Source organism: Peromyscus maniculatus, chromosome 17 (genome assembly GCF_049852395.1).
Source record: "Peromyscus maniculatus bairdii isolate BWxNUB_F1_BW_parent chromosome 17, HU_Pman_BW_mat_3.1, whole genome shotgun sequence".
Classification (NCBI taxonomy): Eukaryota; Metazoa; Chordata; class Mammalia; order Rodentia; family Cricetidae; genus Peromyscus; species Peromyscus maniculatus.
The window spans coordinates 37,902,089-37,974,177 of record NC_134868.1 but is presented as its reverse complement, the minus strand read 5'-3'; the positions used below and the strand labels follow the sequence as shown (position 1 = coordinate 37,974,177).

General features: G+C 45.3%; 2 long non-coding RNA genes and 1 pseudogene across 4 annotated transcripts; 1 reads left to right on the top strand and 2 right to left on the bottom strand.

Annotated features, from left to right (window-relative positions):
* Positions 1-15,964: 15,964 nt before the first annotated feature.
* Positions 15,965-16,398, bottom strand: LOC107400831 (large ribosomal subunit protein eL27 pseudogene; annotated as a pseudogene).
* Positions 16,399-30,065: 13,667 nt separating this feature from the next.
* On the top strand, positions 30,066-64,394 carry LOC121823438 (uncharacterized). Of its 3 annotated transcripts, none has more exons than XR_006064907.2 (5): positions 30,066-30,998; positions 31,311-31,402; positions 60,895-60,962; positions 62,034-62,222; positions 64,221-64,394. It is a non-coding gene; the product is annotated as an uncharacterized LOC121823438 (long non-coding RNA). The 3 variants fall into 3 exon arrangements; XR_013045352.1 differs by having other exon boundaries at positions 60,895-60,970; XR_006064908.2 differs by lacking the exon at positions 62,034-62,222 and having other exon boundaries at positions 30,069-30,998.
* Positions 40,445-41,366, bottom strand: LOC143269044 (uncharacterized). Its single transcript, XR_013045353.1, has 2 exons — positions 41,196-41,366; positions 40,445-41,097 (listed from the first exon to the last, which is right to left on the bottom strand). It is a non-coding gene; the product is annotated as an uncharacterized LOC143269044 (long non-coding RNA).
* Positions 64,395-72,089: the final 7,695 nt, after the last annotated feature.

Genomic DNA, 72,089 nt, shown 5'->3' with positions numbered 1-72,089 from the left:
GTGAGGTTATATATGCAGACAAAACATTCATGCACAAATGAATAAAAACTTTTAAAAAACTTAAAAAGCAAATGGGCACATACTAAATACCCATTATAAAGAAGATGCAATTATCTCTGCTCTCGCTTTCACAAATTTCTTCCTGAAGACCCCCTCTTTCCCCTCTAAACCATGAATTTTTCAGAATAATGTCAACAGATAATTTACAATCATCAGTACAGCCTACTCCATTCCTGCTTTTGTGAATTCACTGAGTTCTTTTCATTTCTGGTGACATAGTTAACATTGGGCACATGTTCTGTGGCTCTCTCAGAATGAGAGGGCTTATTTTCTGAAGGAGTAGCATTAGGGGTATATGTAGATTAATACTGAGGTTCAGTGAAGCCAGAGCTTGTAGACGACCAACACACCCATGGTAGTGAGCCATACACCAGACATGGCAAGAAGCTCCATGGGCAGGAGCTCGAAGTCTGAGTAAACTGTGATTTAGGCACACTCAAGTCTGTGTGTGTGTGTGTGTGTGTGTGTGTGTGTGTGTGTGTGTGTGAGAGAGAGAGAGAGAGAGAGAGACAGAGAGAGAGAGAGAGAAAGAGAGAGAGAAAGACAGAGAGCACTAGGATGCTGAGGAGTTCATTAGATTATTGGATGGAATTAAGCAACTAAGAAAAAACAATTTTGTAAGAGAGAAGACTATGTAGTATGTAGGTTGCACTCAGCGTTAAGCCTTGGGTAGGGAACTGAGCTGTGCCTCGAGGTGCAGAGGCCAGGGATGCACCTTAGAATTGAACACTTCCTTAGGAGCTTCCTCTGCTGTTCTGTGGCCTTGGTAGTGCAGACGATAATACTGTTACTATAGCTGAGGTGATGCTGTGTTCCTTCTCTTCATTTCTTACACACACACACACACACACACACACACACACACACACACACACACACACGAGATATCTATATCTATGTATGTATGTATGTATGTATGTATGTATGTATGTATGTATGTATGTATCTATCTATCTATCTATCTATCTATCTATCTATCTATCTATCTATCTATCTATCTATCTATCTATAGACAGAGCATGCTACCCAAGGGAGGATGGGTATAGTAGACAGGGACTTTAGATATAGGAATCATTGAAGCCATGTGAGAATGGATTGGCTGCAAACCAACTTCTCTTCTATGTCAGGGGAGAGATCTGAACTTGTCATCACCATAGAAAGCAACGGTGTGGGGTATGGAAGGGAGGTTATGGAGGGGAGTGTGACAGCATGTAGTCTGAACCTGAAATTCTCCCCCAGGCTCATGCTTTGAATTCCTGTTCCCTAACTGGTTGGTGCTCTTTTGAGGCCTGTTGAACATTAAGGAAGTAGGGCCTAGCTGGCAGATGTACCTAACAAGAGTCATGTCTTTGAGGGTTGTTAGCCTGGCCCCTAGTTCTGGTCATTCTGTCCCCTGGTCCACTGCCAGATAAATGTCCAGTGCCTCATGTTCCCACCACCGTGGATGGAGCTGTTCCTCCATGTCGTCTTTTGCGTCCACAAGCGAAATACCCTAGAACCAGGAGCCAAACAGATCTCTCCTCCCTGGTGCCATCTGTTGGGTATTTGGTCACCTTGGCACATAAGTAACTAATATGAAAGGGATGATGATGTGTAGGTGACCAGAGCTGGTGGTCCTTGAGGTCCGACATTGGAGCAGTCCTGTGCTGGCAACAGCGGTCTGTGCTATCCCACTTTCCCAACGAAGAAATTAATACTCAAATTGCTGAGAGGCAGTTTCTCTTCTTGACTGAGTAGGAAAACTGAGAAAGAGAAGAGCCTCTCTCTGTTTGATTCTGGAGTCATATTCTTTAGTCACGCTCTGTTGTTTGCCTCTCAAAGATACAGCAGCTGCTAGTGAAGGGCCCATCCAGCAGTCTAGTCTTGGAATTCTGCTGCTCGGATGCATTATCAAATGTTGGGGGCGCCTGCCTCCTCTCTCCTCGACATGGCTTCTTAAAATTTCACCACCTCTTTTTCATTTTAGTGGCTTTTGCTTTGGGTCTTGTGTTGCTTTGTTCTGGAGACTTGCTCTTACAGCTTTGATTTTTTTTCTTTTTGAAAGTGTTATTTTATATAGATTGTACAATACATTTTTGTAAGTCACATGCACATACAAACGTATTTACACATGTTTATGTGTGGGTCCACAAACACACGCACATGTATACACCATCAGCGACTTTCCCCACCCATTCTCTTCTCTTGGTACTTGATAATCGGTCACAGTTGTGCTACTCTTGCCTAGCTGTGAGTCAATCAAATGTCCTCTTGTACTCTGTGTCTAAAGCATAAAATATTGTTCTCCCTTTCTAGAGAAGAATAATATTTCTCCACATAAACTCTGCTGCCTTTTAAAATACGAACACTAATTTTCTTTAACTGCTGAGTCACTGGTGAATAGAAACTGATTTTAGTGTTTTCAAATGCACTCCAGTATTGTTCTGGGTAAGGGGTTATTGCCCATTTGCATGAAGGGACCGCTGGATAGAGGATTTTCAGGATGTGGTTTCATACTGTCCCAAAATGTTCGTATGAAAACAGAGTTGCTATCTTTAGAATTTGAATACATGCTCTAAAGCCCAGAAGAAATCTATCCAGGTAAGCTACTGGATGGAGTCAAAATGTCTAAAATGCTACAACAGCTTCCAAACAAAACAAAAACCAAAAACTAGATGACAACTCACCAAGTCTGCAGCTGACGTATGACAACCTTGATTTTCCAATACGCTTTCAAGTTACTTCCACATGAAGATATAAATATGCAGTGGTGACTGCAGATGGACTTGGGAGGTACCATCCTAGTCTTGAAGGACTGGCACTCACTAGGTATGGTGGCACGTGTCTGTAATCTAAGCACTTGGGAGGCAGAGCCAGAAGGACTGTGAATTCAAAGCCAACCTGGGGTACACAGCAAGTATGAGGCCAGCTTGGGTGACGTAGCAAGACTTTGTGAAAAAACCCCTAAGGATTGGGTTTTAAGTCTGTGATCAACCACTTACCTCTCTGGGGTCAATCTCCAGCATCGAAACCAACAAAGAACTGCAACTCCAATAGAGAAGCTGTATTAGTCAACATTGTATTGCTGCATTGAAAAACCTGAAAAAAAATTGGGTTCCAGCCTAAGACTCGGCATCCACATGAAGCACATCGTTAACAGAGTATGTGTTAGAGCTAGTTAGTGCTCATACCCCAAACCAGGAAGCAGAGAGATAATGGAGAGATCAGTGCCCCACAATCCCTTTACAGAACATGCCCCCCAGACCTAAGGACCTCCCATAAGGCTCTATGTTCTTTCTTTCTTTTAAAATTTATTATATATATATATATATATGAGTGCTTTTGTCCACATGTATGTCCGTGCATCACTTGTGTGCCTGGTGCCCTCAGAGGTCAGAGGAGGGTATCCGATGCCTTGGAACTAGTTATAGATGGTTGTGAGTCACCATGTGGGTGCTAAGAATCAAACCAGGATCATCTGGAAGAGCAGCCCGTGTTTCTAGCTGCTGAGCCATATCTACATCCTCCTCTAGACAAGTCTATTTTTAAAATTATTATATTTACAAATTGTGTGTGTGTGTGTGTGTGTGTGTGTGTGTGTGTGTGTGTGTCTGTATGCCACAGTGTGCTTATGGAGGTTGCTTCTCTCCTTCTACCCCAAGCTCCACTTCTTAATGGTCCATAATACCTCTCAATACTGCTACCCTAGGTACCAAGACCTTAAGACACAGACTTTGGGGGACACTCCACCACATTATAGTGGTGCCTATCTGACTGCTTGTAAGTTGGCATCTAGCCTCCAGAGCCTTCCTTTTTCAAGATGCCATATGTTCTAATGCTTCTAGCTATGAGAAACATTGGCTATTTAGACATAGCTCTTCTTGATCTACGTGCTAGCATCTGAAAACTGTAGCCACATGCATTTTCCTGCAACTTGCATTTGCTATACTAATAAAATTTCCTGATTACAGAGATAATAGGTACAGAACAAATAGGCTGTGATGCAAGACTTCCTGGGAAGGGTGGTGGTGGTGGAAAATGTGTGTTTTCTGTGGCTAAGTGTGGCTTCAAAGAGTAACTCTAGGTTGTTTTAAATCCCTTATGTTCACATTTAGAAAAATTGGGAAAACACAGCACAAACACTGAGATGACTCTTCAGTGTCGTCCAGCTCACTCTCCTCATCAAGGAAGACAACCACAGGGTCGATACCAAAAGCAGCTTCAGCTGACAGTTCTCATGGCACCACCTGGACTATATTTCTATTCACTTCTGTTAGAGAAGATGCCACTGTGATTTCCTCGGGGTGCAGGCAAATCTTCACCGTCAGCTTGATTGGATTTAGAATCGTACACTGCCGGGCATGTCTGCGAGGGCATTTTTAGGGAGGTATTAGTGGAGAAAGGCTACCCACCCTGAATGTGGCACCACCCCATGGGCCTAACAAAAAGGAAAGGAGAAGGAGTGCCAGGCTTCATTTCTCTCAGCATCCTGACGGTGGATGCAGCGTGACCCATGGCCTCCCACTTGCCCACAAAGCCTTTTTTTTTTTTTTTTTTTTTTTTTTTGGTTTTTCGAGACAGGGTTTCTCTGTGTAGCTTTGCGCCTTTCCTGGAGCTCACTTGGTAGCCCAGGCTGGCCTCGAACTCACAGAGATCCGCCTGGCTCTGCCTCCCGAGTGCTGGGATTAAAGGCGTGCGCCACCACCGCCCGGCGCCCACAAAGCCTTTTACCTGTTGAGCTGTATCACAGACCCCTTACCAAGCTTTTCAGAGAAACTGAATTTTCTCCCCCATTCAGTTCTGTTTTCTTAACTGCATGGTTTCTGCTAAAATAAGGTTCTTTTATATTTTGACCTAATTCAAAAACAAATGAACAAACAAAACAAAACCGCAAGCATTTTGCATTATGGCACATATATATGACTTTATTACAGGTGATTATGAATGAATTCTGCTACTCTGATGGTTTCAAGCCTCTAGGGACTGTCTCCCTCTTCTGGTTGTCTTTACACTGTAGCTCGGACTCTGGCTGTGACTGTGTAGCGTGAGGGTTTGCACCTTGAGTCTGGATTGAGGTGTTGCATGCTGTCTCTGCACGCAGGCATGTATTTGCACGAGCAAATAGCATAACTTATTATCTCTGAGGAAGAAAAAATTCTTAGCATACTTGAGACCAGGAGAAGGCACAGGAGACACCGAGAACCCTAAGAATCTGTTCCCAAGTTCTAGGTTTGATCCCTGTCTTTCAGAGAGAGGCTAAAGCCCAAAATGAAAGGGCTTTCTTCTGGAGGAATTTTGTGGCATTCTGGACACAGGCAGAGCCACACAGGCCTGGGAGGACCGTATCACCTTTAGTACATTTTTGGACTATAATATAAATATGTGGCTCTGGGAGTACAAATATAATATGTTATTTATTAGTCTTGTTGCACCTAAATACCCGACAGAAGCCACTTAAGGATGGAAGGATTTATTTTGTATTGTGGTTCTGGGGGATAAAGTCCATCATAGCAGGAGAGCTATGGCAGCAAGAGCAGGAAGCAGAGAGTCACATTGTCACAGGGAGCAGACAGTCACATCATTGTCACAGTCAGGAAGCAGACAATCACATTGTCACAGGGAGCAGACAGTCACATCATTGTCACAGTCAGGAAGCAGACAGTCACATTGTCACAGTCAGGAAGCAGACAGTCACATTGTCACAGGAAGCAGACAGTCACATCATTGTCACAGGAAGCAGGAAGTGGCAAATGATTATAGTCAGTAAAAACTCACTTTCCCACCTCAGTGAATTTGATCTAGATGATCCCTTATGAATGTCTGTGTTGTTGGTTGTTTTTTTTACTTTTTGCTTTTGGGGGTGCCACCTAACTCCTAAATAAATCACACATGGAGGCTTATTCTTAATTATAAATGTCTAGCCTTAGCTTGGCTTGTTTCTTGCCAGTTTTTTTTTTAACTTTAAATTATTCTGTCTATCTTTTGCCTCTGGGTTTTTACCTTTCTCTATTCCTGTATACCTTTTCTTTCCTTCTTACTCTGTGTCTGGCCGTGTAGTTGGGTGGCTGGGTGGCTGGCCCCTGAAGTCCTCCTCTCCTTATTCACTTGCTCTTTATTCTTTTTCCTCCTGCAGTTCTCCTTGTATTTATTCTCTCTGCCTGCCAGCCCCACCTATCCTTTCTCCTGCCTTGCCATTCAGTTCTTTACTAGATCATCAGGTGTTTTAGACAGGCACAGTAACACGGCTTCACAGAGTTAAACAAATGCAACATAAAAGAATGCAACACATCTTTGCATCATTAAACAAATGTTCCACAGCATAAACAAATGCAACACATATTAAAATAATATTCTGCCGGGCGATGGTGGCCCATGCCTTTAATCCCAGCACTCGGGAAGCAGAGGCAGGCAGATCTCTGTGAGTTCGAGGCCAGCCTGGTCTCCAAAGCGAGTTCCAGGAAAGGCGCAAAGCTACACAGAGAAACCCTGTCTCAAAAAACCAATAATAAAATAATAATAATAATCTACAACATGTCTGTTTCCATGATTATTCTAAACCTCATCAAGCTGACAGTCAAGGTGAACCATCACAGATGCCTTGAGAGAACCTCATGCTGTTTGGTACTCAGAGGTACCAGAGAACAACCTTGCAAATTCCTAAGGGCAGTGCTTTTGGGAGAAGAATCCATGGATCCTTCAACACCAGAAGCAACCATGGTGGCAGAGGCCAGACTCTTTTGAAAGCCACCGTTGAGAAGCTACATTTTAAAAACAGACTGGAGGAGAAACCCCATGAGATCTCCTCAGAGGATTCTTTGGACATCTCAGGAGGATCTTGGGTACAGAGGCCACACGACCAGCATCATTGAGTTTAATGATTATATAACCTAGTTTGAACTGTCCTAATAGAGTCTAGGAAAGCTCAAGTTATCAATGAATAATAACTTCAAATTTCTGACTAAGGATGCTCTAACTTGAATGTCTCCTCCCGAAGCTTGTATGTTGAGAACTTAATTCTTAATGTAACAGTATTAAGAAGTGGGACCTTTCATGAAGACTGTCTTCATGAATGGACTCTCTCTCTCTCCGCCCCCTCCCTCCACTGTGGTACAGCAAATGCAGCCCTCCACCACTTTGGACTTCCAGACTCGAGGTACAGGCTAAAGGTTTCTGTTCATGATAAATTACTCTGTCTATGATAGCCTGTCATAGCAAATGGACGGAGAATGTGTGTAAAGTGATGAAATCATGCGTTCCTTATGATTCTATTTTGATTAGGTACCTTTACTGATGTCAAAACATTGGTTGGGTAGCTCTGGATCCACACAAGTTCCCCGTTCCCTGGGTCTGTCTCCATAGAATCAATCACTGAGTGAGCATCGAACATGGTGTTGACCTTGAAAGAACAGGGCTAGGAGAAGACTGTCTGATTGAAAATAGAGGGAAAGCAGGCTGTCTGGCTGCCAGATGCTTCAAAACAGAATTTACCTTGGTGATTTAACTATAGGACAGTGTCTGGCCCTGAATTTTTTGGGTTCAGAAACAGAGAAAATTGGTTTTGTCAGCATAGTGAGGTAAGATCAGTTTCCCCGGGCCCTCGGTCATGCTAACCAAGTTTGCGAGAGAAGGATGTGAAAATCAAAATGCCATTTTATTAATTTATATGGACAAGCAAAATCAGCCCAGAGATCAGACACACACTCTGCCTGGCGCACACTCTCTCCCTGTGGTGAAATCTAGGTGGGAAGTCAAATTATCATCAGAAGACAGCCGGGTGAGCTGGAATTAGAGCAAGCAGAGGCAGCTGGCTGGCTGCCTGTCTGCAATACGAAATGAAGGCGACGCTGCACTCGCCACCAAAGGGTAACACCTGGAGGGATCAATGGACTTGAATTCTGCAGCTAGGCCGCCGCTCAAGCGCAGACCTGAGTGCACAGGACTCCTTCGTCCCTGTGGACACTGCTGTGTCTTGTGCTGACCACACTTATTGTGCTGGACATGTTATTTCTTCAGCTGGGTCGATTCCATTGATCAGTTACAGCCCAGCTGTCCCTTTGTGCGAGCCTTGCTTTTACCCTGTCTACCAAGTAAGGCTGGGACAATTGTCTCCGAGGGACCCTCACCTATCTTCGAGGTCAGCAGTGGCTGTCATCTTCTGCTGAGGTTGGGAGACCTCTGATTATACAAACCAAGAGCTCCACCACCCCCGCACAAAGCTTTGCTTGTCCCCCCTTTAAGCCAGGTCCAGCTGGGCGGAGGAGGCTAATGAATTGATAATGAGGCTGATTGATAATGTTTATCTCGGAACAGGGGGTGCCTCATATTTCTGAACACTTTACTACCTAAGTTAAACCCAGAGGAAGCTGCTGTCGCCTCTGAGTTGCCAAGAGCCCTGCTGAAGGCCTCGAGCTATAGGCGTCTGCTTGGCATCAGTATTCAGATGTATTTTAAGGGCTCAAGATGTGAGCCGACACTTCCCTGAACACGGAAGAAATGCCCCGAAGCTAGCAGCTCAGGTCTGATCTGTGGGGAGAGAAGCATTAACTGCTTTGGAGGACGCCCCTTTATCCTAATGTGTCCCATCTTCCCCAACTCATCTCTGCCCTAGACACCTCCCTTCCAACTAGAATGACCAACCGCATATAGTCTGGCATTGGGAGCTTGTCAAATACCAGACTCTTGGATTAATGACCGCTCGTGTTGGTGTGACTAAATACCTGTCAGAAAGCGACCGAGAGGAGGAGAGGTGTATTTTGCAGTCTGAGGCGATGCAGTTCGTCGGGGCAGCGGAGGCTTGGCAGTGGGCAGCCACACGGTGGCAAGGGCGCGTGGCAGCCGCCGGCTCACATCTCAGGGGACCAGGAAGCAGATGAAGAGGGATGCTGTCTCTTACTGGCTTTCTCCTTTTCCCCATTTTATTCGATGCAAGACTCTAGGTCATGGGATGCTGCTGCCCACATGCATGTTAGTTAATCTTCCCTGGAAATGTTCTCCCAGACAAACTCAAAGGTGTGCCTCATTAACGCCCTAGGTTTTTATTAATCCAATCCAGTTGACAAGCTGAATTAACTGTCACAACTCTGTGCTAAGCATCTAAGTGATTTCTATTATAACCATTCTTTGAAATCTGTCACTATTATTACCATCCTGTTACAGAAGAAGAAACGAGACAGAGAGAGGTTAAGTAAGTTCCCCCAAAGTCATTAGCTCATGTGAAATAGATACCCGTTTTTGTACTCGGATAATAAAATTTGGGCTAAAGCTGCCTCCTCCATGTCTCAGATGACAACCTAACTTAGTAGACAAACTAAGTTGCTATACTACTGTTCTCAATCTCAGCAGTTGAGTTTCAGCCAATCAGAGACTACTGCCTGATCAGACCATGTGCATATAAGGCAAGTACCTCATTACATTGTTCTCATACAAGGCTGACCACAGCCAATTAGATTGCTTCTGTATGCTTCTTTTCTCTGGTCATAAACATGGCTTGTACATGTGACTGGGACTCTGTTTCTGAATGCTCCGGCTCTGTAAACTCTTTCTTGCTCAAATCAACTTTGTTAAATTTACCTCAGATTTTTCTTTAAGACTATTAAGTGGCAACACCATACGCTAAGCTTGTCTACCTGCTGATCCATAGTGTTAAGTAGAGCTGGGAGATTTCTTTAAATGCATTTGAATCACTCCTTATTAAGTCTTAAAAATTAGAGTTTATTAATAATAATATAAATTCTACTGGCCATATATCCTTAAGTCATTTATCTCTCTGAAACTCAGCTTGTTTAATCTGAGAGGATCCCCTCAGATCTCTACATTCCTGTCCAATTTCAACTTTGTGAGTTTTATTTCATGAGCATCACCTTTGCCTTATTTTTATGGGCTTTTAAACAATCTGCCATTTTATTTGAGGCAATAAGTATTTTTTGTTCACCCTCATTTTTCTGGATGCTCTACTCATTGTAGTATTGAATATGCATATATTGGTACTGCTCATATATATATTGACTTGAACTGATTGACATCACCTCCCAGTAAGTGTTATGCCCAGATTTCGGGACCCCCAAAATACCGCCACAGAGACTGAATCCCGCATGTAAAAGCAAAGAGCCTTTATTATCTTCAAGCTCCGAGCTTGGTCTCTCTGTCCATCTGACACAGTGGTGAGAGCATAGAGCCCAGAGCCTAGGCAGGGTAAGTTTTTTTTTGTTGTTGTTGTTTTTTTATCATAGCAAGGTTGGGGTGAGGGGATTTCCAGGGTTCAGGACCCTGATTGACTGACATTTGTCTAGGGGTATAGGGAATGTTTGGAATGTCAGGTATTTGCTCTTGGATGCAGGCCCCACTGGGTGGGGTCTGCCAGAAGCTGTGTCTGGGCCTCTTAGCCTGTCATGGCAGCTGTGTGGTCAAGCTGTTTTGGGCCTCCCCACATAAGGTGGCCAGTCAGGCACCATTAGTATCTCATTATACAGATTTAGCAATTTATGGGATCAGTAAGTGACCTAGACTCATGGAGTTCACATCTATCGTTCTTTGCCTCTATCCCTGGGTGGTATTTGGTACCACTTTCTTAAGCACCCAGCTGCAGAGTGTGTCATTTAGGCACGTGCCTGGCAGAGACACAGGAGGTGTGCCTGGCATAAAGTTACTATTATAGCTGCTCTTCAAGGCAACAAATTGTCCTAACATGTTTACTCAGAACTGTGGGCCAGCTGAATATTGTGTGTACATGTCTTTTCTTAAATTAGGTAATTGGTCCCTAAAGATGAGTGTTTGGGTGTTTACCACATGAAAAAAAAAATCCCAATTCTAAGCTATGGCTCATCAGCAGTCATTACCCAGGAGCTCAGAGACATGAAAAGTTAGCTCAGGTGATTCAGACTCCAACACTGTACAGTGCAACAGCGTGTGTGTGTGTGTGTGTGTGTGTGTGTGTGTGTGTGTGTCCTTGTCCTTGAGACATGGGTCTTACCCTGTTCCCTAGAACTCGGGGGATCAAGCAATCCTCTTGTCTTAACCCTTGGAGCAGCTGGGCCTACAAGGATGTGTTGCTGCATCTGGCTGTGACCTAGCTGGGACATTTTTTTCTATGGAGTAAACAATCCTGCTTTTTTTTTTTTTTTAACAGATGGCAAATCAAACAGAGATTAAAAACAACACATCAAAATTAAATTCATTCAAAGCCAGTTTGAGCTATATAGTACCAGGCCAGCTAGAGTTACATAGTCAAGCTCTGTCATACAGAGAGAGAGGAAGAGGGAGAGGGAGTGGGAGGGGGGAGGGGGAGAGGGAGGGGGAGGAAGGGGGAGAGGGAGGGGGAGGGGGGAGGGGGAGAGGGAAAGGGAAAGGGAGGAGAGATTGAGATTGATTCATAGGAAGTTAGGGCACAAAGTCCCACCCCTAGGCGAGGAGCTATTGGCTATTGTTAGTTGCAGGGAGAAAATGAGTCAGGTTTTTTTGTTTTGTTTTGTTTTGTTTGTTTTTTGCTAACAATTCTTCTTTACTTTCATTTTTCTACAGGTTTATAGCCATTGGTAATTAGACCACATTTTAGTAGAAGGCCACAGGTCCTAGACTATTTTGGGCAACACAGATTGGTCTTAATGGGAGAAACAAAACAAAACTAGACTCCGGGTCTGAAGAGCCGGCTCACTGGGTAAAGGTGCTTTCCGCTACGCCTGACGACCTGAGTTTGATCCGGAAGACCTACTCGGTAGAAGGAGAGAACCGACTCCCGCAAGTCCACCGTGGCGTGCATGAAAGAGCACATGCACACGTACACACACGTACAGAAACAAATAAATGCAACAAAAATTGTAAGTATTAGTTTCCTACTTTGTTCAGTTAAGGTGTTATTCAAGACCGCTAATGACTTCCTATTGCAGTTTCCCCCAAGTGCTGCTCTGTAGACAAGGCAGAGACCAGGTGTCTTAGGCTCATCTGTAGGCTTTACTCCCTCCATGCCTCTGTTCTCAGATCCCAAGAGCTCCCTCCAGCCTTGAGATTCTCCAGACTAGCAGAGGATTGATGCCGCCGCCGAGGAGATGATCTCAGGGAAAACAGAGCCCCAACAGACACATCCACTCCAGTTATCGACATGAAGGATCCTTCGGGGAGAGACACTAGCGGAGGCAGGGCTGGGGAAACACATGTCAGGAACGACTACGGTGTGAGGACTGAGTGAAGAGACTCGGTGATGGGCCGCCTCCTCCGGCTCTCATGTCGGCCTTGCGCTTCTTCATGAGATGGCGAGGATTCTGCGCAACCGCTGATGTTTTTCTGCAACGCCCCTGTGGGGGGCACGAAAATAAATGTGTAGGCAGCTGTAATAGATGGTGGGCTGTTCTTTATGCTATCTGCCCCATGTAAAGTCTTAGGTTCAAGGGATACACTAGGGCCGTGAGGGTAGGGACATTTTGTGTTACAGTTCTAGCTCCCTCCTCTCCCCCCATTCTCCCTAACATCACTTCTGCTAAATTCTAAAAAAAAAATTAATTTATCTTTATTTGGTGTGTGTGTGTGTACATGTACATGGATGTAAGTGTGTGTGTAGGCCAGAAGTTGATATCCAGTTTCTCTTTCTCATCCTCATTATCATGTAATTTTTTTTATAGGCATGGGTGGTTTTGCCAGGTCCTCTGGAAGAGCAGTACCCACTCTTAATCACTGAGCCCAGCCCTCTGTCTTCTGTTTTGACACAGCTCCTCCCTGACCAAGGTCTTATTATGTAACCTTGGATAGCTTCGAAGTCACTTTGTAGAGCAGGCTGGCCTTGAACTCATGAGCTCTGCCTCCTGGGTGCTGGGATTAAGAGGTGTGTGCCACCACCTCTGCTGGGAGTTTCTTATTGAAACTGGAGCTCACTGATTCAATGAAACTGGACTTCATTGATTCAACTCCATCGGCTGGCCAGGAATCTCGAAGACTCTCCTGTCTCCTTGTATCTAGTATTAGGATTACAGGTGGGTGCCTGCCATGCTTGCCTTTTTATGCATGTGCTGGGGATCTGAATCCAGGTCTTTGTGTTTGCATGGTAAGCATTTTCCTAATTTAGCTATCTCCCCAGCCTTTATATTTTCTTTAAGGGACCTCTAAATGGGTCTTACCTTTTTTTTTTTTTTTTTGATTAAAGAATTGGCTCCAGGGGTGGGGGAGATGGATCTATCTGTAAAGCACCTGCAGACCCCAAATTGAGACCCTCAGAACCCATGGAAAAAGTGAGGTGTGCTTGCGTGTGGCTGGATCTCCAGCATAGGAAGCAGAGTCAAGCAGATGCACCAAGCTCTCCAGACAGATTGGCGGGGCAATTGGTAAGCACCGGGTCCAGTGAGAGACTCTGTCTCCAAAGGTAAGGCGGGGAGCGACCTAGGAAGCCATTGGTATTGACCTTCAACCACCACATTCATGTGAACACACGTATATACTCACCTGAATGCACATGTGCATACACACACACAATACTACGCATATGTACACACATACATACACACTTATACCCACACCCACACCCAAACCTGTCTTCTGCAACATAAAGTTTATAATCAAGGATCAAGATATTCTGAAGGACAACTAAAGGCATATTTTATGCCTTTTGTTGCCTGTGTGAATGAGTTTTCCCTCACATTGGAGCTTTTAAATTCGTTTTAAAATAATTAATTACATTAAGCAGGTACTTCGAAGACAGTCCAGCCTCACAAACTACCCCTGAAGGGCGAGTGACGGCAGCAATCCTGTGTCCTCACAGCCTGTGGATCAGATGGCTTGTGCAGGCTGATTCAGTCCAGTGCCCCTGCTTTCAGATCAGACCCAGCTTGGGGAGGCTGCTGCTCTCTGAGTCTATTTGTTCTGGAGCCCGAGCTAAAAGATAGCAAGGTCCCTAGGGGACCTCTTCCTGGAGGTGGCGAAAATGCAGGAGGCCCAGGGGCAGAAATGAATGCTGCTGGAGGGCTCTTGTGGGTAGAATCGTGCCCTGCAAAGACGTATTGAAGTCTGAGTCCCTGCCCACGTTTTACCAGTGAATGTGACCTCATTTGGTAATGGAGCCTTTGCAGAGGCAGTCACATTAGGGTGACATCATAATGGATTAATGTGGGCCCTAATCCAGTGTCTGGTGTCCTCACAAAAGGAAAGAAACTTGGACACAGGTGCCCAGAAAGAATATCATGATGGTGAAGGCTGAAGTGGAGATTTGTTAACACAACCAAGAATGGACAACAGGGTGGGAAGGAACCGGACCAGATTCCCTGAACTCACAGAAGGATGGATTGAGTCTGTTGCCCGAGTCTGGCCTCCAGGAGTCTGAGTGTGTGTGGTGTGGTGTGTGTGTGTATGTGTGGTGTGTGTATGGTGTGTGTGTGTGTGTGTGTGTGAGGTGTGGTGTGTGTGTGTGTGATGTGGTGTGTGTGTGGGGTGTGTGTGTGTGGGAGGTGTGTGTGTGTGTGTGTGTGTGTGTGTGTGTGTGTGTGTGTTATGGTACCCTTGAGAAATGAATATAAGATGTAAGCCTATCCCTTTTGCCCATCTTCTGTTGGTCAGTGTAGGTTGTAGGTAGCTGAGTTGAAAGTTGAGGGTCATAAAGACTGGGCTGAATCTCTGCTTGGCCAGGTGATGGGTGGACGGAGGGAGGGGGATTGGGGATCAGAATTAGGCTACCATATGGGAGGATCCGGATATGCGTTTGCTGAAGCATCTTCCGACGGGATGCTCGAACCTGGGCACTAATAGCATGGGTGCTGTACGAAGAGAGAGTTGAATTCTTGTTCTGAGACTTGAGGCTCCACGATCTTAGGAGAACAACATGACCTTGAAAACATCACTTCCTTCCTTTGTGCGGTGAGAACAGTAACAGTGCCCCTCTCATAAGGCTCATTAATACTGCTCGAGTGGGTGTGAGTGAAGCGTTTATCTCAGCGACCGACATTAAACAGTCCAAACGCCCCAATAAATAGTAGCTAGTGCCATATTCTCACTGTAATAATAGAGCGGTAAGGACGAGGGAAACTCAGGGAGGAGTGTTTCATTAGCACTTGAGAACAGAAGTGCATGAATGGAAGACAGGCTATGCAAGGTAAACATCCCAATTTTCTTTTGTGGCGCATCATGTAAGATATGCTAATGACCCTTTGGGTAGGCATGGGTTGTGTCTCAGGCAGAAAAGAAGAGCCTGTTTGCCTAGAGAATAGCCAGGTTCAGAGGACTTAAAGCTGTGTACGAAAGGATGAAATAAAGCCCCTAGCTACAGAGGCATAAGGGCATGACTCTAAGCTATAGAGGAAGAGGATATGGAGAATTTGTATGGGAAAACACTAGGTGTGGGGATGGGAGGGTCATGAAGAAGCAAGACTAAGCTTTGGTATCTCTATGGTAACATGCCTAGTCCTGGAACTGAGTGGACATGACATAGAGGTGTCATCTCGAGGTTTGATTACCTCACCTACAGGGTGCAACACAGAATGTAAGTCTGAGGGGGGTGGGGAGGATGCTTCAGGTTACCTTTTTAAAAAGTTATATTTTTAATTATTGTTTTAATTGTACAAATTAGTGGACCATGCTAACTCTCCTGCTTCGATCATTACACACTGCTGAATTATATTGACTGTGCTGTAGCAAGAGGAGCCAGCTTGTGAGAAAGTATGATGGGGCCCTGTGCATCCAGAAATGTTTGGCCTGATGTGGTGGCCCATGCCTTTAATTCCAGCACTGGAGAGGTAGAGGCAGGAGGATCTCTGTGAGTTTCAGGCCAGCCAGGGCTACAGAGTGAGACCCTGTCTCCAACAAACAAACAAACAAACAAACAAACAAACATTCACCTTTTAAAGGAGCCACCACCCAAGGGAACAGAGTACCTATGGGTGAGGGGGAAGAGAGACTTGACTGGTTTTTTTCTTTCTTTCTTTTTTAACTTTTAATGATGGGAACAAAAATATATCTAAAAGTGGAGCTTCTAGAAAAACCATTTGTTCTTCCCTGTCTTATATTGTTCCTTAGATTTGACCTTGGCCTCCTTCCTGTTCTTTTATTTTAGGGCTGGGCCACTAAAGACATCCTTGTTGACAACAGATACCTTCCGTTGTGGGAAGGAGGTTGTTGTAGTTTTAAACTTTCACAAAGGACTTGATCTTAGATCTCTCAGTGATTTTCGTCTTGCCCATGGCAGCTGTCACTTTTCGGGGATAGCAGTCAGTTCCAGCCACCAAGGCATGGCTAAGGGCAGTCTGAGGTGCCCTCATCAATGTTCTTCATGATGATTGATTTATGTCCAGAATAGCATCCAGCCAGGACCAGCACCACTTTCCTAGGTTTCATAAATTTGCCCATTTCAACAGCAGGCAGCCACCACCCAGCAGAAAGGAAGGAAGGACACTTCCGATAACCTTTCACCTTGCAGAGCAGAGGCTTCACTCTGGAATCAGTTTTTCTTTTCTTTCTTTCTTTCTTTCTTTCTTTCTTTCATTTATTTATTTATTTATTTATTTATTTATTTATTTATTTATTTATTTATTTATTTATTTATTTTTTGGTTTTTCAAGACAGGATTTCTCTGTGTAGTTTTGTGTCTATCCTGGAACTTGCTCTGTAGACCAGGCTGGCCTCAGACTCACAGAGATCTGCCTGGCTCTGCCTCCCAAGTGCTGGGATTAAAGGCGTGTGCCACCACTGCCTGGCTGGAGTCAGTTTTGCTTATTTAAAGTTTCTGTATGCTGCATGATTAGATGAAATGGAACACTAACCTCTGCTTTTAGCAGCTAACAGATAGAAGTAATGGCGGGAGTGAGTGCAGGCCAGGAGACACATGTCCTCTTCCCTGAGCTGTAAACAACAGACATCATGAGCTCGTGACCTTCCTTGATGGGTAAAACAAAGGGTGCAGCTGAAATATCTTATTTTTAAGAAAAACAAACAACATGTGTATGTGTGTGTGTGTGTGTGTGTGTGTGTGTGTGTGTGTGTGAGAGAGAGAGAGAGAGAGAGAGAGAGAGAGAGAGACTCTGTCATAATCCCAAACTGTCAATAAAGTTAATCTTTCCATTTCAATGGTAAAGAAATGGCTTGAACTCAGAGTACTCACATGGTATACATTTATCTAAAATCATAGCCTGGCATGTTGCTTAGTAGTAGAGAGATTTCATAGCATGTATGAGGCCCTGGGTTTGACTCCACAACCCTGCCAAGGAAAATCACTGTAAATATCATCACATTAAATCCTGTAGACACCACCCAGAGTTGGTATCTGGTATCTTATCATCTTTATTGCATAGGTCAGAAAACAAGCAGACACGGCACAGTCTGTAGTCAGAAGTTTTCCTGTGTCCCACCTGGTCCCCCAGCTGCTCAGACCCAAGTAAACACATAGAGGCTTATATTAATTATGAGCTGTATGGCCATGGCCTATGGCTCAAACTTCTTTCTAGCCAGCTCTTATATCTTAAATTAACCCATTTCTATTAATCTTTGTTTTGTCACGTGTTCCATGGCTTTACCGGCATATTGTCCCTTGGGCAGCAGGCTGGCGTCTCTCACTCTGCCTCAATCTTTCTTCTTCCTGTCTCTCTCTTGGATTTCTTGCCTGGCTATATCCTGACTCACCATAGGCCAGAGCATCTTCTTTATTAGTCAGTCATAGCAACACATATTCACAGCCTACAGAAAGACATTCCACGGCAACAGTCAGTCACTGGAGGTCACACAGTAGCCTGAAGAACTGACTTCCGGTCTTGTGGTGTTTGCCAGGTATTTTGCTCCTACTGCCCACACTCTTAATGAGCAGGGAAAATGTTTGCAAGGAGCTGACTCTCCCATCCCTCCACCCTCCTATCCCTCTACTGAATGGGTGGTGATTGGAGTTGGCAGCATTTGCTGAAGGGCAAGGAGACCTAGGCTTGAGTAGCTCCTGATGTAGGGCTAAGGACTGAGCCAAGAGGTACAAAATAATTTATTCTTTTGCTCAAGGCATGACGATTGTCCTCTTGTTAGGTGTACCAGCTTCCTTCCCCCAGCCCATCGCTGCAAATTTGCACCCGTGACTCTTTAAAGAGGATGTTCCGCCTCTTGGAAGATCATTTCATGTCTCTGCCTTCTCTAAGGCTAAGTCAGGTGCCATCCACTCTCCTGTCTCCCTTCCTAGCTGTGAGTTTATTGGGCAGGCATGTGTCTCCTCATCCTTTACCATCTCACCCTAGTACAGGAATCGCCACGGGTAGGAATCAGTTCATGTTGAATGGCTGATGGGCTATATCTCCATTGCTAGTGAGTAATCAAAATGAAATAAATACCATGCTGGGCTGTTTGTCTTACATTTTGGAGAAATGCTTTTGCTTACTCTAATTGAAAAGCAAAAGTTAAAGATGCATGCAACCTATTTTCTTCTGAAGGGAAATTTGTCTTGCTGTTTTATGTGCATGGGTAAAATGTGCTCATAAAGCAATCTGTTTGGAGAACAGCAAAATGTTTCAGGGAATTTTCTGTGAAATATCTTCTTTGTGTTGCTATTGACTTGCTCTGTGGAGATGACTGGGAAGGCAAGAGCTCCAGATGAAGAGAAGGACTCCAACTCTGTGCATGGAAGCAGAGTAGCCACACAAGAATGTATCATTAGGGAAGATGTATGCACATGTCAAGATCGCCTTAAACTAGTTACTCTTAAATATCTACAGTAAGAGCAAGGGAGAAATGTTTTTCTGGGAAAGCAAATTTTGGCTAATAATTTAAAGGAAGATGACATATTCCTGTAATAATGATTTAGAACTATGGTTAGCTAAAGTACTGGCAAAAAGTGCTTCTCTCTCTGTGTGTAAACAAGTGTACATGTGTATGCCTGTGTGCATGTTTGTGGTGGCCAGAAGAGGATGTCAGGTGTCCTTTATCTGTCTCGGCTTTATTCCTCTAAGACAGGGTATCTTACGGAACTCGAGTCCCTTGTAGGCTGGCTGGCAAGAGGGCTCTAGGGTCTGCCTTTCTCTGCCCTCTAAACACTGGGGTTACAGGCTTGTGCAACTGTGCCAGGAGATTACATGAGTGCTGTGGATTAGAACTCAGGTCCTCACACTTATTCATTGCCATCTTCCCAGATGCAAAAGTGCTTTTTTATTGACACTTCCTGCCTAATATACTTTTTTGAGTTACTTGTGATTGTTCTTATGCCTGTTAAAATGCATTGATCACAGTGAATCATCCATATTACTTTTCAAGCAAAATGTTATTTTTCTCTTTTGGATTTTTGAGACAGGGTTTCTCTGTGTAGCCTTGGCTGCCCAGAACTCTCTCTGTAGACCAGGCTGGCCTTGAACTCAGAGGTCCACCTGCCTCTGCTTCCCCAGTTCTGGGTTTAAAGTTGTGCACCACCACCACCGCCTGGTCTATTATTTTCTTATATATAAAATGAAAACAACATCTGTTTTCTGGGGGATGAGCTAATTAAATGTTGAAGGGCCAGAGGTCACAGACTTGGGGAGGAGGAGACACAAAGTTGAGACTGTGCATCTCTTTGGGAAAAAACGGGACTCCTAGAGGTTAATCTTGTTGCATGTTAATTTATACCTTTGTCTAATCAACCAAGAAGAAAATAAGCTGCCAACACCTGGAAGCTCGGCTTTTGCATATTTATGTATCTCGTGGCTCCTTGGCTTGAAAGAGTGAGCAGTAGTTGTCAAGACAATTCAGGCGCATTGTGCCAAGCAGGTTTCCCCCCAAAGCTTACATGGCTCCATGCTATTGTCTCTTTCTTTCGTAGAACACTACTATGTAAACTTTGGGTGGAAAAAAAAAGTGGACTAAAGTCAAATTTCAGAATTAGAAGTGTTTCAAGACAATTATAAGAATTATTTCTTGGGTGCTTATGATGAGTCACTGGGAAACAGTTTACATGGATTATCTATTTATTCTCAGAAAAATCCTATGACCTCAACATTATTAATACCATTCTTGGAGATAAAGAAATTGTGGGTTAAAGAAGTAAATGTTGCCAGGTGTGTTGGTGTACACCTTTAACCCCAGCACTAGGGAGGTGGAAGCAGGTGGATCTCTATGAGTTTGCTGACACAGCAAGTTCTAGGCCAGCCAGGGCATCATAGCGAAGAAGAAGAGGAGGAGGAAGAAGAAAGAAAAGGAAGAGGAAGAAGATGATGAAGAAGGAGGAGGAGAAGAACGTCAGGTCTGGAGAGGTGGCCCAGTTGGTAAAGTACTTAAATGCACATGAAAAAGCTAGACATAGCTAGACATGGCGGGTACACCCCTGTAACCCCAGTGCTGTGTAGAGATAAGTGGATCTCCGAGGCTCAGTGACACCCCCCCCCCCCCCCCCCCGCAGCTTAGCTGAATCAAGGAGCTTGAGGTTCACTGGAAGATTCTGTCTCAAAAACTAAAGATGGAGAGAGACTGGGGGAAGACACCCACGTTTACCCCTAACCTCCACACATACCTGCACACATATGCACCCCTCCATATAACACACACTTCTCTCCTTCCACTACCAAGAAAGCAGAGGAAATGGTTCAAAGCTCTTGAGATATCAAGCGATATCGCTGAAATGAGATCCCAAGCTAGACTGACAGTCTATTCCCCTTGACCATGAATGTTGCATTACTAGACACTACTTTGCATTTGAATTTCTTCTACAAAAACCCCACCAGGTGATCTGGCTACATTTGAATCCTTTAATGATCTTGGGAGCCCTATATGAACAGAAGTGGTATGTATTTTTTCCGAAATTATCCTCGACATGTGTCTTAAGTGGGCTTTAATAGCTGTTCATTATTCATGGCCACTAGTACTTGTTGGATGAACAAACTCCCCTGAAAGAGCTTACGGGCACATTAAACTACTATTAGTATAGAGCCTGAGAGTGTCCATGTAACTCTAAGATTCTTCTGCCCATTTAAAGATAGAGCTCTTAACACATAGAGACAAACTAAAAGGCTAGAAAGAGCCCAGTCCACACTGTGAAGCGGACAGCGGCTTCTTTCAACTCACCTCCCTCCCAGGTCTGTGTTTGGTGCTAACACATGTCTGTCTACTCTGTGCCTTCTTTTCCATCGGTCTGTCACTTCCCCCTTTCCATTGCTTCTTCCATCTTTCCCCCATGTCAGCAGAGAATCGGGGACTGCGGCGATTCACAAGCCATGACAACGATGGCTGAATCCCAGAAGCCAGTTAGCTCCCAAACTCATCAATGAGTCAACAACTAAAACATCTATTTTTATCACAAACATCTCTTCTTTTCTAGACATAAGAACATTCACGGCAACATAAATAGTTTTGCATGCTGCATTCCTTATTGGATAACATGGGTGGAGGGGGCACTGCAAAGAGTATGTCCTCTACTAGCTTCAAGCTCGCCGTTATTTATTTATTTCTTTTTAATCACTGAGAAATCTGTGTTAGCTATTTTGCTCCGTTGTCTCCATGACCAGTGCTGCTAGTGTGGGGCTCAGGGCTTGGATTTTATATTCAGCCTTCTGCAGAGCCTCCAAAATGAGGAGCTGGGCACAGATGGAGCTAAAAAAAAAAAATATGGAGAAGTTCACCTTTTCCGAAAGCAGCTCACAGTCCTCTGCACATGGCTCTGCATCAGGCGGCATAATGAGATTTCCCCCAGCACAAAGCGCAAGGCTTCCACTTTGTGAATATGCAAACCGTGTACAGGAGCAGGTGCAGGATGACTGATGGAATTCCAGCTCCAGGAAACTTCCTGCAGAGCTCAGGTTGAGCCCTCCTGCTCTTCGCTTCTCATTGCTCTTCCAACCAATTTCAGGCATGAATTTGGAAAAACGAAAGGCTAGCACCTTGCGGCATATGTAAATGGACTCATTTGCGGGGCGGGGGTGGGGGGGGGGTCCTTTTGGACCACCCTCTTGTTGTTGGAGGAATGAAATGGATAGAGTTCTCTCATGAATCCTGCTCAGCTTTGCACAGAAGTAGTTTTTCAGGCAGCATTAGACATCTGCTGTGAGCTAGCAATGCCAACATCTGCTACAGAGCTGGGAAAGGCAACCTAATGTTTCAGATTCCCAAAAAGTCTCCGAGCTACCCTACCTCAAAGGGAATCACAGAGAAGACATGTCTGGTGTCTTCATACCCTACCTGCCTAAAAAGCTACCTGGGCTGGGTACAGGGACACACACACACACACACACACACACACACACACACACGTCAGTTTTGTCTCAGGGTTTTTCTTTCTTAGACAGGGAGATTTTCCAACAACAAGAAAAGCACCAGCATTGTTCTTGGTTCCTAACATTTTATGTTGCACCAAAGTAGGCAACTACAATGAATGAACGAGAGAGAAACAAAGCCACCCCGCTCACCCTGGCGATGCAGCAGAAAGGACAGAAAGCGGGCGAGGCTGAGAGCCTGTGTCATCCTTGCTATTTGGAGCAGGGTAGAAGGTGAAAAAAAAGTAAGGTGCTTAAATTGTCTCATTAAGACAGCCTGGGTGCTAATACCTTCATTTATCAGTTCCCTCTCAGTCCTCATTATGCTTGCCTCATTTGGCTGGGGAAGGCATAGTGACCCTGTTCTCCACAGCATTTCCAGATAATTCTGACCCTTGAGAGGATTCTCTAGGACAGGCAGTGATGGGGCACTTGTCTTCAGTCTGGAAGCTCTCCTCCTGTTAGCATCCTGAGACAGAGGGAGGAGCAGTAAGTTGCCAATGTGGTTTTGGAGACGGTGCCCACAGGCTAACTATGCTTCAGGGTCTCCCCACTTAACCTCCCTCTGCGAGGGAGCATCACAGGACCCACAAATAAGTGCAGGCTGTGGGCCAATCATGCTGGGGCCTCCTGGCTCTGGAGTGGCAGGGGATGGGAGTTGGTAGGGGTGGGGGCTCTTGACCCAACAGTCCTCCTGAACCTCCCCTACACGGGCCCTAGAGAGAGAGTGGTTCCAGCAGGCTCCTCCTCTAGACATGCTCAGGTACAACCCGCAGTCCAGAGCCATTCCCCTGCCTAGAGATCCACGGCCTCACACTCCTGTCTTAGAAACCTCTTCCTCCTGCTCCCAATGAGTGTTTTCTTCACGAAAGTGTCCCTATGGTTTTTCAGAGCCTGTGTCCCAACCATTATCTGTCCAAGTCACTCAGAAACAGGGAGAGCCTTTTAGAAGATAAGCCTATTTTATGAAATGATAAATACGATTTTTAAAACAATCATGCACCATTAAAACATTTACCTTTGGGGTGGTATCAGTTCTCTTAACCACCCTTTACATCTTAAGAATTTCTTTCCTGGAAGTAAGGCTTTTTAGCAATTTCAGGTAATTTTCTGAGTTTTTTTCCTCCTTACTCTATATAACAGATTTGTTTGTTTGTTGTTATTATTTCTTTTCTTATATGGAGTCAGGATCTTAGTATATCTCCCAGGCTGGTCTCAAACTCATGGCAATCCTTCTGCTTCAACCTCTGCGCACTGATATTACAAGGTGTGAGCCACCATGCTTGGCCCTTTGCTGTTTCTGGGTGCTTCAGGTTCAGGTGGGTGCCTGTTGATCCTGCTGGGGCAGTAACTGTTAGCTCTCCTAACCCCATTTCCGTGCTCGGCCTGTCTGCCTTGACGATGTCATAACTTTTAATGTTAGTGTAAGTACATTAAATATAGACCATTGCCGAGTCAATTACTATGATTCATCTTTGTATTAAGTCATCTGTTGCTGCTGCAAACTAAATTTTACTGAAAGTTAGCAACTTCAAATGATAATTACCATTTCTATGTCATGACCTGTGTGTCTTAGTATGTAAATGGATTTAGCTAGTTGGCTCTGGCTTAAGACTTCTTGTAAGGCTTCAGTCATAATGTCAACCTGTAGAGGTTAATTATACTTTTATTTTTACCACAGGCTGGATGATTTATAAACAAAAGAGATTTATTTATGGAGGCCCAAGAGCAGGATGCTGGCTTGCACTTGCCTCCGTGAAGGCGTCAAGGAAGATGACGTCACAATGGTGGCAGCACACGCTATGAGGAGACAGGAAGTCTGGACAGTTTAGGGGTCTTCTCTTCACAGTTTGCTTTTTGAGACAGAGTCTCCTTGTTGGGCTTAGCCTGGCCTTGAATTTGATATACAGGCAAAGTTCAGTGTACGTGTGTGTGTTCTTGTGTGTGCCGATGTGTGTGAGTGCAAGTGAGTGCGTGGGCGTGTTTACAAAGACCATGGGTCAATATCAGATATCTCTGTAATCATTTTTACTCTATTATTATTGTTGTTGTTGTTGTTATTTTGAGACAGGCTCTCTCACTGAACCCGGAGCTCACTAATTTGGCTAGACTGGCTATACAGGAAGCCCCAGGAATCCTCCTGTCTACCTCCCCAGAGCTGGGATTATGGGCACATCCCCTGCACCTGGCTTTCTTGTGGAGGCTGGGGATGGAACTCAGGTCCTCACAATCATGCAGCAAGAGCTTTAACAGCTGAGCCTTCTCCAGCCCAGGCTTATTCACTGGGAGAAAGAACTCACGGGAGCTACCTTCATCTCTTATAATGATCTTCCATGATACCCTGCTTCTTAAAGGAACATCCTCCTCTTAATACCAGTGAGGAGAAAAGGTTTCAACACTCTGTGGGAAAAACCACACTGAGTGATTGATGTCTCTCCCACACACGCATTCACTTGCCATTTTGTGAAGGTTCATAAGAGGCTCCTGCCAAGGTAGTATCGGCTCAAAGTTTACAATTTCCCTGTCTAAATCAGGTCCAAGCAAAGACAGAGCTGACAGCCGACGTTCTTTACGATTCTTTCTCAATGTAAAGACCTGGAAACCGAAGAGACAACTTGTCTCTGGCGCACGTACTCAACATGCATTGGTGAAGCAGGCATGTGATAAATGCTAGAAACCCTCCTATCAAAAAGGAGAGGGGGAAGACACGCAGGAGCCAGTGGTTCAGTGCAAGTATTAAATTTAGTGGGACATGGGCTGGTGAGATGGCTTAGCAATTAGAAGAGCTTGTTGTCAATCTTGATGACCTGAGTTCAATCCTTGGGACTTTTATAATGGAAAGAGAGAAATGACTCTTACAGTTTGTCCTCCACTGTACACTTGTACACACACACACACACACACACACACACACACAGTAAGTACATATGTTGTATTTGTTTTAATTTAATAAGACATAGTTGATATTTCTTGATTAGGACTCAAGATCTAGGAAGACTTCTCCTTGGTTCCTGGCTGTGCCCCCTGAGTGTTTTTATCTTCTGAGTCATTCTTCCATTTCCATGAATGGAACGAAAAGTTCCTTTTTGGACGCATTCTTTATGTCAGGCATTCCTTATAAACTGACTGCTGACCTGTCCTATCACCTTCCACCCCCACTTGTAAAGCTTGTGTTTGCAGCTCAGGCATTTTTTTCCAGCCTGTTTTCTGCAGGTAAAAGTTTGAAAACTCCCAAACCCTCTAACTGGTTCTGTGTCTATTGCTTTCAGTACAACGTGGAGATCATTTTGCCATTATAATTTTATAGAGTCTTTATATGTCTCCCACAAACCTTCCTGGGGTTCATGCTGTTAGAACAAAGCTATACCCAGAGAGTTCTGAGACGAGCCCTTCTTCACTTGGATTTCTGCTGAGAAGGCAATAGGACGGTGTTCTTAACTTCCTTAGAAGTGTTGGCTTTCTCTTTTAGTTTTTAAGACAGAGTCTTACTCTGTAGCCTAGGGTGGCCTAGAACCCATGGCAACACCGCTGCCTCTGAAGCTCTGCGATTAGAGGCTTGAGGCACTGTGCCCAGCATAAGCCTTGATTGTTTCTAGAGTTTTAAGTCTTTCTTTCTTTTTTGAACTGCCCCTTTGGCTTCACCTTTACAGTATTGCTTTACTTACACAGCGTGGATCTGGTCTTTGCCCAGGAGCCACTTCTTAGTTTTAAAAAGCATTTTTCATATAAAAATGATGGAAAAGTTCCACTTGCTGTGTCTTATATACTTTTTATTTAATATTCTTTCTTGCAGTGACTACTCACTCCCAAGTTAGATTACCACATGACTCTTGAGTTAGATATATTTCCTATTTTACCTAATAGATATATTTCCTATTTTAAATTTATGATAGACTATAGTATTCCCAAACTTTCTACTGCTCTGTAGCAAGAGCCCACATATTCTACTTTATGATAGGATTCCCCATTTCATTGATTTGAAATTCTCTCAAAAACCATCAGTCTTTACTAACAATATCTAGTTTTTGTTTATTTCATGCATGGTCTTGTAATGTAGTCCAGATTGGCCTTGAATTTGTTATCCTCAGTCTTCTGGGTGTTGGGATTATAGGCACGTGACACTACTATTCATAATATAAAACAAATACTCTGCCCAAAGTTCCTGTTTGGTCCAGATCCATACCCACCCCTTAAGGTTTTTATTACAGCTACATCCAAGTTGACTCAGTGGCATAGAATAGAAATAAACATTGTTCTGTGCTTTCTGGAGTCTAGATTTCAGGGGTGTTTGGAAAAGATGGTCTGCCTTGTAGTCAGAGTGTTGACTGGGGACCCATAATATCTACAGTCTTGAGTTGTGTAGCTTGATTTTTTCGCCTTGCCCACAGTCAGGACAAATCTCTGTCACCCGCCAGTCCCACAGCCGCTCAGACCCAACCAAGTAAACACAGACACTTATATTGCTTTCAAACCGCATGGCCGTGGCAGGCTTCCTGCTAACTGTCCTTATCTTGCTAACTGTGCTTTTATCTTAAATTGATCCATTTCCATACATCTATACCTTGCCATGTGGCTGGTGGCTTACTGGCGTCTTCACATGCTGCTGGTCATGGCAGCGGCTGCAGTGTCTCTGGTCCTGGCGGCGGCTGCAGCCTCTCTGGTCATTGCGGCGGCTGCAGCGTCTCCTTCTGCCTTTCTGTCCTTTTATCCTGCCTAGCCACGGCCGATCAGGTTTTATTTATTAACCAATCAGAGCAACTTGACATACAGACCATCCCCCAGCACAGCCAAGTGCAGACCATCTCAAACACCTGCACTCAGGCCCATGGTCCTAATCATCCTCTATACGGACCTGCTGGGTAACGCCACAAAGAACCTGAGAATGGGCTCCCACAGGACCTACAGAACATCCCACAGCAGAGTTGGGTTCCTGGATAGATCATTCCCGTGAGTGGCGGCTGGCTAGCTCCAGGTCCTAAGGCTACTGAGCGTTGTTGTATAGTGGAAGCTGGCTTCCTCCAGAGCAAACTGGTTTGAGAGATCAAGCTGCAAGTCTCCATGCCTTTTGTAACCTAACATTGAATCTCACAATCATTTCTACAAAATTCACTTGTTGCATGGTCAGCCCTACTGAATATGGGAGGGAATTATACAAGGGCATGAAAACCAGGAAATGGGTAGTGTCTGGAACTATTTTAGAAGCTGGTTAGCAGCACAGTTTTCTTGTTAGTTTTTTCCTGTGACTGATAATTGCCATGGAGGAAGCTGGATCTCCTCCAACACTTCAGTATCTTTAAAAAATACTTAGGAATTCTTCCAAACACTGAAAAACATCAGATTATGCTCACTTGTGTTATTTTTATCCTGTGGGCGCTACTCTTCCATAGCCAAAGATCTTCCTCTTCCTTCTGGACTGGTTCCTTTCTAAGCTTTTAACCTGGTTTTCACTGTAGGACTTCCTTTCGCTGTTCCTCTGTGTTCTAACTCTTGTTTTCTGTATCCCCCTGATGGAGTTTGGTTGTGTAGTGACCCCCACAGGATCATATATTGGAACTCTTGGTGCCCAGCTGGTGGATTGTTTTGGAAGGTTGTGGAACCTTTAGGGGTGAGGCCTTGCTGGAGGAAGTGGATCACTGGGGTGAGCCTTGAGGTTTTATAACCCAGCCCCACTTCCTGTTTCCTGTCCGTTTTCCCACTTCCCGAGTGGTGTGACCATCTGCCTCCCTGTCCCTGAGGCTGTGCCCTCTCTGCAATAATGGGAGGTATTCTCACAGAACTATAAGCTAAAATAAACCCTTTCTCCCTTAAGTTGCATTTGCCAGGGTGTTTTATTACAACAGAGGGATGTAACTAAAACAGTGCCTCTTTGTCTCTGCTGGATTTCTTCTCCCGCATCCTCATTCCAAGCTCTAGGAATGTGAGAACATGGGAGATGAGTGTGTTGAGTTCCATGTGTCTGAAAACGTCTTCATTCCTTCTTCCTTGGCTCCTTGACTGCACACTCGCACGACAGAAATAACAAAGATGTGCCAATGAGCGTGGCGAATGTGGGTGGAGTTGGCCAAGTTGTATCCTTGTAGAGGATCGAGGAATGAAGAAGTGTGACCCTTCTGTTGGAAGATTCTCTGAAGATGAACCTTCCACTCTCCCCAGTCTCCAGAGTGGGAGGGGAGTGACAGGCCTGATGGGCCTCACAGTTCACAGCACGGCAGGTCTTGAGACACTCTGCACACAGCACCAAGCCTGCCTCCTGCGCTCTAGGACACAGGGTTTCTCACGGCAGCCCAGGCTTGCCCAAAACCCACTCTGTAGCCTCAGCTGTCCTTGAACCCACAGAAATCCCCCTCCCTGCCTCTTGAGTTCTGGGATAATAGGCGTGAGTCCCCACTCTGGGGACACCAAGTCTCTTTAGTCGCTAGCTGAGTCCTATGGCTCAAAATTTGCAGTCTGCTTTCTCCAGAAAACAAGAAACTGCTCCTGCTTCTCAGGTAGAAGAGGGCAGGGACTAGTTCCCTGACTCCTTGGGGTTCAGGAGCTCAATGCAGGGCCTTTCAAAAGGACACCCCTGTTTGTCATGGCCTAGCCCCACCCTGAACTTTGCAATCTACCCTCCTCTTCTGGTCTAAATCAGCCTGCCATTTGTCATTCTTACTTCCCCCACCTACAGACACTTAGCTTCTTGTGGTGGTATTGTGTTCCCCAAAATATCGTGCACCCTAATAAACTTATCTGGGGTCAGAGAACAGAACAGCCGCTAGATATAGAGGCCAGAAAATGGTGGCACTCACGCCTCTACTCCTAGCATTACAGAGGCAGAGATCCGCCGGGATCTCTGTGAGTTCAAGGCCACACTGGAAACAGCCAGGCATGGTAACAAGAGCCTTTAATCCCAGGAAGTGATGGCAGGAAGCAGAAAGGTATATAAGGCGTGAAGACCAGAAACTAGAAGTTTTTGAGCTGGTTAAGCTTTTAGGCTTTTAGCAGCACAGTTCAGCTGAGATTCATTCGGATGAGGACTCAGAGGCTTCCAGTTTGAGGAAACAGGATCAGCTGAGGAAATGGCAAGGTGAGGTTAGCTGTGGCTTGTTCTGCTTCTCTGATCTTCCAGTGTTCACCCCCAATACCTGGCTCCAGGTTTGTTTTTATTAATAAGACCTTTTAAGATTCGTGCTACAGCTTCTGATGTTTCCCCTCTCCATTTCCATTTGCTTTGCCTGTGGGCTGGCACCTTTCTGAACATTTGTATTTTTACAATAAGGGCTTTGGAAGGGAAAAGGGAGAGAAATATTTTTGTTGGTTTCCCTATGCATAATGGGTAGAGTCCAGGTGAAAGATTTGAACTTGCAAGGCAAAGGAATAACATAAAAACTCAAAACCAAAGAAACTCAACCTCTCACCCCTGCAGACAAAGAGGCCCAGAGTGAGCGTGCCCTTTGACCCCCAGTGGAAAGTGTATCTCTTCCCCGGCACCCAGGCCACATCCAGGCATCTGAGCAGCTTTGCCAGCTTGACTTCTGGGGCCAAGGGGAGCAGATGGCGTTCAAAACCTGATTAATCTTTCTTCCCTTGCTTAGGTTTCCAGCTGTGGTTCATGCTCCCCTTCCTGGCATGGAGCCATTTCTTCGGAGTCTTTTTGTCCCTGGCAAAATGTCAGAAACACAGCTATCTTTCGCTAAATCTCCCTGGTCACCAGTTTCACATTGCTGGCCAGCATTGCTTTTTTTTTTTTTTTTTTTTTTTTTAACAGCAAAGCCATTATTAGATGGGGACCGTCACCCACTGTAGAGTGAAGCCGACTGCTTCATCAATTGTCTTGACCCTGTTATAAGGTAAAAATCAGTTGGAGTCTCTCAAGGTAGCTGCTAGAGTTGGACCTGCCAGAGAAGCCACTTCTGGGGCTTTTAGAGCCCTGTTTCAAAGTCACATGGCATGGCATAAAACATGATGGAATCGTTGAGCCTTAGGCACAGGAATCTTGCAAAGGGTTGGCCAACTTTGGTAGCTTTGAAGCAGTCCACCTTGACACTTGGTTTGGGGATGATTGACTTCTTCTAAGACCCGCTTTCCTCTAAAAGGGTGTTCTGAAACTGAGATGTGCATTCGGATGTCCAGGGAGTATAATCACATGACACACACCCAGACTCTACCCCGAGTGACGCTTACAGCCAAGGTGCTTGCATTTTGAAAGTTCTCCAGGAGGCTTTGGTTAAGAACTGTTATAAAGGAAGTCTCTGAAGTGGAAGAGGCACCCCAGTATCATAATTATTGAAAAAACAAAACCTCTGGACATCTGGGTGCAGGTCCTGGCCTTCCCTAAGTCACTTCTTTCTTTGGTAGGGAGGCCATATTCTTTGCTGTCCATTGTAGGACACATATAATAGCAAAGTGGAGACTATTAATAATTACATCAGGACAAGAGGCATAAATTGAGACTGTCCGGAAAACTCGGTCACCTAACTCAGTAGTCAAATGAGAGACCGGAACAGAGAACTCTGAGGTCACTTCCTGATTTATGATTCCATAATTCATGATAATGGGACAAGTACAAAGCATGCTTTCATTGCAAGTGCAGCAGGGCAGAGTCAGTGAGGCCAGGTCTCCAGGCAGGGAAGCTGAACCAAGAGCCGTATCTAACTCAGAGGCTGAATGGGTGACACACAAGGAAAGAGAGACCAAGGGATAGAGCCAACAGGATCATGTGACCCAAGTCCAAAGGCCTGGGCCAGCAGGGGCCAAATCACAGCGAGCATTTGCCAGGGACAGCTGCTCTTGCCACCAGAGCCCCGAGGAGAGACACGAATGCTGTGTGAGGTCTGTTGACATTTACATATTTCTGGGTCATATTCCAATATGGCGGCCAGAGACATTTACACATGCTTCTGTAATCTTTCCAGCCTGCTATCCAAGCAATCTGTGTGGCCATTTCCTAGGTGACTTTCTGCTGCATGGCACAATTTGAAGAAAAAAAAAAGTGGGGGGCAGGGTGTGAGTTTAATTTAATGCTCAGGTTAATGATAAATTAGTATATAAATCAAATCAAATAAAAATTACCAAATTTCTAAAAATCAAAGTGAATAAACCATTCATATTAAAATACCTCTAATTTTATATTTCATGTTTCAGAAAGTGTTTCGGCGCTCTGCATTGTCTTGTTGGACTGTGAAAAGTCAGCCCTGTAAATCTATGGCACCAAGAATTTTTGATGAACGCAGAAGGTATAAGCTCAGGGCAGTTGGGCTTTGATGGCCTGTTTCTACTCTATTATATGTTGGTGAGATTTAGGTCGTATAAGAATGAAACACCACAAAACCAGCACTTTATAAACCTGGGGCTGAAATCACTTGTTTGTGATGGTTTAGGTGTGGGGGGAGTTAGCAAAAAGTGTAAGGGGAAAGAGATTGGGAGAAGGGGGAAGAGGGAGGAAAGGGAGATGGGGTGGGGGAGGATCAAACCTATGGAGAGACAGCAGAGAGAGAAGGGGAGACGGGGCATGTGAGTGCATGTGTGTGCATATGAGTGCGTGTGTGTGTGTGTGTGTGTGTGTGTGTGTGTGTGTGTGTGTGTGCGCGCACGCGCGCACACGTGGGTGGGCATCCAGAGGAAAAAGGAAAATTCTAGAATAGGCTTTTTAGTGAGAATCTCAAAAAGTATTTGCACTGGAACACAGGATATAGGATGCCTCACATCAGTGCTGAGCTATCTGGATGGGCGCGATCCAGTTCATACAATGTGGGTCTGAGTTCTTGCTGTTTGCTAGGAAATGATTCACTGTGGCTGCGCCTCGGGGGTGTCATTAGAAGGACTGTCATTGATGGAAAGGTTCCCACGACCGCCCTGGGATGAAGCTCGGCTCTCACAGCTGCACCATCAATTCTCGGGACCTGTGCCTTGCGTGCAGTGGAATGCGCACACGCTTAGCTATGTTATGCATGCAGTGGAATGCACACATGCTTAGCTCTATGTCTTGTGCGCACATACTTAGCCCAGGTTTAGAAATCTCCTGGCTGCAAAATGGTTTCCCTGCTAACAGACTTTTTTATCTTTGACTAAGAGTGGCGGCAGGGCTAGGAAATTACTGTTGTCATTTCCAGGGAGCCTTGGACAGGGGCGCGTGTCCCTGAGGGGATGCAAGTGGAGAAGGAGCTGAGAGGTTATCATTTGGCTCATTAGGGAACGTCTCAGAGTGAGGGAGCCGGAATAGCATGTGAGAGGCTGGAGTCTCCAGGGAAAGTTTTGGAAATAAACAGCATTTACTTGCTTTTACCTGAGGAATGCTGATCGTGTGGACCTTTCCATATTTCTCTACTCCACTTTTCTTAGTGGACTGGCGAAGGCCGAGGAAGTACTTGACATGCAAAAGCCATGTTGGGCCTTTCATTCCAGAATAACGAGACTGATGCAGAATGAAATGGACCTCTGAAACAAAAGACCAAGATAGCACAGCTAAGGCTTAAGAGTCCCGGATATCACTCCCTAATGTTTTAGAAAGATGACATAAAGTATATGACTTTTTTTTTATAGTGAGCAGTAAAGTTGGGAAACTTCTACATGACAGATTAATGCATTTAGAGATGACAGACACTAAAAAAATGTAAGTAGCCAGGAAAGGGGTGGGTGATTTGATCCACAGTGTCATAGACTACCTTCATGTACTCACATCTTTTGCTAAGGGGAAATGTAAACCCCGACTCTTGATGTCTAACTAACCTGGCCTCCTTGTGCACCTCCCAGGCCCATGGACAAGTGGACCAGAGCTGGGTAGTGATACCTAACCCAAGACCCGCCAACCATAACCTCAGTTGTCATTTCTTGTTTTGTTGTTCTCGCTTTTGTGCTTGTTTTAGACAGGGTTTCTCTTGGTAGCTCAGGCTTCCCGTGACTTCTATGCAGCCTAGGATGGCCTCAAGCATGACTGAGACCCTCCTACATCAGCTTCTTCAGTGCTGATATTACAAGCTGGGGCCACCATGCCTGACTATTTTGATTTCATTTAATCCTGGATGGTGCCGGCAGATCATTCTCCCTTAGATTCCAGTCTTATGTCACTTGAAATCCAGAGAGAGCTATTTTAGACATAATCCAAGACAAGAAAAGAAGGAAAGAATTAAGTGATAAAGGAAGAAAGTGTGCACGCACACGCGCGAGAGAGACAGAGACAGAGACAGAGAGAGAGAGAGAGAGAGAGAGAGAGAGAGAGAGAGAAAGAAAGAAAGAAAGAAAGAAAGAAAGAAAGAAAGAAAGAGGAGGAAAGAAAAAGAAAGAAAGAAAGAAAGAAAGAAAGAAAGAAAGAAAGAAAGAAAGAAAGAAAGAAAGAAAGAAAGAAAGAAAGAAAGAAAGAAAGAAAGAAAGGAGAAGATGTCTAGTTCCCAGGAGAGCAGAGGGTCCAGTCATAAGAGTCAATGCTCTGCCTCTGTGCCAGGACCACTGCTGTGGTCTCTCAATGCCATGTCACATTTAACCTTTGAACTCACTCGGCAAGGCAGCAGTTATTCTTAGTTTCATCCCATGGAAGAGGCTATTGAGTGGAGAGAGACGATAGTGAACAGACAGTTAGGTGAGCCTCCGCCATTCCCATGGCTTCCAGGATAATCGTGTCTCAACACGTGCTCCATAAAAATGATCTCTTTCCTGCCATGACCTTTTTGTCTAGACAGTGAGCTCTGGGTCATTCATCCTTCAGTCTGGTGGATGAATGAACCGATTGTCACTGGTTCTTGGTTGTTAGTGGGTCCTCCACAGGTTTCACCTGCCTTTCCCAGGGCACTTTGCTCCCTCTGGGGGTGGGGGTGCTCCTTTACATCTCTGTCCTCAGATAAATAAGTGGTTTTTAGAGTCTTCTCCTTCCTCCAAAAAAATCTAGAATTTGTTATGTAAATGGATGGTTCTGCACTCAATGCCTCGATTGTCTTTCCTTTAACATGGTACATCATGAAGACAAGACAGAAAAAAGTGTAGAACTTGGATTTGGGTCTGCAGGTCTGCAGAGTCCAAGACAATTCGATGGAACTCTGTTGATTTTGACAGTGATACGAGGGACAGCCTTTTAGATCTAGAACCAGCACATCTCAGACATATGCCAACAAGTCGTTTTCTATAAGCCCGGTGAATACTTTCCTGGAACCAACTAAGCTAACTGTAGGGTCAGAAATACACCTAAAGAATCGGTAGACAAGGCCAGCATGCTGGGCAGCCTGTTGAAGGCTGCATGAATTGGAATCTATTTCTCCCTTCTGATGATTTGTGCATTCCTGTCTCTCTGTCCTGAAATTCCTGAAAGAAATCGTCTCTTCCTGATGCAGAGGGACTAAGCGATGTCACCTGCAATTTGGTAGTTTGTGGTGCATGAATGACAACTGAGGAGTTAACCTTTGACAAGGAGGAGCAGCATCAAGCCCCCTTCCCCTCAGCCAAAAAAACAATGAAAAATACCCAGTACTGGCTGCATCCCAGCGTGGAAGGAGAGGGTGCTGTCTTCTTAAACAATGACTGTTGACGGGTGAGTGGGTTTTGTCCACTCCATTTCTTACATGTTGACTCTTGGGAGCCATGTGTGATTGCTGATTCCACGCCATACTCTCAATCCCATAGGCAGAGCATAGAATAGAAAGCCAAGCTGAGAGGGAGCGAGTGATTCTGCATTCAGACAGTGACCTATCACAGATCTGTGGAATGTGACAGTTTCAAACGCCATGCGCCTGATTGATTTGTCCTTTTCCTGTCTGCAAGATTTCATGTGTAAATGTTTTAGAAGATTGCTAATGCCACGCCGATGAATCTCTTCAAGTGTTCTTCCTTTTGAGAATAAATAGCTCTAGTCTCTTCTTGCCTGGCTGTTGCTCATCTTTTCTGTAGGCATTGTGAAAAATAAAGCAGGGGCATCACTTCTCCCTGATTCCTTCATGTAGACACAGCCTTCCCGCTCCCCAGCAGCTTAGGATCTTTGGGTTCTTTGTTTCTCGTTTGTTTTAAGGAACCTCTCAACTACAAATGGACTGTAGCTCTTAAAACTTCACCTGTCTGCTAATTCTCTGCAAGGACATTTTTAAAAAAACAAAACAAAACAAAAAACCCGACAAGGCTAGAAGCGATGCTTCTGTCTTAGCTTGGTATTATGCATATACTATTGGTCTTTCACTGTCTCCCTCCTGCCCGGTCCGCCCCTTCCAGTCAGGTCCTGTGCCGCCCTCACCCTGCCCCGTCCTTAGCCTCATAGACCCTCTGGAGAAGACTCTTCCTAAGCCAAGTGCACTGAAGTGTCTTATTCCTACAGAAGAAGAGATATCACAATGATCTGAAGGAGACTGTTAAGGTGTAGAAGTCAATTAATGGACAGAAGAAGCCAAATGGGCCTTAAGCAGAAGGGGACTCATGCCTACCTCTGAAGTTTACCGACACTGTAACCTTGCTCAAGATGCCTAAACCTCTAAGACTCATGCATGCATCTGTAAAATAGAGACGATATGACAACTTAGCTTGCAGGGTTGGAATCCCGTGACACTGGTATGTCAAGGCTTTAACACAGTGCTTGGCAGGCAGATCCTTTTCCATAACTGAGATTAGCAAAGAGGACTTCTGATGTGCTCGAAAGACCATTGACTTAGGAGCTAGGAACCTAGGAACCTATTGTGTGGATGGTAGCTTCCATTTCTGACTTCCCATTCGATTTCCGGTTCTCCAGTGTCACTTAAAAGGCAGGAGACTTACGATCTCCTCTCCCCTCTTAGATTCAAGAAGTGAAAAGTGAAAGTTTGATGAAGACTCTCTCTGAGTGATTTATGGAGTAGGCTGACTTTACGAGTTTTTCTGAAAATGCTCTGGGCTAAGCTGGAGAAAAGATAATAGGAACATTTTTTTAAGAAAAAATGTTCAGCAAGCTGCGCTCAAAGAGATTGGCCCATCTTTCTCCCTTGAAAAGCCTTTTGTGAGGAGCTGAAGACGAGCCACAACACAAGTAGATCCATCACTTTGGCAGGATGTTTTCCAAGAGCCCCCAAGCACTTGCTGTGACCTAACTGACAATCTCTACTTATCTGGGACAATCTCACTGAAGGAGGCAAGCAGAGCTACTTTTCATAGCTTCGGTTTCTTATTAGGTCTAGACTGAAATCTCAAGCAACTTTTGAGAGAACACGGCAACATTTCAATTGCTTCCTTGATGATTTCCTTGTGTGGCTTATCACTATGCCCCCTCGTTTTTTACCCAGCATGCAACAACCATCAGGACAACGACTTCCAACCCGATTCTCCCGCTTAGCATTGCCTTGTACGGTTTTCCTGACTTGCAAGAGTCTACCTGTCCAACCGCTGTAATATCCTGCGGCCGTGGGCTTTTCTTTCAGGAATGTGGAAAGGCAAGCTGATGTGGGTGGAGAGATGTTAGGTGGTATGTCTAAATAAAACCAACCTTCGTCAAGTTCTTGCTGAGTGCCAGGCAAGCTGTCCAGTGCTTTTTTTACGGCATATGCTTTCCTTTTATCCCCCCCATTGATCCTGGGAGGGAGGTCTTACTAATCTTTCCATTTTGCAGACAAATAGACTGAGGCAAGAGAGGTAAATGATCAGAATCACACCCAGATTAGAATTAAATTTTAGGCTGCTGATTTCCAGGCGGCTCCCTCTGGTTATAATCCAGACAGAGCCTTAAATGTGTATGGGATGCACCTGTCAAATGTCTCATCTCCTCTAATCAGATCTGGGAGTGTCTGTTTGTACCCAAGGGGAGCGGTGGATTAAAGCTTCTCTTAGCTTGTGGCACTGTTTGCTTACTCCCTGGATGAATTCATACTGAACAAAGACTTTGGAAGGGTTGTTAATTACCCCTGTGATCTAATTTATTGCTCCTGGCACCTGATCTGTCCTATACCTTTGATAATGTTCATTTTATCCTTTTGTGAGCTGAGCCTGGTGTTCACAGAAAGCTGTATGGTGTAATTTATTTCTCTGCACTTGCCTTCTAAATATTAATTCTATTGAAAACTGATTACATAGATTATGTAAAGCATGGCCACTGCATCCACGTTAAAGGTTAATCCTGCCATCATGTAGCTAGATAATTAATTTGCATTCGTTCCCCGGAGTTAATTCTCAGGGAAGTTAAGGTGTAATGGGTCACAGTCCTTGATTGAGGAGGTCATTGTATGCCTGTCTACGGATAAAACTCCCAGGCAACAAACCTCAAAAGGTTTGAGAAGCCAAGTACCTTGAGGACACTGATGGGCTAAATGTATCATGGGAACAACACTGTCTTGTTCCAGAATTTCAGAAAGTAAGTTTTACTAATTGTTATAGTTTGGGTTAGTACTCCCCAAAGGTCTCTATGTAAAGGTTTGCTCCCCAGGGTAGCACTCTGGGAGATGCTGTGGACCTTGGACAGATGACCTTATGTGAGTCTTAGGTCATGCCCTGGCAGGGACTGTGGGATCTCTCTTTTGGCCCCTCGGTCTACTTCCCACCTCAAGATGTCAGCACGTTCTTCAACATGGCTCCCACCATGATATGCTGCCTTGGACATCCAAACTAATAGGGGGGCTGCCTCCTCTTGAACTTCCAACCTGTCACTCTGTTCCAACCCTGTCACTCTGCAAAGTTAGCTGCCTCTGCTATTTCACTACAGAGGCGTAGACGGGACTAACCCCTTCAGTAGCCTTTTCTTCCCTCAGGTCTCGGAAGTGTTACTTCACTTGTTGGGAAGCCAGGCATGGTTTGGTTTCAGGGACTCTGGGACACCCTACTGCTTCAAACGGGAATGTTGCTCACCATTCAAAACTTACTGGCCAGGAGAGACCAAAACTTACTGGCCTGTGAGCCCTCTTCATGCCTCGCCCTCCCTAAGCCAGGGGTAGGGACAGCTGGGATGGAGCTTAAGTCTCCTGTTTATTTGGCTTAGTGAGCTTTCTCTAAGAAATGTTACATAAGAAGACCAGCCTGAAGTTTTATGCGACATGAATATGTATTCGGCATGTTAGAAGAACTCACGTCCATAAATTTTTTAAAAGTGACTAATGCTATAAATATCCTAAAAGCCATAAAAATGACAATATTTTTACTTAAAGATATTTTTTTCGGCCCTGATTTTGTATAATACATTTTCCAGAATTTGGTCTGCCTACTTTGATCGTTTCTCCGTGCAGCAACAATTTCATAACATCACTTTCTCTGGGTGGAATAAGGAGATAATTTAGTGCCTCTCCTAGCATAGTGTCAGGATGTGTTTCCTATTGCGGGTAATTAGGTTGAAGAAAAGATTCCGACTCCCCAGGCTGACACTCTGTTTTCAGTACCGCTTTAGGATGGTGCCTACAACGCAGGAACCTGATAAATTCCACTTTGTACAATTGCTATCAAAAATGGAAAAAAATAGACAGGAGGAGAATTTAAATCTGACTTTGTTGTTATGCAGTACATTCCCGACCAGAGAGAACTTTAATTCTGTCTTCAACCCCATCCTCTACTTTAGTTTTTCTCACATGATAGAATGTTCTAGACGAGGTTGAATCCCAGCATTTCAGAACTCATTTTCTTCTCCACTGTTCAGACAGTTGTTGCCAATCTCTGGAGAATTCATCTTTTTGTTGTTGTTGTTGGTAGTGGTTTTAAATCCCTGTGTACATGCGTGTGTGTGCACAATGAACACGTACTATTGTCAGCACGTGAGGACCAAAGGACAACCCCAGGTGCTGACTGTCATCCTCCACCTGGTCTCTTGATGTTTGATGCTGCCTACTCCTCATGCTTCCAGGGATCCTCCTGCCTCTGCTTCCCATCTCTCTGTAGAAGAGCCTGACATTACAGACATAGGCACCACCTCCAGCCCTATGTGGGTTCTGGGGACCCAAACATAGGTCCTTATGCTTGTATGGGAAGTGTCATACCCACCGAGCCGTCTCTCCGGTCCCAGGAATTCACTCTTATCTTGATGTGGCCCGTTTCCTTGTTAGGAGGCTGTACAAGTCAGCAGTCAGTGTAGGTATTCCCAGAAGGCACCCTACATGGGGATTGGCTATGTATGTACATGATCTAGAACTTTAACAAAATATCCCATTGAGCCAGTCTAAATGTATCCCCAACTCAAAATCCCCTCAGCTAGATACCTCAAAGATTGATGAACACTCTGGGCTTCCTGAAACATGGCCAAGAAGGAAGGAGGGGGAAGTTGGAAGGCAAAAATCATCAAACTTAACTAATTGAGTTAAAACATGCTGTGTTGTCTATTATGCAGCTATGTGGGTAATCATCAGTGTGTGTCATAGGCCTTTGAAAAAGGGTCTTTAGAAATGAGGCCCTGCAAATTTACTTCACAGTGTATCTGCCTCTGGAGACTTGGATCCTGAATTCACTTCCTCATTGGCAGTCAATCCTACTCATCACACTTTTGGCGCTGAATATATGCATGGGGTAGTTTGATGTCATTGGCCCCCATAAGTTTATATGGAGTGGCACTATTGGGAGGTGTGGCTTTGTTGAAGGGCGTGTGTCACTGTGGGGGTGGGCCTTGAGGTCTCTTGCTTAAGCTTTTTCAGTGTCACAGTCAACTTCCTGTTGCCTGCAAGATGTAGGACTCTCAGCTACTTCTCCAGCACCATGTCTGCCTGCATGCCGCCATGCTCCCCGCCATAATGATAATGGACTGAACCACTGAAACTTTAAACGAGCTGCCCCAATTACATGTTCTCATTTATAAGAGTTGTCGTGGTCATGGTGTCTGTTCATAGCAATAGAAACCCAAACTAAGACAATGCTTGACCTCATCCACACAGCGTGGCTCCACTTCTGGCGAGGGCCCCTTGTGGCTTCATGTTATGGCAGATGATATGGCAGAAGGACATGCAAGGGGAAGAGACCACAGGGCAGAAAGCAACTCTTTCTTGCAAGAACTCTCTCCAGAAGAACAGCATCAATTCGCTGATGACCTAATTACCTTGCTCTCCGCTCCATCTCCTAAGGGTCTGCCGTGCGGCTTCTTATCATTACCACACGAGCAACCATGCTTTCAATGAATTAATTGTCGAGGGATAGACACCATCAAAATGCTAGCAACAGGCAACCAGAGTTTTGAGATCCATGCACAAAATATTCCAAACCTTCCGCTTGTAGCTGCGTCCTTCCTGGAAATGTCACTGCTTCCCATCTTCATTTTCTTACCTATAGATTCATTTCCTGTTCTATCAATCCCTTCTAAAATTGAATTGCTGTAAAGGCAGCTAAACAGAGCACTAAATCAATAAGGAAGTAAGTAAAAATAATTTAGGAATCAAGGAGACCTGAGAACACCAGTCTCTCATTTATTGACTGTGTGTCTTTGGGTAAGTTATCCAGTATCTCTGAGCTCCAGCTTGACAATATCCTTAAAATAACTAGAGTTGTTCTGCAATACATGTTGCATGTGAATTCACACAGCAGCGCCTGGTGCTTTGTTGTGGGTCACAGGAAGGGGACAAGGGAGATGATTGGAGTTTCCGAAGGTGATATTGAGTCTCTCTGTCTACGTAGTAAATCAGACCAGGCCAAATTAATAAGTCCAGGTTTAACCTGAGCAGAGCACTCTGAGTGGTCCCAGGGGAAGAGGAGAAACTCGAGGGAAAACCACTATGGGAAGTCTATGGACCAACCTTAAATACCCTGGGAGGGGTGGGGCGGGAGGTGGGGGGTGGAGTCTCTGCTTGGCGGGCTTTCTTAGGGGCGGGGTCTGGGGAGAGAGAGGTGGGGCCGAGGTGAGGCTTCCACCTAAACATCCCCATCTCTTTGGGTATATGGCCCCAGTATGGCTTCCACCTAAACAACGATAATACAAAAATGGCAGCGTTCCTTTGGAGCAAGCAATCTTTCCCTATCCCACCTTTCCACGCCCCCCACTGCCCTTCCTTCTTCCAACTTCCATCTTTCGTGCAGAGCAGGACATGTGCCTCTGATCCTGTGTGCACAGAGACGGTACATTAGAGCCACAGGCTGGAGCTTCAAAGACGGGGTCTGGTGAGCAAGCAGCCCCGTCAGTTCAGCCGAGAAACGTACCGCAGAACCTGTCTGGGTGGAATACATAGTCACTTCCCGTAGTTTTCAAAGTTGGTAATACTGTTAACAGGCGACTGGTGACAGCACAAACACCAGCATTGTCTGCTGGGCAAGGTGACAGAGTGTTCCGCACGTCTTGTCTCACAGGAACTGTTCCGTGGATTCAGATGCAAATGCGGATGAAGCCCGCCCGCCCGCCCTGATTTGCATTTGCTCTCCGTGAACCCGCTTTCCCTCCCAAGTTCATATTCTGTGCATTTGCGATGCTGAAACGACTCTGCCAAAGCAATTTCTTTTTTCTACTCTATCCATATTAATCTATTTTAGAAAATCCTTCCCCCAGAGCCCAACTTTTACTCCATATTAATTTGGCTCTCGCTGCCCAGGCTCCCTTGCCTGGTACTCCTGCCAGCTCGCCCGCCCGCTTGGCATCCAGGTCGCTCCACGCTGCCTTTTCTTCTGTGAGACCTTGCAGCTAGCTCTCCTTTGTTGTTTCTCATCCTGACCTCGTGTTCCACAAAAGGCATGCGGGCCCCCCTGAAGGGCCGGGAGAGGGGCAACGCCCTGAATCAGTTTTCAGTGTGTGAGGGACTCAAGACCCTGCCAAAATAAACTTTTAATAAAACCTGATATATGTATCTGACCTTTAATCAATACAGGTTGCAACTTGGCAGGTCTTCTTATTGTGAATTACAGGGTTTTTGTTGTTGTTGTTGTTGTTTTGGGAATTATGACAATAAAAACAAACCACGAAATTGTCTGCATAGCCTAGAAGTATGGATATCAAGTTAAGAAAAACCCAGATGTGTCATTAACACATAAAATATATGGAGATGATTGTAATTATATTACTGACAAGCATAAAAGACATGAGTATATTGTAAAAAGCTAAGCTTGGTTCAAGACCTAAACAGACAAACACAGATTACACACAGGGCCATTTGCAGTTGAGAGAAGCGCAAACACTGATAAATGACACAGTATTCATTTCACTGCATAAAACTGTTATCTGGGAGTTGCAGTCAGCTTTCTGTAACTGTTACAAAACACACAGGTGCTCAACCCAAGGAAAGGGAGGTTTATTTAGACGGCTTTGTGTCTCTCCGAAATTTACAGGTTGAAACTGGAACCCAAACGCCAGTATGATTAGAGACGGGCCTTTTAGGAGGTACTTAAGGTTAAATTAAGTCACAGAGGTGGGTTCATACTCCAACAGAGAAAGAGAGCATCCCTTTTCTCCCCTTACACCCAGTGAGCAAAGGCCACAGGAGGACACAGCACACAATTGGCTTTTGTCATCAGGTAGAGCGTCCATAGCAGATACGAGGTTCCTTTCTCATCGCTTAAGACTCGATCTAGACTTCTCCTCGCAGCTTTGGCAATGTGCTTACACAACTCAACTGTTACAGCGGCCTCAGCAGACTTCAAAAAACGTTTTTGTTTGCTTTGTTGCTCTTGCCAGAGAAATATCTTTAAAAAAAAAAAAAAAAACCACATGCTTTTTACTGTTGCGAAATACAAATAAAACTTTTCATGTTAATCATTTCAAGCACACAGTCAGCGGTATTCACAGCATCCATGATGTTGTATTTAGCACCATAACTCCTTCCATCCGGGAATGCTGAGTCTCGGTACCTGTCAACCAATAACTCCTTGTTCCCCTCCATCTGTGACCTAGAGTCCCTGTTCTGCTTTCTTTTTCTTTTTTCCTTTTTAAAATAGGGTTTCTTTGTGTAGCTTTGGCTGTCCTGGAACTAGCTCTGTAGACCAGGCTGGCCTCAAACTCACAGGGATCCGCCTGCCTCTGCCCCCTGAGTGCTGGGATTAAAGGCGTGTGCCGCTGCCGCCTGGTCACTGTTCTGCTTTCTGGCTCCACAGCTTTGACCACTTCAGTGTCTGTGAGTGGAATCAGACAGTATTAGCAGAGACCATCGTTTTGTGACTGACTTGTTTCATTTTGCGTAATGGCCCCAAGATTCACCAAGGTTACAGAGTATATCAGAATTTCCTTCTTTTTAAGAATGAATAATAACGAATAGTACTCTAATATACACGTGTACTACATTGTGTTTATTCTGCTAGTGTGTGTGTGTGTGTGTGTGTGTGTGTGTGTGTGTGTGTGTGTGTGTTGGGTTTTTGTTTTAGCTGTTGTTGTTTTGAGGCAGGGTCTGTCTGTGTAGCCCTGGCTGTCCTGGAACTCTTACGTAGACTAGGCTGGGCTTGAATTTACAGAGGTCCACTTGCCTCTGCCTCCAGGGCACCGGGATTAAGGGTGTGTGCCATTACACCCAGTTTATCCAGTCAACTGTTGAACTGAATGAGATGCTTCTGCACTGGGACTACAGTAAATAACACTGTTAAGAACATAGTTATAGGGCTGGGTGGATGGCTCAGTGGGTGAGAATGTAGGCGTGAGGACTGTTCAGACACCTATTACCCACGTAAGAGAAGGCTATGGCTGTATGCTCCTGGAACCCAGTGCTGGGGGATGGAGACAGGCAGAACCCGGGCACTCCTATCTGTCGGTCTAACCCAAACAGCAAGCTTTGGGGTCATCAAGAGACCCTGACATGGACATCTTTCTCTGGCTTCTGTATGTGTGCAGGTGTGTATGCACCTACACACACACATATGCATACCCCTCCTACACACACACACACACACACACACACACACACACACACACACACACACAGGAACACAGGTATATAAATATCTCTTCTGGGTCCTGTTTCCAATGCTTTGAGATGTATACAGAGAAATAGAATCGTATCATATAGTAGTTCTATTGTAGTTGTCAGTTTTTCACAGTGGCTCTAAACCTCCGTCCTCTCTCTCTCTGGATCTAGCTCTTTCTCCTTCTCTCCCTCCTTCCCTCACCCCTCCCTCCCTCCCTCCCTCCCTCTCTCTCTTTCTCACTCTCCCCCTCCTTCCCTCTCTCCCTTCCTTGCTCCAATAGTAACTCTATCAGCTACTTTTCTGTTATTGTGAAAAAGCACCACGACCCAAAGCAACTTCTGGTAGGAAGGGTTTATCTGGGCTCCTGGTTCCCGTGGAGTGAGAGTCCGTCATAGAGGGCAGGAGGGGCAGCAGGAGCAGAGAGCTGAGAGCTCATGTCTTGAACCACAGGCATGAAGCAGAGAGAGCAACCTGGAAGCAGGCGAGGCTTTGTACTCTGCCTCCAGCTGGGCCAGCTTCCCCCGAATAGTGCCACCTGCTGGGGAGCAAATGTTCAAATGCCCCAGACTATGGGGGATATTTCTCATCTAACCCACCACACAATGCCATCCTGATGGACCCAGGGTGGTGTCTCATTAGATTTGATGAGCATTTCCTAATGGTTACTGATGGGAAAGTGCCTCTTCAGTACTGGCAGCAGTCATTGTCCTACATGCAGCATGTACATTTGATTTTGGGGGAAATGACCAGAAGCTGTCCTTGGTCACACACATGTGACCTTCCTCTTATTTGAGGGTGCCTTGATACCATTCTGTTCAATGTGGCTCTTGACATATGGGTTCTGTGCACTATATTTTTGTTTGTTTGGTTTGGGTTTTTTTTTTCTCCCCGTGAGACGGGGTTTCTCTGTGTTACAGCCTGGGCTGTCCTGGAACTCACTCTATATTCCAGCCTGGCCTTGAACTCACAGAGATTTGCCTGCCTCTGTCTCCGGAGTACTGGGATTAAAGGTGTGTGCCCCCACCACCCGGCCTGTGCACTCTTGAAAGGTCTGAAAGATGCTTGCCTGTCTTTATTCTACATCTGAATTTAAAAGGTGTGGGTCCTAAAATTGTCTTTTCTTGGAAGATGGGTGAACATCGTTGCTCAAATACGGCTCAGCAAAGTTTGGTCCCATGTGAACGGTCTTGTGCTGAGTGTCTGCATTCTGAGCCATGCACTGTGCTGAGCACTTTACACATACTATCTCATGGCACAAATCCCTTTTAAGGTAGATGATAATCTCCTCGTATTAAAAATTACATTATAGTGGTTGAAGAGATGGCTCTGCAGTTAAGGCCACTGGCTGCTCTTCCAGGGGACTTAGGTTCAATTCCTAGCACCTACCTGGCCACTCCCAACAGGCTGTAACTTCGGTCTCAGGAGATACTGTGCCTTCTTAAGACCTCTGCAGGTACCAGTTTATAAGTGGTGCACAGACATACATGTAGACAAACACCCATATAGTAGATTAAAAAAATAGATAAAAAGAAAATTCATACAACATTTACTTGTTATTGTATCTGTAGGTGCATGGGCAAACATGTGGCATGAAGGTGTATGTGGGTCATGTGTACATGTGGTGGAGAGAGGACAACCTATGGAGTCTTTCTTTTTTTTCTTTCCACTTTGAGGATTGCTGGGATCCAACTCGGATTGTCAGGCTTGGCAGCAATCACCTCTACTGACTGAACCACAGTCTGTCTGTTAGTCTCATTTTACAGACAAGGAAACTAGAGCTTGGCATAATCAAGTACCTTGTCCATAACCATTCCTAGGAGTTGCAGGACTAGATTCAAGCTCAGTCTGACTTCTGAGTCTAGAAATATCATCAAACACACACACACACACACACACACACACACTCACACCCTCACACCCACTGAGCTGTCCTCTTGGGACACTGGTATATTGATGTCCGTATAAATTTTGTTCAAAGCTGTCGACTCCGATTGCAGCCAAGCATTGGGGTAATTATACATGATGTGTCCTCTGCAGCTGTTTCTGTTATCCCACCTTTTTGTCTGTGTTGTCTCCCCGTACTCCTAGGGAATTCTGGGTCCCGCCAGCAAAGTTTTCCCTACCTCTGCCATGGGGTGGTCACTCCACCCAGGTTGTCTGAGAAGATCTCTCCAGGCCTGGGAGTGGTCCATGGCCAGGCCCTGTTTGAATGCAGATGTTTGAGACAACAAAGCTAAGCAAGGTGAACATTGGAAAGAGACAAAATAGGGTCTGGAAATATTATTGCTCAGTCAGTAAAGTGCTTGCTGGACAAGCATGAAGACCCAAGTTCAAATCCCAGCACCCTCTTAAAAGCTGTGCATGGCTGTTCATGCCTATAACTCCAGTGATGAGGGCATGGAGGAGCTGATGGTGGAGACAGGTAGATTCCAGAAACTCCTCTGCCAGCAAGTCAAGCCTAGATCATGAGCTCCAGCCTCGGTGAGAGACCCTGTCTCAAAAAATAGGGTGGACAGTAATAGAAGGAAGACACTTGATACTGATTTCTGACCTCCACACATGTATACACATATGAACATGTCCATGTACAAATAAAATAAAGTAATAAAATTAAAGAGACAAAAGGCCCTTGGCTTTAATGTGAACCTGTGAATCCAGAGATGCCTGTGGTCTACACCTTAGTCCTTTTTTTTTTTCTGCTTATAAGAGTTTATTAGAGATAAAGGGATAGAGTGCGCAGGCCTGTGGGAGAGACACGTGCGTGGAGGAGAGAGAGAGAGAGAGAGAGAGAGAGAGAGAGAGAGAGAGAGAGAGAGAGAGAGAGAGAGAACCGGGAATATGGCGCTCTGCTTAAAAACCGGCTGGGGGCGTGGCCAGGTCATGTCACTATTCCACGCGTGTGCGTAGATCACATGGTCACGTTGCGCGCTTACGTGGCCATGTAACGTCACGGATCCTGGTTACGCGAGAGGCCTTGACCCGGAACTTGCTAGACGGAGGTGTCCAGGTCCGCCGGGTATCCTGGTTACGAGAGACGCCCTGACCCGGAAATGCCTATCCTGACCGGAATTGGCTAGGCAGAAGTGTTCGCCTGGTATATGCGACCGTGGGGGCGTGTTGTGAACCCTTCATCCCCGACTCTTTCCTTTTTAAAAAAAGAAAAAATTGTGGTTGACTGGGTATGGGGGCGACGTTTCTCTCAAAGACTGCTTCCAGCTGAATAGTGGGTGTTGGTTGGCTCTTGGGGGGATGAGGGTTATATCTTGTGAAGTCCTGGGATGATGGAGGTCCTGGAATGACATTCTGCCAGTCTCCTCGTTCTGCAGCTGTCCATCCGTGCTGTGGTTGGGGACCTCCCGTGCTGCTGCTGGGGACCTTCTGTTTGACAAGATACTGTTGACATAGAAAGAGCTTAGAGAGAAAGAATCATTATTATTTTATTTTGGAGTTGGCATTTGTCTGAGGTAGATCTGGCCTGCCCAGATAGAGGCATGTGACATTTACCTGAGGTAGATCTGGTCTTAGTACTCTGTTTAATTTCTATCTGAGACAAGCCTCATTAGAGGTAGTTTATTTAAGGCACCTGTTTCCCTTATTAGGTTAGCGCTTAGGAAACACAGGTGATCAGTTGCTGAGTATTGAACAATGATAAATTGTTGTATTACATTATTCCTTACCGCCTGGATATTTTTGGTGGTCCTTTTTGCCTCCGGCTCTGTGTGGCCCTGGTTGGGAAAGGAAGGGGTGTTACCTAATTCCTCTGGAATTGGTGACAAATCCTCTGGAGCTTGAGAGTGAGAGGCCCTGTTTGTTTCACTGTATATGAAGAGAGATTTTTCTGGGATGGAGGTGAGATAAAAGGTTTTAGGTGAGACAGGTGGACCCAGTGAGGAAAGCCCTCGAGTTTAGCAGCTGTGGGGGTTACAAGAATTACTTTGAAGGGTCCCTGCCACTTAGGGGAAAGGGGTAAAGGGTGCTGGCCTGGAGGAAAGAGAAGAACCTGATCCCTATGTGTATTGGAGATGGGCAAGGATTGTCACACGGCTGAGGCAGTGAACAGTCCACATAGCTCCATGGAATAGACCTTAGGTGACATAAAAGAGAAGTTAACAGGCTATCTGGAACAGTTGGAGGCTTGGAAAAAAGACCTGGTGTTAGAACTGGTCTGAGGAGATATTTAACTTTTCCTGATGGTGGGCAAATGGGTAAAATCGAGCTGTAGCCCTGGGAGGTGGGAAGCCTCCAGCATGGCCATTATATGGCCTGAGTTAGATACGGATCCCCCTTTTGATGTGAGAAGTCCACACTCCCTCCAAATAGCAGCATGGGACAGGAGGATATTTGGAGTCTGTAGAGTTAGTGGCTAGGAGGAGAAGTAGGAGAGCTGCTGGCATGTCTGGGATGAGGTGAATGTGTGGAGCAAAAGAAATGGATGCTCCTACCTTAGCTAGGAGATCCCTCCCCATTAAAGGTACAGGGCAGCTTGGCACCACTAAGAATGTGTGTGTGAGAGGGATGCCTCTGAAAATACAATTAAATGGCGGGGTCTGATGAGGCAGGTAAGGCTGTCCTCTGTACCCGACAATAAAGGAGGTGGCATCTCAAAACTCCCAGGACTGAGTCAATGGCTCTGGTGTCCAGAAGGAAAGAAACAGATCGCTTCCCTGCTGCGTTCTGGGTTCCCTGCCATGTCTGTAGCCAAGCCTAGGTCTGTTGGAGGTCTTAGCTTGATGTACCCATGCATCTTGGTGCCTGGGGGCAGTCAGCTGACTCTTTGCCTTTCTAGGCGGCACTTTTAACAAGGCTGTTGATGGCCTGGCAGGGCATTTGCTAGCCCGTAGCCTTTCCTCACTTAAAACAGGGACCCAACAGCTTTTGGAAGTCAGCGAGTGCCAGCACTTGGCAATTTTGTTTTCGGGCTTTTATCTCTTCCCTGGCACACCTTAAATGCCACAGATGACTCTTTTGCCTGTGGGGTTAGGAGTCTTGCTCTCCAGATGCTTAAGTTTTAGTCGGGAAGGTCTAGGGAACAAGAGACAGATTTTCGTCCTTATCCTGAACTATTTACTGGTTTTAGGGCAGCCTTATGGAGGCCTGTCAGGAGACAGGTAATAAACCTATCTCTGGCTAGACAGCCATCCTAGGTGTTATAGTCCCAGTGTGGTTCTCCGTCAGGAACTGCTTCAGCTCCTGGGGGGTGTGAAAGGTTAGTTTGATGAATTTCGTCTGTATGAGTCCTAGCCTGCTCCCATACACACCTGAGCTCCTCAGGAAGTCATGAAAGGTGAGACTATAAGATTGAGTTATATATTGAAACTGTTTAATAAAGGAAGCAGAATTAGATGTATAAGAACCCAGCTTACTTTCTATCTGAGAGAGTTCTGTTAGAGAGAGAGGATGGAACATGAATTTTAATTATTGGTTCCTTAGCAAGATCTAGAGTCAGAGATTCCGGAGTCAGAGAATTCTCTGGTTTACATACAGCTAGGAGCATATGAGCAGGAGAGAAGGAAATGAGAAGAGACAGTTTAGCATTGAGAAAGAAGAAAGCAACTCTTTCCATTTGCCTGAACGCTGACAGTAATTGGATAGCTCCCGTGAAATATTGGGATCCAAGGAACCGCTCGGCGGCCATTTTTTGTTATTTTCTAAAGCATATTTTGGCCACTTTTTATGAGTTAGCTTAGAAATCTTTATGTAAGGCATTAAACTGAGAGGTTTTAAAGCTTCAACAAGACAGCTTAACGGAGAGGAAGGACTAACAGGGTTGGAAGCCTTGTTTCCCATGTCTGCAGCGGAGAGGTAGAAAAATAATAAAAAAAAATAAAAAATAAACGTGATCCGGAGCCAAGGCCCCAGGCGTCCCCAAGGCCAAGGGCGGATACCGGGCACAGACTGCTCCTTGACTTGTCAGCCACAGAAGCAGGGTCCCCCTCCACGGTGAGGAAAGGATTCCCCGGGAATCCAGACAGCGTTTGCCCCTTCGTCAAGGAGATGGATGTGCCGGCCTCACGTGGCTCCCAGGACGCACCAACGGCGGTGGCCCTAACGCAAGAAATATCTAAGGCTGCAGACATGGGAGACGGCTAGAAAAGTTAGGCCTGCGATAGGGGCCGACCGTAGCCAGTGAAGACCGTGGTCGGGGGTTCCCCCGGTCTCAAGAATACGTGTGAGGCACCGGACTATCAACGGTCGTTCTCACAGATTCAGGAAACCGTTTACGCTGGCCGAAAAATGGGGGAACTCACCAACTGAAGAAAGCGGTGTTGGATGCAATTAGGATGCGGTTCAGGCGAATGGAGAGCGGTCTGTCGTGTACGGAGCAGATTACCCGGTTCGCGGGTTTCCAGGCGCAGGGCGCCCGGAAGTGCCCACTCGGTTTCGGCACCAAAATGTTAATTATTTAGCTGCGTTGTGTTCTTACCCTGCAAGGAAGTGTCACGAAACATGACAGAATCCGATTATAAGAGTTTATTAGAGATAAAGGGATAGAGTGTGCAGGCCTGTGGGAGAGACACGTGCGTGGAGAAGAGAGAGAGAGAGAGAGAGAGAGAGAGAGAGAGAGAGAGAGAGAGAGAGAGAGAGAGAGAGAGAGAGAGAGAGAGAGAGCCACCTTAGTCTTTAATTTGCATGGACCAGTGTCTCCTCTGTTTGAAAAGGGAGTCTATTGTGTGCTGTTCTCACTGTAAACTCTTCATTAATTCTCCCCCTGAAGAAGGGCTAAGGATGCAGAGACCTCGGGTCTTTTATCTTAAAGCTTTAAAGAAGTGTGTCTTTGCTGTTCCTATAAAGTTAGTACACAGTTCTCCCCAAATCTCTCTCGTGGTATCTCTTTCTCTTCTTTCTTTCTTTTCTTTCTCCTTTTTCCTTACAAAATAGCCCCCCCATTGTCTTCCTTGAGTCAGCTCTCTGTGAAAACAGTCTGTGGAAAACAATTGCAGACAATTACCCCACAGCCATTTCCTCCAGGCTAAGAATCCTGGTAACTTAAATCTTCCTCAAAGATGTTTTCTCAGCGCGCCTCTCTGAATTGCAGCTTTTTGAACCTTCTCATTTCTTCTGGGAAGGTGTTGGTGGCTCCAGAATTTTGCACAGAAGGGCTTTGCTGGGAAAAAAATCTGTACTCTAATCATGGATTTATAATACTGAAAATTCTACATCAAAAAAAAATATATCATTTAAGTAAATAAGATGAGAGGGGGTGGAATCAGCCAAGAAATTCCCCCCTCCCCAAACATGCTTCTCTATAAGCCCCTTCTTGACTTGGTTTGAGGTAATTGACTGTTTTCTGGGGGTGCAGTCTTGGTGTAGATTTTGTGGGCCCAGGAACATATAGTTATGGGGATGGGGGTGGGGTGGGGGGTGGGGGTTAGGGATCCTCTGGTCTTGAGGTAAGTGTTTTATGACTTTGTGGGACTCATCCTGCTGGGGCTTCCTGTTCTTAATAGAGGTGTGGCTGTTCCCAGGCTCTGAGAAAAGGAGCATTTAGGGAGGCAAGCCAAAAGGGGAGACTTCCTGGGAGCAGCGCTCACAGCAGGAAGCTTTCACTGGGGAGGAGGAGGTCTCAGTTTTCTCAAAGAAAGACCTCCCTTAAAAGATCTATTTTTGCCTTTAATGAATATGCTATTACTTGGCGAGGACCCAAGGACTTAATGGGAGAGTGCCATCTCCTACGTTCAACTTAGGAACATGATAGAAGGTGCCTTAAATAGAAACCTTAAATTTAAAGAGGAATCTTGTCTTGCTAAAATAATGTTCAGAATAATGAGCTTTCAATTGGCTTTAATTCTTTTTAAGCCTGCCTGCATTTTCAAGCACCGATATAACCCCATTTCAGGGAACTCTGGGAGTCGGGTACAGTTGGGGGCCAGTTCCTGAGATGAGCTCTGGGCATCCAATAACTGTCCTGCATTCATGTCCACAGATAGACTTTTAAACAAAAACTCAACTCTTCATTTTTCCATTTCTCCTCTGCTCTAACTTTTAAATATAATTCAATCACAGACTCAGGAAATTTTAATGAATTAAATTACCACCATTAGTTTAAAGAAGAGAATCTATTCCTGGTTAGCTCAATTATTTTGAGGAAATTAACCATTTAGAAAAGTGGCTCCCATCTGTCTGCATGGTGGCATTACCCGGGGAGCTCTTGGTACTCTAATTCCAAATTCCAGGAGTTTCTGTTTGGATTGGGGGCTGTAGGAAGAACAGCTACTATTCATATCTTTACAGACTGTACAATTTTCATCTGCAGTCAAGGTTAGAGTCGTTTAAGAATGGAAACAAATCATACTTCCGAAGCAACTTACCAGGAAGCTGTTTTATGAGAAGAAACGTGGAATTTGGAGTGGAGGGTTTTGTCTTGTTCCTACTTTGTTGCTTGGACTAGATCAACGTGCTTGGTCTCTCTGTGTGTCATTTCCTTAGTCTCATTGATAAAAGAATTTAAAAATAGACACAGAAAGGAACTCGAGGGCAATTCATTGGACTTAGAGGGAGAGTGGTCTAGGCTTCAGGACAGAAGTGTGTGAGAAAGGAGGTAGAAGGTAGGGGATACTCACACTTAGGCACATCTTACCACATTACGTTGAGGAAAAGGAGTAATAGGAGATGCCAGGAGGAAAAAATGGGAAAAAAGGGGCCCATCTTTTGTCTGTTTCCCAGACATTATTGACTATTAGCGTGGCAGCTTCCTCAGAGACAGATGGAATGATTGGTGGTCATTGGTGCTCTGGAAGATAGAAAGGTAAACAAACAAACAAATAAATAAATAAATGAAATATGTGAAAGGAAGGCAGATTTCAAACCTGATAATAGATTTCCAAGCTGTGGTAACTTATTTTTAAGTTCTGGCCTTCTATAGCTACATTAAAAACAAACCATCCCTGACAGTCATCACTTGCCTAAGACTTGTACAAGATTGGGTCCATCAACATCCTGTCACAGGGGGCAGGGGTAGGGGTTGGGGGCTCATGAGTCTCTGTGGGGGATACATTTGACATTTCCTTCAGTGGTGTAACCACTGGTAAGCTGCCTGTGCTACTGTATGCAACCCTAATGCAACTCATTGGGTTGTGAACAAATGAACAAACACAAGAGAGTAGAATGGGAAGTATTTGGGAGGCCAATGAAAGTGGAGGAGATGACAAGAGGTGGGGTGAATAAAAATATCAATTGACCAACTAGAAAATTGGCCCCCCAAATCTTAATTCCCAGGATCTGCAATTACAATGTTATTTGTTAAAGGAGAATTAAGGTTGCAGATAGAATAGCATTGCCAATCAGTAGACCAGTAAATAATCCTGCAGTATCTGGGTTTATAATCTCAGTGTCCTTGAAGGTAGAAATGGAGACAGAAGAATTCAGTGATTGTAGTGTGAATGGGTTGTAATGGGAACAGAAATCAACTTGCCCATGTTTGTAGTGAGTCTTTCTCTGTCCCACCAGCCAACTCCCTAATAATGACATGGAGACTTATTATTAATTATAAATGCTCGGCTAATAGCTTAGGCTTGTTTTTTAACTAGCTCCTATAACTTAACCCATTTCTATTGATTTATGTGTTGATGCATGGCTCATGGCTTCTTACCTTATCTCCTACATGTCATGTTTCCTCCGAGTCTCCTCGGGACTCCGCTTTCTTTTTCTCAGCATTCTGTCTGCCCTGAAAATCCTGCCTACCTATTGGCCATTTAGCTTTTTACTAAACCAACCACATGGACGTATCTTTACACAGTGTAAAGGAAAATTTCATAACACATGTTAGCTGTGTGTCAGAAGGAAAGGAGTCATGAGGCAAGTCATGTGGGAAGCTTCTAGATGGGAGACGAGAAAATGTATTCCACTTGGAACCTAAGAGAAAATAATGTAGCTCTGCCAGTGATGTAATAAGAGCCCAACAAGACAGAGCTCCAAGATATATGAGGGCTGGGCAATAAGTCTGCACAATTAGAATATTAGAGTGATTTTTTTGAAAAGTGTGTCCATGGGGCTGGAGTGGTGATGGCTCAACAGTTAAGAACACCTGCTGCTCTTACAGGGCACTCAGGTTTGGTTCCCAGCACCCATATGACAGCTCATAACCATCTATAACTCCAGTTCCAGAGGATCTTAAGCCTTCTTCTGACCTCTGCCAGGCACCAGGCACTCATATGGGGCACATGCACCCATGCAGGGAAAACACTCATACACATAAGACAACAGAAAAATAATAAATCTTTTTTTTAAAGTGTGTTTGTTTTTGAACTCTCAAGATACACCACTTTAGCTCCAGCCTTTCAGTGAGTAGTGATAGAGAGCCACAGGCTGCTTACAACCTAGTGCAGTATTGGAGACGAATCCATGGTGGGGACTTTAAACTGGTCCCAAAGCTAGTGGGCAAACTCGTGACAGGAAGTGTAGGTAGTAAGGATTCCTCCTGCTTTGGATTCTAAATATCAGACCGCAAAGAACAACTTTCAGCTAACTAACAGCGTTAAACAAGCAACATTAAGGCTAAACATTTCTCCGTTAGTTGGCCTATAAAGGTGGCGCCTTGCTTTCCTTCCAAAGGCCCATTTACCAGTGGGAGGTGGCAATTCTTCTGTCCCCTCAGTAAAGCTGCCGGGAACAAAACCCTGTACACCCAGTTCGTCCTCTTTCTGTTGTGCTTACTTCGTTTTTTCAAGCTGTATCTTTTTTTTTTTTTACTTTTATTCTATTAAAAATACAACTTTCTATTTCCCACTCTTCCATCTCCACCCCCCAATGCCTTTATCCTAACCATTAGACCACACTGTCTCTAATCACTATGTTCTGTCTTTGAGTTCCTTCTGTTCCTGTTTGGAAATTATCAATGAGACTTTGATCATGCCAAGGGGATTCTGGTCCATGACAGGAACTCTTAGCATACAGAACAGGCTCTTCAAAAGAACTATATTCCTGAAGCATGAACAGCCTGGAAATACCATTTTCCTTCCTCTTCCTCTTTTTGGTGCCTTGAATCCAAACCCATCCTGTTCCCAAATACTTGAAACTCCCTGAGTACACATAGATGGTCATAAGGGCCACACTGAAGTTACAGATTGCAGATTAAGATGCCAGGTACCTGCTAGCTCCATGCTTTGCTAAGAATACCTGAGGTAGTGTGACCCGGCCAAAAATAACCAAAGGTCCTCATCAAGCATTTGCACAAACTCATAGTTACCATGTCTGTTGCCATGGAGAAGTCATGAACTACCTCTGGACCGCAGTGTTTCTTAATTGGTGAAGTGAGATAAGACAAGTTGAACTCTCAATTCTTTGCCAACAGCATGAGTCTATGAGCTTTAAAGAGCCCACAGGCCCATTCCAGAGAAGCCAGCAAGTATTCTTAACCATGAGCAGGAGAAAATTGTGTCCAGGAAGCTTCTGTAATGAAGAAATTCCATAAAGAGCATAGAAAATTTTCTTCTGGAAATCTGGTTGCTTTGCAGTTAATAGTAAAAAGGCTTTCAATCCTTGCTGGCTTGGCTTAAGAACATGGATCTCTCTGTCAGTTTTGATGGAGAATAAGGTCTTCGGGTTGACTGGAGGATCAAAGCAAGATCACATCAGAGGCCTCAGAGGACTGGGCTGTGGGATTGCCAGGAAGGGCTCTTTATCGAATTCAGGGAACACATAGATTAGAAATGGTTATGCAAGAGGCAGAGAAATTGTCTATGCTCGTCAGAACTTTACAGTCTCTGGAGCTTTGTGGTTTTCAAACTGAGCATGCATCCGAACACGGGGAGAGCTTGCTGTACTACACATCCCTGGGCCCCACCCTGGGTGCATCTGAATACAGGGGGAGGTTGCTGCGCCCCACATCTCTAGACCCCACCCTGAGTTTCTGATTGAGGAGGTCTGTCTGGAGTTAGACACTTCTCTGTACTCACAAGTTGCCGCATGCTGTTGGTGTTGCTGCTTTGAGTCCCTTGGGGTCCCAGTTGGGAAGTGACTGCTTTAGGTCTCACTCTCCCAACTTCTTCTATTTCCAAGACTCCTCAGGAGTGCTTGTAAAAAAAATGCTGGTTGCCAGTCTCTCCAGCAGAAAGTTTGACTTAAATTCACAATGGAAGTTGAGCTATTCTTATCATCAGGGGCCACGGCCATTGCGGGGTTGGTGACTCGGCCAATTATCCATTGGTTGCACCAGAATCACCTGAAGGAACTTATTTAAAATGCTGTTCCCTGTTGGAGAGATGGCTCAGTGGTTAGGGGCACTTACCTGTCTTGCAGAAGAAGATCCAAATTTGGTTCCCAGCACCTACCTATCTAGCAGCTTACAATCACCTGTGTGTAAGTCCAGCTCCAGGAGATGTGAGGCTCTCAAGTGACCTCTCCAGGCATCAGGCTCATTTGTGGTGCGCAGACATATATGCAGGCAAAGCATCTGTATAAACTTCAAAATATAAACAAATCTGATTTCGGGGACCTCTCTTAGAGACTCTGGTTCTGAAGAGTGGGGCTGGCAATTCATATATCTTAAGTGACTTTGTCTAGCTCTAAGCTGTCCTGTTTTATAGGGCAGGGTCCTAGGGAAGGTAAGACAATATTCCAGAGTAAATGGAAGATGTAGGGCCACGTGGTCTGCCTCCCTGTTCCTTCTTGTTGGGTCGGTCAGAGGCAGCATTTGTTTCTTCTGCCCTGGCTTTCCACGGGAGAAGTCCAGGGAATTGGGTACCGCACTGCGATCCAATACTACCTCAGACTCCAACTGGAGGTCCCTCAACACAAATTGGTTTTGACAGTAACAATCCAGAATTCACATCATAGGCTGAAGAGCAAGATCTACCCCTTCCTTCTGATGCCAGTCACAACCAGGGTCTGCAGGGCATCCAACTAGCTGTTTGATGTGGCTACGGATTCAGAGCTTCTCACCCCTTCCCCCAAATGTAGTAATTGCTACAACTCCAGGAACACAGGAGAGCACTGTGTTTCCTGTCACTATTTTGTTATGAAGGACACAGATGGGTAGCAGGAAGAGACACACAGGACACAGTCTAGACTGTTCTCTTCTTCATAAGTGAAGCAGGTGAGCATAGGGCATAGCTTGGTGACCCAGGGCTCCACTTGGTTTGGTCTATGCACTCGCCCCTCTTCTAGCCATGCACTTGGAAGCCTGATTTCCTTACTTACAGGTACTATGCACACACACACACACACACACACACACACACACACACACACACACACACCCCTTTTAATAATGCATCTGGCAACCTGCTGGCCACCTGGGATCCCTATAGGCATCAGGCTACATGTATATCTGCTTTCAACAATGGAAGTTATTACTCGCCTTAGCAACCACCTGTCATGTCTGTTTCATTTTAAATACATTCTCTAATGCATCTAGGAACTGTGGGAAATGGGCTGTTACAACCTAGACTGTTTTGTGGTACATACACAATAAGGCAAACAATGGCTCCCAGGTCCCCTACTTACTGTCTTCTGCCTATGCGTAGTTGAGTGTCCATGTGGTTAAAACCAGATACATAGTGAGAAGAAGCATGTGCAGGAGAAAATAGTTTTCATAACTTAATCTGTCAATCAAAGTGGAGAACCACCCTACTATATTCATTGAAACCCAACTCCTCCTTTTGAACTCCTGAACCATAATCGGGGTGCTTGTGGCCCACCATTACTCTAGACAGCATATTTCTTTCTGGTCTCTACTTTGCTTTGAGTAAAATTTTCTTTCTAGTTTTCAATCCATGACAGCTTTTATTTCAATTCTTGGAATAAGAGGCCAACAACTGGGAACACTCAGTCTAGACTCTGACCATTGGTAATAGGAACACTGGTGTCTGTGGAGTCTGAGTATTGCAATTAGAAATTGCCTTTGCTGGCTGGGGAGTGGTGGCACACGTCTTTAATCCCAGCTCTCGGGAGGCAGAGGCAAGTGGATCTCTGTGAGTTCGAGGCCAGCCTGGTCTACAGAACAGATCCAGGACAGGCTCCAAAGCTACACAGAGAAACCCTGTCTCAAACAAAACAAAACAAAACAAAAAACAAAACAAAACAAAAAAAAAAAAAAAAACAAGGGAAAGAAAAGAAATTGCCTTTGCTGAAGAGCACAGATTCTTCACTTCCACCCTCGAGGTAACTGAAAGCATCACAAAAACCTGTTCTTTTGGGTATATTGCTGTATTAGTTTCTGCCTTCGTTTGCTTTCTGTTGCTGTGAGAAAACATTTTGATGAAAAACAACCTTGCAGCAGGAATATTAAAGGGTCTTATTAATAAAAACAAACCTGGAGCCAGTTATTGGGGTGAACACTGGAAGATCAGAGAAGCAGAACAAGCCACAGCCAACTCACCTCGCCAGTTCCTCAGCTGATCCTGTTTCCTCAGACTGGAAGCCTCTGAGTCCTCATCCAGAATGAATCTCAGCTGGACTGCTTCTCGAAAGCCTGAAAGTTTAACCAGCTCTAGTTCCTGGTCCTCACGCCTTATATACCTTTCTGCTTTCTGGGATTAAAGGCATGAGTCACCATGCCTGGCTGTTTCCAGTGTGGCTTTAAACTCACAGAGATCTGGATGGATCTCTGCCTCCCAAGTGATAGGATTAAAGGTGTGAGTGCCACCATTTTCTAGCCTCTGTATCTAGTGGCTGTTTTGTTCTCTGACCCCAGATAAGTTTATTAGGGTGCACAATATTTTGGGGACACAATGTCACCACACAACCTGGGAAGGAAAAGGCTCATTTGGCTTATACTATCTCACAGCCCATCATTGAGGGAAGTCAGGGCAGAAATTAAAGGAGGAACTGGATGGAGAACCGAAGCAGAGGCCATAGAAGAACTATGCTCACTCGTTTGCTTGTTATGTCTTGCTTGGCTTGCTTTCTTCTGCAACCTAGGACCATCTGCCCAGGAGTGGCATTGCCCATAGTGGACTGGACCCTTCACATAAATCAGTAATCAAGAAAATGCCTCCATGGGCATAATCCACAGGCCAATCTGGTGGAGGCAATTCTTTAATTGATGTTCCCTCTTCCCAGGTGACTCTAGTGTGTGTGAGGTCGACAGTAACAGTTACTCTTCCCATTGCTGTGATGAAATGGCCAACGAGAAGCAAGTTAAGGAGGAAAGGATGGGCTTATGATGGCTTATATAGGCGGTGGGGATATGTTTCCTCTTGGCAAGGCAAGCGTGTGGGCAGGGGCAGGAGGCTGACTGGTCACATGGCTTGGACAACCAGTGACAGAAAGCAAACAGGGGATGAGGGTGGGCTGTATATAACTTCAAGGCCTACCTCAGTGACCCCCTGCCTCCAGCCAGGCTCTACCTCCTAAAGGTTCCACAGCCTGCCCAAACAGTACCCCCCACCTGAGGGCCAGGTATCAAACACAGGAACCTAAGGGGGCACATTTCACATTCAAAGCACAACTGTCCCCTTTACTTTGTGTCAGACCTGGGCTCAACTCTACACAATCTTGCTACTACCTAATATAGTCTGAAGGTTTAGAGATAAATCTGTAGTTGTATCAAGGACTATGGGGATCCAGAGAGTCCCCTCCCAGGATCTGGAAAGAATCTACAACCAGCTGATAATTAATCTTTGGTGAAAAGAAACCAATCTACGTACACAAAACTCCTTAGTTCATACACTTTATTATTCTGTGCCAGTTCTCTCTCTACAAGTTCCTATTCTCTTTTAGCTCCTTTCTTGCCTGATTTCTCTCTATATTCATCTACTGCTCCCTCTAAATTCTATCTTAATTTTCTTGTCTTAATTCTGCCTCATCTAGGTCCTTTTCATCTCGTTCTTACCCAGCTAGTACTTCCCCATCTGACTCTTCCTCATCTTCCATCTCCTAAGCACGTTCTCTCTAGTGTTATCCTTATCCTCCTTATCCCTCTCCATTCTCCATCTCTAAGTTCTCTGAGTTGTCTAGTACCTCCTAAGTCTCCCAGGAACCCATTTACAAACCCACACAATAGCCATCCCATGGTCTATCAAGGTCACTAGGCTTGAATTCTTCGGGGTCATAAAGGTAGGTAGAATTTTCCTCAGGCAATGACCACCAGGCTTTCTTTTACAACCCAAAATGGGAGGGGTAAAAGAGGAGGTCAACTGAGTGCTAATGACCGTTTAGTATATGAAAAAGGGAGTCTATGTGCTTAGTCTACATTCCGAGAAGTGGTTAGGTAAGAAGTTAGGGGTCTATTAGTAAGGTTGTATAAGAAAGGAGGGTCTCACCCTAAATTGCACAAGAAATAAAGCGATCCACCTGACCTAGGAGACAGGTGTTGTTTTGTTTGGCCTTGGACGCTTGATAGGCATTTTAGATAAATACACTCGTAGGAGTTCTTGGAAGCACACAAGAAAATCATTTTAGGAACCAGCTAATTTATATATATATAAAATCACCAAGACTTCTTAAGCCATGGCTTGACCTTTGGAGAAATCCTTGACTTTTCCAAGTAGTAGTAGCTTTTGTGATAGTACCTGAATTCCATTATGTTTTCCTGTGGCTTGCAGCATGGTTGGTTGCCTTGGATTCCATGGGCTGCAATGCCTTGGCAGGACAGACACTTGTCAGATGTGGGCAATTATCTATGATGACAAGGGATAGCTCCTCCCACACCAGATTCAGCTTGTTCCCTTGATCATTAAGGACTTCTTCACCCTGCCTTGCAGAACCAAGGCTGAGACAAAGATTACCTTGACCAGCACTGCTTGACCATACACATTTCTCTCCCTTTGTTGGCATTTTTCTTCTGTTTAACCTAATGTTTATGTCAGTATCATGAAGATAGACTTGGGGGTCACTGACTCCTTTGTTGGCTCTTCCCAATGTGGCCACATTGATTGAATCTCCTTTCTCTGCTGTTTGCTATTACTAGACTCTTTATTTGACACATTGAGACCAATGACTAAGCCTAGTCCTTTCTAGAAATGGGGGTTTTGCCCCCAAACTCTTGATTATAGGGCACACCAACTCTCCTGGCATGCCAGTGTATTCACCATCCAGGAAGTTTGCCTGCGCTTTGGTGTTCATAGTTTTTCTTTTACAGGTATGACAAATTAAATGATTGGACAGATAACTGAAGTTTCGTCTCCAGTCCCAGACCCCTTCTTAGAGGTTAGTAGGTAAGATTGGGTGTTCAAACCCAGTAATAATTTACTGGGGATCTTTGTCATGGTCAGCCCACACTGAGTTTCCTTATTAGCACAAACTCAGATATAGTCTGCAGGATCTCATGAAGAGCAAAAGAGTCTCTTACTGTGGCTGGAGAATGGAGACTGGAGGAAGTTGTGTCAAGATTAACATGTAAATGAAACCAGTTGGCAGAGAAAGACTAGACCCTCTTTCCTACCTGGGCTGTACACAACAAAGGGGTGTGGTCTAGAAAAGCCTGCCGGGCACAAACATGGCGGAGGCAGGTGCTATGCAAATGTCCTGGGCCAGTGCTTTTCACTTAGCTCACTAGCCTGCTCCTACTCTTAGAAGTTTCTTTCCTTTCATACTAAACTCCTTTTCTATTTCAAACCATGTATCCCGGATCCAATTCTTCACTGTGTTCTCCCCCTTCTCCTTCTTCCTCCCTCCCTCCCTCCCTCCCTCCCTCCCTCCCTCCCTCCCTCCCTCCCTCCCTCCCTTGCTCCTCCTTATTCTTCTCAATAGTTATATAGAGGACTTTGATGGGCTTTCAGTTAAGAAATCTAAATGAGATCACTGGGAGCTTGGGTGGGAGGTACCAAACAGGATTACAACTGACTGATAAGACCTCTGGAATGCAGGAAGGTAGGGTATCTCTACTGCAAAGATAACACTCTTGTTTGTGGTTTTGGGTAATTTCTTGGAGGAGAATTGGGCCCCACACAAGGTCCCACATCCAGACCTTAACCCTGGGTCACTGTCACTTTAACAGCAACTCTGTATACAGGAGAGGACTACCAACTTCATGTTGCCAGCCTTCACAGGAAATGTGGATTGTGCTGGAATTCTTGCTTCTCACGTGGTGAAAGGCTTTAATAAGAAAGACTCCAGGATGAGGGGCTCCTCATGCCCCCCCAAATTCCCCTTTCTGTCCTGCCTTGCTTAACTTCTCTGCCTCCTGTCTCACAACCTTACAGTTCATCGTATAACTGTCCTGGCAAGAACAAAGAAATGTGTGTTAAAGGTAACTATGCTTTATTTCATGTATATCAGTATTTTGCCTGCATGTCTGTATGTGCACCATGTGTGTGCCTGGTGCCTGAAGATGTCAGAAGATACCAGATCCCCTGGAACTGGAGTCACGGTCAGTTGGGAGCCGCCATGTGGGTTCTGGGAACCTGAGTCCTTCACAGGAATAGCCCCTGCTTCAAACCATTGGACCCTCTCTCCAGCCCCAGCAAGGTATTCTAAAGAGAGACACTGTGCCTTCCTCTTTAGCTATTAGACTTCTGAGACAATGGAGCCCAGGGAATTTGAATTTCTTCAGGAGTTCCATGTTGGTGAAGGCAAAGACTGAAACATATTGTTAGCAAGAGGGGCTTGTCTCCTAGAAGGAGATTTCATGACAACTTTTAGGACACACCAGGAGCCGAGAGTTGAGACAATGATGTTTTAAGGATGGCTGACCCACCCCTTAACCAGGACCGCCTCCATAGGCATCCCTCCTGCCCTGTGCATTTCAACGTGAATCCCTGAAATGAAGCTACAAAGGCTGTTAAAACTCCAAGGACTCCATGGAGAGTTTGGAATGTCATGGACCTAGAGCCCACTTACAACGTCTCTTGGGCCATTGTTAGCCCCCTAAGGAGTCATTCCTTGTCTATCTCTGTGTCAGACCTAACATCCTGACTACAGAGAAGAACCTTTTGGATGTATTACTTAACAAAACTCTATTTTCCACCAATTAAAGAACTAAAAATGCTACCAGATAACATCTAAGGCCTATAGTTGAGATTCCCTCACCTGGCTAACCTGCCTCTGATGTTTCTACCAATGTATTTTTAAAAATGTATCTATTTATGACTTCCTTTGTTCTGTTACCATAAAAGCTCCATGCATTGGCTTCCAAATTGGAACATGGGTTTGGGGTAACCTAAGCCCATGTTTCCCAGCCACGGTCACTCAAATTTAGCTTCAGAATAAACTACCTCTGAATCCCTTCCAGTCGAGAGCTATACAATTGCATTTTGGCAGCCTAGAAGGTTCTGTTTCTAGCACCCCAAAGTAGGGACAGCACATAGAAAAGACCTGTATGGCCCTGAGCATGCCGCTCACTCCACATTCGAGCAAGTCTCTCAGTCCAAGGGGAGCAGGCACCAGATTCATCTGCATTGGCAAGATAAACCTGAACTTCATGTCAGATGGACTTGGGGGGGTCACTGGGCCTTTTTATTTGTTCCTCTTCCTTTTTTTTTTTTTTTAAGATTTATTTATTTATTATGTATACAGAAGAGGGCGCCAGATCTCATTACAGATGGTTGTGAGCCACCATGTGGTTGCTGGGAATTGAACTCAGGACCTCTGGAAGAGCAGTCGGTGCTCTTAACCTCTGAGCCATCTCTCCAACCCCCTTGTTCCTCTTCCTAATGTAGCCACATGGAATAAATTTCCTCTCTCTGCCTTATGACTGCTGCTTGCTGCTTGCATTGGCCTCTTGTGGACGTGTCACTGGGCCTACCTTGTTCGGGCTGTCAGAGCTCAGGCTCTGAACCCCAGCTCTGTATTTGAATGCAAAATGTATGTACGCATGTGTTCACACACACACACACACACACACACGCACGCACGCACGCACGCACGCACGCACGCACGCGCACACACACACGCACACACACACACAAACACCTCCCACACCCTCTGGATTCCAATTCTACCTGGTTCCCTGAACAACATGATTTCTCCCGGGATGTGCATAGGAGCTCTGGCTTCTTGCTGCTCAGCTGCCATGTGCCCATTTCACACAGTCCAGAGACACATATATCTCAGTTACTAATTCTTTCTTCCTCGTGCTTCAACTTTTACATCCCCAGTTTAGGCCCCCAAAGTCGACAGCCCTATGAAGCAGGCAGAGACGCACAATACTGACCCTGGAATTTTATCATTCAGCAAACATCGAGTGCTAACTGTGCTTAGGCTCCGTGTAGTTCTAGCTACACAGGAACAAAGGGAAATGGAATTTGGTGCCTGCTCCCCTTAGACTGAGAGACTTGCTCGAATGTGGAGTGAGCGGCATGCTCAGGGCCATGCAGGTCTTTTCTATGTGCTGTTCCTACTTTGGGGTGCTAGAGACAGAACCTTCTAGGCTGCCAAGATGCAGTTGTGTAGAGTGTGTAAGTGTGTTAGCCTTTGGGGACTATTTTCACTCAAACTATCCCAACCTCCCATTTTCTCTTTGTACAGATTAGCCAGTCACATAAGATGATGAAGTCCAGTTGACACCAACCAGAGGAGACCAAGTGCCACCCACAGCTCAGGGATGAAAGAGACCGTTTCAGCAAGTGTGTTCACTAGCCCAGTTTGGTTTCTGGAGCACACTTTTGCAAAGAGAGAAATCGCCTTGCGGAGTTCCTTTCAGTCTGTTTGTGTGATCCTTTGTGTGGTGCAGAGATTCTTCTTTTCTAGACAAAGTGAGCTGTCATAGATATCTTCTTGATTGTCTCTCTGGTGTGCACAGGCCCAAAGAGGCCTTGCTTCTTCTATTGACTTCTCGTGACCATAATCCACTGTTCCTACAATCTTGGAAGTTGACAGGAACAGAAATTTGATCTCTCACAGTTCTGGTGGCCTCAAGTCTGCAATCAGCACCACAGAGGTGAAACCCGTTTCCAGGGGGCTGTGATGTCCCTCTTCCAGCTTCCGGTGGCTGCAACATTCCTTGGCTGATAACTACATCAACCCAAGCTTTACTGCCCACATCTTAGAATCATTTAATTGTTCTGTTTTACATAACCCTGCCCGCCCCACTCTGTGTGTGTGTGTGGGGGTGTGTGTACATTTGAGATTTACTTCTCTCTTTAAAAGGAGGTTTCTGGTTTCTGAGGGCATTTAGGGCTACCTGGATAATCTAGGATAATCTCCCTATCTCAAGGGTCTGACATCTACCTAGTACCTTCACTGCCTCCTTTTTTCAAACAAGATAGTATTTTGACTACCAGAGATTATTGGGTGCCATTATTCAGCTTGTAATGGCATTCCTGTAAACCAAAGGACACGTTAAGAAGAGGCCACTGGTGTTTATCTTTGATCTCCAAAGAGCTCTGTTCAGGGTCAGAAGGCTGGATTTGGAAAGTCCAGTCCCTCAGAGGCCCAGAGAAGATCTTCCCTCGGTTACTTTGCAGAATTCACAGCCCCAGGAGGATCTGACCTTCTATCACCAGGCTTACATACAGGCTCCCTGCTGTCTGCTCACAGGCCCTTTCAGGGGTGGGCATGGGGGAGGGGAAGGGGGCCTTTTTGAAGCTCTGTCTGAACCCTGGGCTCACCCAAGCCTGCTAATGTGAGAAATGAGAAGGAGGTTCCAGGATGATCTGGGGCCGGGGCGCGGGGAGTGGGGTGAGGGTGGGGGCAGGGAGGGGGTAGAGAGGGCTGTTACTCTTCTGGCTGGGACAAAGATCTTTGGTCTGGTCCCAGGCTGAAGGCTGCCAGCATCCATCCTTTGCCCTTTTCCTGTAAGCAGAATGCTCACAGATCTTCCCAAGGGAACCGATTCACAGTCTCCTACAGACTCCCAGCACTGCCAAGACTGATAAGCGCCGCAGCAAAGCTTTGCCACATCTTGTTAGAGCCAGCTGCAAGGTAGGTCTCTATGAATGCAGAAACAGAGAGACCTTTGAAGTGCAAATTCCGAGCGACTGAAGAAGGGTCGTGGTTATGTAAAAGGAGGTTTCCTCCCAGCCCCTGCTCGGAGGTAAACTCAGGGCGTTTCAAGTCACATGCAGAAGAGTCAAATGGTAGCCGTGGAATTGCCTGACAGGATAAAATGCATCTGAGAGGAAAGGATTCCTTTCCCCTCTATGGCTCTTCCTGCTTAGATGTTGGCCTCCCCTTCTCTGCTGCTTGCAAGCTCCGAGTCCTGGCTCGCCAGCACAGTGCCCAACCCCACCGGTCTCTAACCACATGGAAACCTTAGAGACTCGATCTTCCCCAATCAAAGGAGTCCTCCTTCCATACTACTCTCCTCTTTAGTTACAAAACCAGAATCTGCCTATTTTGGAAAGGGCCAAGCACCTAGGTGTTGGTTTTTAGCGGCGCTCTTATCCTGGGAGGAAAAGTCACGGAACACGACAGAATCCACTGACAAGAGTTTTATTAAGATGAGGAGGGAAGGACGGATGTGATCACGCCTGCTGAAAGGACACGCGTGTGAAGGGGGCCGGGGAACATGGGGGCCGGATTTTTTAAAGGCCAAGCCACACCTGCTCACACAGGCCCACGTGGCAACTCCACGCATGTGCATGGATCACTGTGGTTACGCCGCGTGCTTTACGCAACCACGCAGCCACGGGGTCATGGGTCACGCAGGATGTATGACCCAGAAATGACTAAGTGTCCCGCCGGGCATGCGCAACCGTGGGGGCGGTGGGAATTCCTATCACTGGGAAAGCAGGGAATGTAAACCTAAGAGCTGGGAAAGACGAGAACACAAGTTCTTTGGTTTTAGCCCGGTGAAACTCGTTTGGACACTTGGCCTCCCGAACTAGAAGAGTGCAAGGGAGCCCATGTATATTATTTTAGGCCACCAAGTTTGTGACAGCAGCCACAGGGACCTAAATCAGGTTTCCCATCTTTTATTAGTAGAATTCAAGTATTTTATTATCTCCTAGTTTCTGACAAGAGCACTTGGCTCCAATCTAGCCTGGCTTCAGTGTCGCAGACATGATGGGTTTTCCTGTGTTCCAAGACCCTTAATGGCTCGCTCTCTCTCTCTCTCTTTCTCTCTCTCTCTCTCTCTCTCTCTCTCTCTCTCTCTCTCTCTCTCTCTCTCTCTCTCTCCCTCTCTCCTCAAGCTCACTTAATACATGTAGCTGAAGCTGGTCTTTAACTGCTCCTCTGGCCTCTGCCTCCCTAATACTAGGATCACAAGCACATGTCTCCATCCCTCAGCTTGACTTGCATTTCTTGAAAATAAAACCCACATTCTTTAGCTCAGAGGCCCAGCATGTACTCAGCCAAATGCCCATTTTCAGCCACACACTACGTGTATGAACCCTACAACCCTGTATGCATGGATGGCTTATCACCATTCCTGGCTTTCTGTGTATGAGGTGACTGCTTCAGTCCATCTCTATGCAGATGGCACTTGAAGGTGCAGCTCAAGCGCTAGCTTTTCCAGCGAGACCTCCCTGTTCTCAGCCCAGGCCCAGTGAAACGTCATTTGGCTTCTTTGCACTTGTACAGCGTCTCTCCTATGGCACATGTCTGTTTTACCCCGTGTCTGACTTATATTTTTGCCTATTAGGTTTGTAGCACTTAAATATTTTTGAATGATTTGCTCATTGAGCAGCTGAGTGAAGTGAAATCTGGACTGTGTACTACAGCGAGGTCTCCTTGTGACTGCTGACAGCATCCGTGGGTGCCAATGACTGAACAAAAATTAGCCTTTGGGGAAGAGGACAGGGCAAATGAACCAGGCATTGTTTCAGCTTCCAGTTTTTCATGTCTTGTCCCTACAGTACTTCGATGGATGCTGAGAGACTCAGGAGTAAATATGGGTAACTAAAGAGAAAAGGGCTTGGGAATATCAGATGACCTCAGACTCAAATGTGGCTCTAGTTCGATTCTGTTGTTGAAAATGCTGATGCCGAGCTGGAGAGATGGCTCAGAGGTTAAGAGCACTGGCTGCTCTTCCAGAGGTCCTGAGTTCAATTCCCAGCAACCACGTGGTGGCTCACAACCATCTGTAATGAGATCCGGTGCCCTCTTCTGGGCTGCAGGCAGACATACATGCAGAACACTGTATACATAATAAATAAATAAATCTTGAAAAAAAAAAAGAAAGAAAAGAAAAGAAAAAGAAAATGCTGATGCCATTTTAAGTCATTAACAGGGCAGTCCTAGAACAAAGGGGGCCTGCCTCAATCGTTTGTAGCTGTCCTCTGGTGGAGTCTACATCAACATGACCACTGTTTCTCAGTCCCAGATGAACACAAGAACAGATTCCACCTCCAAGAAATTCTGACTAAGATGTCAGAGGAGGGTCTAGGCATCTGACCTTGAACCGGCACACAAACCTGATGTTCACTGCTGGAAAAAAAAATCCTCAAAGCTGCTTCCAAATCTGGAATTATTCAGAGTATTCAGAGCACAGTTTCCGGTTTCTGGAGTCTCAAGCTCTGATCGCTGCCCCTGCTGATTCTCACAGGAATCAACCTCAAGTTTTGGTCTATCACCTTCCGGCTGAGATAGGAAATACCAATCTATCAGCTAACAGCTCGAACTGGGGCTAGTTAGCTAACTGGTCCTTTTAGTCACTTAATACGACAAGCCTTGATTTCCCCCACCAGGAAGACAGACTGTAATTCCCAAACCTGGGCCACTCAATTTATGAGTGACATAGGCCTGCACTATGGCTGAGGAGCCACCAAAGACAAGTCAGTACCATCCGGTCACGTTAGTTACCTAATGGTGACCACGCCGAGTCATTTTGGACACTCGCTGGTGATAAGATGGCCAAGTGCCACTAAGGCAGACAGGACTGATCTGACTTCTTTTATGGAGCCTTGGATGGAACCCAGGGTCCTGGACTAGCACTCCACGACTGAAATACACCGTCAGTCTAGACCACATCCTCAGACCAGAACGGGCGTCTCGTCTCAGCCGATCTGTGTTCTGGAAGGAGACCCAAATGATGGAAAGACTCATTCTCATGACCCTTCCCCTCATTCCAGAGGCAGAGCAGTGTTGGCTGTTCCCATGGTGGGGGTTGGCCATGGTGCCGGTCCCTCTGGAGCTGTCCCTGCTAATTCCTGAGATTTATTGCTGCCTCCTAAATAAACAAAGCCATTGGAAAAGCATAATCTAGATGGATGGCCAAGAGGGGAAATTCATTTTTCAGCCTTCACAGTATTTGTTTATCTCACGACCACTGCTATTAACCCTAAGAGTGGAGGCCGACTGGTCCATTTCACTCTGATCATACAGTTAATGGCACTGTTACAATGAACTGAGTGCTCACCTCTACCCACCGCAGGCAGGCCATGTGGAGGAGGCAGCAGTCCTAGAGAAATAGTCATGGAGGCACTGAATGTGCTTCTCTACCAAGGTACGGGAGTCGGGGGCCTTGGTCTCACTCAGACCATGGAATCTTAGCTCACTACCTCTTCTCAGCATCGTTGACCCAGGTAGAAGGCACCAGAAGGCTGATTTAGAGTCAGAACAGAGAGGATAAACCAATTTTAGTATGTATTATTTTCAAACAAGATTGCACTGTTATTTTTATTTGTGCAAGTATGTCAGTTTGTGCATATGAATACAGGTGCCTGTAGAGACCAGAAGAGGGGGTTGGATTCCATGTGAGCTGCCTGACATGTGTTGACTCAAAAACCTCAGCTCTCACCTTCAAAGGAGAATAAGAGATAGTTTATCCTGGGGCCATTCTGAGTGACTGTGACCCAGGAACACAGGCTTAGGTTACCTCAAATTCTATGTTCTGATGTGGAAGCCATTTCATGAAATTTTATAGTTTTACTGAAGAAAGAAAGTCATAAATCAAGGGAAGTTTAAAATACCTGGGTGGGTGCATCAGAGAGGCGGGAACAAGATGGGGGAAGCTTGTCTATAGCCCTCAGATGCTATCATTCTTAGCTTTTGGGTTAGTGGAAGCCAGGGGTCTGTAAAGTGAATAGGTTTATTTCAAAAGGTTTTTATCTACTACCCACAGGATGTTAGTTCTGACACAGAAGTAGGCAAGGACTGGAGTTAAAGGTAGCTCAAGCTAAGGTAGTTAGCATCCCGCAATATCCCAACCTTTCTGTATCACTGCAGTTTAACCCACTAACCAATCAGTCTTTGCAGGAATTCTCATTCCCTCACAGGGCCTGGGAACCACACTCTGTCCTCTGTAAGAACAGGTCAGGCTCTTTACCACTGAGCCATCTGTCTAGCTCAGTCATTCTCTTTTTTAGATTGAAGAAGTGGGGAGTTTCTACTTGTAATGATGAAAAAATCTGGAAATGAATTGCAGTGATGGCTGCCCAGTATTGTTGAATATATTATAAGCCACCGAACAGTGACTTAAAATGGCTAAATTTCTTTCCAATGGCTTAAAAATTAGAAAAAAAGCTACATTTAAAGGTTACTCTCCTATTTTGTGTATGTTACCATAATTTTTATCAAGAGGAAGTGAGTCTGCTTATCCAAACACATCTATACTTTCCAGAACTGCCTGATCCCTTCTCATACCCCAAAACACATGTCTAAGCCTTTGTCTTTGGGTTGTCTGTGGAGTGGCACATCGTATACTTTTCCTGTGAAGATAAGCAATGTGACTCACTTCCTGTGGCTACTCCAACAGGTTTTGGCTATTGTCCTTCGTTATTTCTAGAAGTGGATACTTCAGGGCAGAGCCGGGCTAGGGAAAGACTTTTGTATTGCTGGCCCAGACTTACTCCACGATGCCACATTTGGGTCAATGCAAGTCTTCAGCATGCAGATATCAACAGACGAGACTCTCAAGATTGCAAGAGGTCAGAAATGCCCCTGGGTCACTCAAGCATTGCCTGTCAGTTGTCACTGGTCTCGTGACTTCTTGTCTGCTTGCAGTCACACACCTCCACTATAGTTCCTGTCTTTAAGAAAGGTCAGACCCTGTGACCACTTGTCTGTCATTCACCCCCGCAGAGAGCCCTTCAGACACCAGCAGAGATTCAGATATAAATTAAATTTTCATATATATACACATATATACATATGCACATAGATTGGTGGAAGATATACATATATACACAATGTATATGTATATATCTATACGTATATGTATACATATATGTATATGATGTACTTGTATATGTATATGTCTTCCACCAATCTCTATCTCTGTCCTGGATGTAGATTGAATTATTTCAGTCTTCCAGACAGAGTTTCACGGGTTCAGGCATTTTAGACCAATTCACATTTTCTGCCCATAAATTCTGTCTGGAAATTACTTATGGAAGCTGAGTCACCTCCCTCTTCGCTGAAACCTGAGCAGCCTGGCCCATTGCTGGGGCTCTTATTATTCAGACTCATTTACAGGAATGCTGGAGTAACACTTGTTGTCTGGGGAAGATTCAACCCTTCCAGGTCTTGAAATGCAGGAGGATACTTTGTGTTTATCACCTCGCTGAGGATTTATGACTAGCTAGGTGTTATATTTTCAGAGACTGTATTCTGAAGGAACGCTTCTTGCCATGCAGGAAGGACAACTTCTTTATTCACATCAAAAAATGACAGCAAGTAAAGGGCAAGGAAAAAAAGCCCACTTTTATTCAGAATGCAAACTTATTCAAATAGGACCTTTAGCGTGTTCCCTTCCACCCTTCACTCCGGGAGATATTTGGCAGGTGGCATGGACACCCTGCAAGGTGCCCAGCCTGGAATCTTTTATCTGTAGCTTTAGAAGAACAAAGGGTGTGCCCCATGGAAGAAGGAATCAGCAGTGCCAGAATGCAAATTCTTTAACCAATGCTTGCCTCAGACTGTTTCTGGTGGCTTTCTACCCACAGATAGCCATATTTGGGTACAGAATGGCAGTTGTGCTGGAGCAATTAAGAGCAGGAGAGATTAATGGACAGCAAGGCAGAACTGCAGGACTGAATCGTGGCCTTCAGCAAAATCACACTCTTAAAAGAAAGTGGAAAAGTAGATGTCTTAGTTACTGATCTATTGCTGTGAAGAGACACCATGACCAAGGCAACTTATAGAAGAAAGTATTTAATTGGGGGCTTGCTTATATTTTCAGAGGGCGAGTCGCTGACCATCACGTCAGGAAGCATGGCAGGAGGTAGGCAGGCATGATGTAGGAGCAATAGCAGCTCACACCAACTAGGATGCTGAGATGAAGATGGCCTGGTTTGGGCTTTTGGAGCCCTCCAAGTCCACCCCCAGTGACACACCTCTTCCAGCAAGGCCACACCTCCTAATCTTTCCTCAAATAATTCCACCAACTAGAGACCAAGCTTTCAGACAGATGAGCCTTTGGGGGCCTTTTTCATTCAAACCACTACAGTAAATTTTTATTGTTATGGACTCATGGGTGGGATAGGTTGAAATTTTGCACTTACTCTGAATGTC